At 40.1% G+C, this 72089-nt stretch overlaps 2 protein-coding genes across 2 annotated transcripts in view; both read left to right on the top strand.

The window, feature by feature from the left end:
• Positions 1–5246, top strand: part of EXOSC4 (exosome component 4) — a 7788-nt gene extending 2542 nt beyond the window's left edge. The window contains exon 3 of the mRNA XM_056522875.1: positions 4763–5246. Within this exon, the coding sequence (XP_056378850.1) occupies positions 4763–5134 (372 nt within the window). The 3' untranslated portion in view covers positions 5135–5246. The remainder of the gene's footprint in view (positions 1–4762) is intronic.
• Positions 5247–14209: 8963 nt separating this feature from the next.
• On the top strand, positions 14210–62482 carry GPAA1 (glycosylphosphatidylinositol anchor attachment 1). Its single transcript, XM_056522874.1, has 13 exons — positions 14210–14274; positions 16582–16671; positions 17778–17957; positions 19838–19949; positions 21301–21448; positions 26476–26577; positions 28497–28693; positions 32241–32437; positions 33270–33423; positions 36756–36827; positions 36909–37105; positions 41300–41470; positions 61810–62482. Exons 2-13 carry the CDS (start codon positions 16598–16600, stop codon positions 62051–62053), a joined length of 1848 nt encoding a protein of 615 aa, XP_056378849.1. The 5' UTR covers positions 14210–14274; positions 16582–16597; the 3' UTR covers positions 62054–62482.
• The last annotated feature ends 9607 nt before the right edge of the window (positions 62483–72089 follow it).

The following is a 72089-nucleotide window of genomic DNA, read 5'->3' as shown; positions in this document are numbered from 1 at the left end:
ACAGTGCGCCATTTCTATGGATACACCTTATATACACCCTATATACTCTATACAGTGCACCATTTCTATGGATACACCTTATATACACCCTATATACTCTATACAGTGCACCATTTCTATGGATACACCTTATATACACCCTATATACTCTATACAGGGTGCACCATTTCTATGGATACACCTTATATACACCCTATATACTCTATACAGGGTGCACCATTTATATGGATACACCTTATATACACCCTATATACTCTATACAGTGCGCCATTTATATGGATACACCTTATATACACCCTATATACTCTATACAGTGCGCCATTTATATGGATACACCTTATATACACCCTATATACTCTATACAGTGCGCCATTTCTATGGATACACCTTATATACACCCTATATACTCTATACAGGGTGCGCCATTTCTATGGATACACCTTATATACACTCTATATACTCTATACAGGGTGCGCCATTTCTATAGATACACCTTATATACACCCTATATACTCTATACAGTGCGTCATTTCTATGGATACACCTTATATACACCCTATATACTCTATACAGTGCGCCATTTCTATGGATACACCTTATATACACCCTATATACTCTATACAGTGCGCCATTTCTATGGATACACCTTATATACACCCTATATACTCTATACAGGGTGCGCCATTTATATGGATACACCTTATATACACCCTATATACTCTATACAGTGCGCAATTTCTATGGATACACCTTATATACACCCTATATACTCTATACAGGGTGCGCCATTTCTATGGATACACCTTATATACACTCTATATACTCTATACAGGGTGCGCCATTTCTATGGATACACCTTATATACACCCTATATACTCTATACAGTGCGCCATTTATAGGATACACCTTATATACACCCTATATACTCTATACAGTGCACCATTTCTATGGATACACCTTATATACACCCTATATACTCTATACAGTGCACCATTTCTATGGATACACCTTATATACACCCTATATACTCTATACAGTGCGCCATTTCTATGGATACACCTTATGTACACCCTATATACTCTATACAGTGCGCCATTTCTATGGATACACCTTATATACACCCTATATACTCTATACAGGGTGCGCCATTTCTATGGATACACCTTATATACAATGGGAATGGTTGGTGATAACTTCCTGTTTGTGGCCCATTAGTATATGTGAAGGGGGGAAACTTTTCAAGTTGGGTGGTGACCATGTCGGCCATTTTGAAGTCGGCCATTTTGAATCCAACTTTTGTTTTTTCAATAGGAAGAGGGTCATGTGACATAAAACTTATTGGGAATTTCACAAGAAAAAAATGATGCGCTTGGTTTTAACGTAACTTTATTCTTTCATGAGTTATTTACAAGTTTCTGACCTCTTATAAAATGTGTTCAATGTGCTGCCCATTGTGTTGGATTGTCAATGCAGCCCTCTTCTCTATATACTGCTATATACTACTATATACACTGCAGGAGAGATGCTAGCACAGGCTTCCAGTATCTGTATACACTGCTATATACTACTATATACACCGCAGGAGAAATGCTAGCACAGGCTTTCAGTATACACTGATATATACTACTATATACACCACAGGAGAAATGCTAGCACAGGCTTCCAGTATCCATATACACTGCTATATACTACTATATACACCGTAGGAGAAATGCTAGCACAGGCTTCCAGTACCCATATATACTACTATATACACCGCAGGAGAAATGCTAGCACAGGCTTCCAGTATCCGTATACGCTGCTATATACTACTATATACACCACAGGAGAAATGCTAGCACAGGCCTCCAGTATCCATATACACTGCTATATACTATTATATACACCGCAGGAGAAATGCTAGCACAGGCTTCCAGTACCCATATATACTACTATATACACCGCAGGAGAAATGCTAGCACAGGCTTCCAGTATCCGTATACGCTGCTATATACTACTATATACACCGCAGGAGAAATGCTAGCACAGGCTTCCAGTATCCGTATACCCTGCTATATACTACTATATACACCGCAGGAGAAATGCTAGCACAGGCTTCCAGTATCCGTAGTTTCAGGTGCTGCACATCTCGTATCTTCACAGCATAGACAATTGCCTTCAGATGACCCCAAAGATAGGGGGTCAGATCGGGAGACCTTCGGGGGCCATTCAACTGGCCCACGACGACCAATCCACTTTCCAGGAAACTGTTCATCTAGTAATGCTCGGACCTGACACCCATAATGTGGTGGTCACCATCTTGCCGGAAAAACTCAGGGAACGTGCAGCTTCAGTGCATAAAGAGGGAAACACATCATCATGGAGCAATTTCACATATCCAGTGGCCTTGAGGTTTCCATTGATGAAGAATGGCCCCACTATCTTTGTACCCCATATACCACACCAGACCATCAATGTTTGTGTTCAACAGTCTTGGAGGGATCTATCCAATGTGGGTTAGTGTCAGACCAATAGCGCTGGTTTTATTTGTTAACAAAATCTTCTGCGTAAACTGAGGGTCCTGTTCCAATTTTTGTTTTGCCCAATCTACAGCACCTGAAACTACGGATACTGGAAGCCTGTGCTAGCATTTCTCCTGCGGTGTATATAGTAGTATATAGCAGTGTATACAGATACTGGAAGCCTGTGCTGGCATTTCTCCTGCGGTGTATATAGTAGTATATAGCAGTGTATACAGATACTGGAAGCCTGTGCTAGCATTTCTCCTGCGATGTATATAGTAGTATATAGCAGTGTATACGGATACTGGAAGCCTGTGCTAGCATTTCTTCTGCGGTGTATATAGCAGTGTATACGGATACTGGAAGCCTGTGCTAGCATTTCTTCTGCGGTGTATATAGTAGTATATAGCAGTGTATACGGATACTGGAAGCCTGTGCTAGCATTTCTTTTGCCGTGTATATAGTAGTATATAGCAGAGTATGCGGATACTGGAAGCCTGTGCTAGCATTTCTCCTGCAGTGTATATAGTAGTATATAGCAGTGTATACGGATACTGGAAGCCTGTGCTAGCATTTCTCCTGCGGTGTATATAGTAGTATATAGCAGTGTATACGGATACTGGAAGCCTGTGCTAGCATTTCTCCTGTGGTGTATATAGTAGTATATAGCAGTATATAGAGAAGAGGGTTGCATTGACAATCCAAAACAATGGGCAGCACATTGAACACATTTTATAAGTGGTCAGAAACTTAAAATAACTCATGAAAGAATAAAGTGACGTTAAAACCAAGCACATAATTGTTTTTCTTGTGAAATTCCCAATAAGTTTGATGTGTCACATGACCCTCTTCCTATTGAAAAAACTAAAGTTGGATTCAAAATGGCCGACTTCAAAATGGCTGCCATGGTCACCACCCATCTTGAAAAGTTTCCCCCCTCACATATAGTGATGTGCCACAAACAGGAAGTTATCACCAACCATTCCCATTTTATTAAGGTGTATCCATAGAAATGGCCTACCATGTAGAATAATCCGCACTATACCTTATAATATATAATAATCCGCACTATACTTTTTAATGTATAATAATACACACCATACTTTATAATATATAATACGCGCTATACTTTATAATATATAATAATCCGCACTATACCTTATAATATATAAAAATCCGTCCTATACTATATAATAATCTGCACTATATATTTTAATATATAATAATCCGCACTATACTATATAATCCGCACTATACTATATATAATACGCACTATACATTATAATATATAATAATCACACTATACTATATAATCTGCACTATACCTTATAATCCGCACTATACATTATAATATATAATTATCCGCACTATACTATATAATCCGCACTATACTATATAATCCGCACTATACTATATAATCCGCACTATACTATATAATCCGCACTATACTATATAATCCGCACTATACTATATAATCTGCACTATACTATATAATCTGCACTATACTATATAATCCGCACTATACCTTATAATATATAATAATCCGCACTATACTGTATAATCACACTATACTATATAATCCGCACTATACTATATAATCCGCACTATACTGTATAATCACACTATACTATATAATCCGCACTATACTATATAATCTGCACTATACTATATAATCCGCACTATACTATATAATCCGCACTATACCTTATAATATATAATAATCCGCACTATACTGTATAATCACACTATACTATATAATCCGCACTATACCTTATAATATATAATAATCCGCACTATACTATATAATCCGCACTATACTATATAATCCGCACTATACTATATAATCCGCACTATACTATATAATCTGCACTATACTATATAATCCGCACTATACCTTATAATATATAATAATCCGCACTATACTGTATAATCACACTATACTATATAATCTGCACTATACTATATAATCCGCACTATACCTTATAATATATAATAATCCGCACTATACTATATAATCCGCACTATACTATAGAATCCGCACTATACTATATAATCCGCACTATACTATATAATCCGCACTATACTATATATAATACGCACTATACATTATAATATATAATAATCACACTATACTATATAATAATCCGCACTATACTATATAATAATCCGCACTATACATAATAATATATAATTATCCGCACTATACTATATAATAATCCGCACTATACCTTCATATAAGTAATTTCTTTTTCTCATTTCAGATCCTGCAGGCAGACGGAGGCAATTACTGCACATGTGTGAATGCAGCCACCCTTGCAGTCATCGACGCCGGCATCCCCATGCGAGACTACGTGTGCGCCAGCTCTGCCGGATTCATCGAGGACACGCCGCTGGCGGACCTGAGTTACGTCGAGGAGTCGGCGGGAGGACCCCAATTAGCTTTAGCCCTGTTGCCTAAATCTGATCAGATCGCGTTGCTGGAGATGAACTCGCGGCTACACGAGGATCACCTGGAGCGCGTGATCGATGCCGCCAGCAAGGCTTGTAAGGACGTGTACGCCGTGCTGGAGCAGGTGGTGCGCGACCACTTACAGGAAGTCTCCGCTCTGGTGGGAGATCGGGGGTCCGCATAGTTTGTGACTCTTCTAGAGGGCCACTGTAAACACCGACAAGGCCCAGAGAAGTTTGGACTCTGATTGCTATATTTTTCTATGTTTTTGGGTTAATAAAATAAAAATAACGTTTTTTTTTTTTTTTTTCTCATAGTAAAGAAGAGTCCTGTCCATATTCTTCATCACAGTTGGGGTGGGTTCACACCACGTTTTTGCAATACAGTTTTATCTGTATACGGTTGAAAAATTATGTCCGGTTGCATCAGTTTCTTTTAAGAAAAAAACTGTATACGTTTTGAACTTTTCACTCCATTATGAATTAAGTTTCACTTGTTTGATTGAAATTCCAAGAAAAAAAACTGTGCAAAGTCAAAAACCGTACGGTGCAAACCGAATGTAACCTCACATACAGGTTTGTCCGGTTCCCATTGACTCCCATGTTAAAAAGAAAAAACTTATACGGTTGAATACGGTTTTTCACCCGGACCAAAAACCGTGGTAGGCCACAGTTTTCTGTCCAGAAAAAAAAAAGTAAAAAACAGTATGGTTTGAAAAACGGATACAACCGTATACAATATGGTGCATAAGGTTTTGAATGGAAAGTCTATGGCCACGGTTTGCTGTACGGTTGCATACGGTTTAAAAAAAAAAAAATACGTATCCAAAAACTGTATAGAAAAATCGTGGTGTGAACCCATCCTTAAATGGGAAATTTCGGCAAGAATATAAGGCTGGGTTCACACCACGTTTTGTTAAATACGGTTCCCGTATACGGCTGGGAGGAGGGGGGGGCGGGGCTTAATCGTGGCGTCCGCACTCAGCCGTATTCAGGAACCGTATTTAATGCAAGTCTATGAGCCGACCGGAGTGAACCGCAGCCTCCGGTTGGCTTCGTTTTCGGCCGTATGCGGTTTCCCGACCGCAGGCAAAAACGTGGTCGACCGCGTTTTTTGGCTACGGTCGGGAAACCGCATACGGCCGAAAACGAAGCCGACCGGAGGCTGCGGTTCACTCCGGTCGGCTCATAGACATGCATTAAATACGGTTGCCGAATACGGCTGAGTGCGGGCGCCGCGATTAAGCCCCGCCCCCCTCTCCTCCCAGCCGTATACGGGAACCGTATTTAACAAAACGTGGTGTGAACCCAGCCTTAGTCGGTTTTATTTAAAGACCCAGTCTCCATTATTGTATATAAAGTGTCCTCTAAATTCTATTATAGTGTTTCCCAACCAGGGCCCCTCCAGCTGTTGCTAAACTACTACTCCCAGCATGGTCTGACAGCCGTATAATATCATATAAAGCAGTACTCAGTCAGCCAGTGTTTGCCAAGCAGGGTCCCTCCAGCTGTTGCAAAACTACAACTCCCAGCATGCCCAGACAGCCTTAGGCTGTCCGGGCATGCTGGGAGTTGTAGTTTTGCAACAGCTGGAGGCACCCTGCTTGGGAAATACAGTGGAATCTCCCAAAAGTGAACACTCACGGGGAATAAAAAAAAAAAAAGTGTCCACTATTGGGAGATGTCGCCTATTGGGGGGAAAAAGGCTTAAACATCTTTCTAAATGACAGAATACTGTTCTGTACTCACTCCAGAGTGTGATTGCCTACAATATTTCTCAACAATGCCCAGGAGATGGCGCTGGGGTAATAATTAGAGATGAGCGAACTTACAGTAAATTTGATTCGTCACGAACTTCTCGGCTCGGCAGTTGATGATTTATCCTGCATAAATTAGTTCAGCCTTCAGGTGCTCCGGTGGGCTGGAAAAGGTGGATACAGTATTAGGAGACTCTTTCCTAGGACTGTATCCACCTTTTCCAGCCAACCGGAGCACCTGAAAGCTGAACTAATTCATGCAGGATAAGCCATCAACTGCCGAGCCGACAAGTTCGTGACGAATCAAATTAACTAAGTTCGCTCAACTCTAGTAATAATATACAAAAACAGCCAAAAACACTCCTAGAATTTCTTCCAGGTGGGGGGGGGGGTGCAAGACCCCTTTTATAGTGCACCCTCCCTTAAAACTTCACTTTTATTTGGTTATATTTTAAAATTCAAATACCGGTGAGGAAAAAACTAGGTAAAAAACACAGCAGCTGGAGCACACTCTTATTTGTATAGGTGGACTTCCTACTGAAAGCCAATTTTAGAGCCCTGTGCCTGCAGGGCCCCATAGATGAGGATACTGCTGTTATTAAAACCGTAATAACCTGCATCCCCTACATGTTTCATGACACCAGTTACATCATCAGGGGTGTCTGAGGCATATGATGGCACTGCAGGCACAGGGCTCTAAAATTGGAAGTCCACCTATACAAATTGGGGTTTTTAATCTAGTTTTTTCCTCACCGGTATGTGAATTTTTAAATATAACCAAATAAAAGTGAAGTTTTAAAGGGGTTCTCCACTGCCCTGCCTTCTGGAGCTCCGCTCGCAGCGTCCGGAAGTTTATTACTCCGAACGCTGTGTGCGGGCTTCTGTGACGTCAGGCCCGCCCCCTCAACGAAAGTCTATGGGAAGGTGGCGTGACAGTGGTCACGCCCCCTTTCTTATAGACTTTCGTTGAGGAGGTGGAACGTGACATCACGAGGGGGCGGCCTCGAACACTGAAGCCTGTACACAGCGTTCGGAGTAATAAACTTCCGGACGCTGCGAGCGGAGCTCCGGAACGCAGGGCAGTGGAGAACCCCTTTAAAGGGCACTTCTCATCAAATAAACTTTTGATATATTTTAGATTAATGAATGTTGAATAACTTTCCAATAGCATGTTAATGAAAAATAGGCTTCTTTCTATTGTATTTTTCCCGATCAGTCCTGTCAGCAAGCATTTCTGACTCATGCTGGAGTCCTAAACAATCAGAGCTGCCAGCCTGCTTTGTTCACAGCCAAACAGGCTGTGAACAAAGCAGGCTGGCAGCTCTGAGTGTTCTCCTTTGTGAACAAAGCAGACTGGCAGCTCGTAGTGTTTTGGACTCCAGCATGAGTCTGAAATGCTTGCTGCCAGGACTGGTAGGGAGACCCCTAGTGGTCATTTCTTCAAAGTGGAAAATTAAATAGAAAGAAGCAGATTTTTTAATAACATGCAATTGTAAAGTTATTCTGTATACATGAATCTATTTTTTTGATGCGAGGTACCCTTTAATGGAGGGTGCACTATAAAGGGGTCTTGCACCCCCACCTGGATGTATTTGTAATTGCCTACAAAACACCATAAAAAGCTAAATATAAATAATTTTGCACTGTATAAGGCTTTAAAAAATCTCAACAACATAATTAGGAAAAGTCATGCCAAATCATTCATTCCCCCTGTTCTTCTTACCCGGCCAGCAGGCAGTGACGAGTGATGCTCCTCTGCACTTCACTCCAATGAGGGCGGCTGTCGGCAGTGACACTCCATACATCACTCGTCTCTTCAGGCCGCCGCCGCCGCTGCTCACGGATGACACTGTCCTCACGGAGTGAAGCGCAGAGGAACGTCACTCATCACTGCCTCAATATGTAAGAAGAATAGGGAGATGAGGGAATGGAGGAATGATTTGGCATGGGGGGAGGGGGAGATGATTTGGCAAGGGGGGGAGATGATTTGGCGAAGGAATGGGGGAATGATTTAGCATGGGGGGGAGATGATTTGGGAAGGGGTTGAGGGAATGGGGCAATGATTTGGCATGGGGGTTGGGGAGATGATTTGGGAAGGGGTTGAGGGGATGATTTGGCACAGGGGAATGGGGCTGCTACAGGGGGGTCCAGCAGGGGCCAGGGCCCCCTGGGAACCCAAGCCACTTACTGGGGTATTGGCTGTAGCCCCCTGACTGCAGCCCTGTGTACAAGCTAGGGCGGCGCATAAGCCTGGTTGTCCCCTAATGGGAGTGTTTTGTTCCCTATTGTGTGTGTCCATGACCGCTTTTGGGAATGTCCCCTATTTGGAGGGAGTAAATACATTAAGTCCTAAGGGACTCTGCCGGGGAATTAAAAACTGTCCACTATTCTACTGGTTTAATGAGTTCACCTAGGTAACCTCCAGCACTAAAAGTCTGCTTAGATGACCAACTGGAGTGATCAAACACCTGACCCTCAGACAGAGGCTTCATGGGAAATGCTGGGAGCTGTAGTTTTGCAACAGCTGGAGGCACCTCTGGTTAGAAACCAATCTTCTAGTAAGTCCAGCAGTTAAACCCCCTCCAATCAGACAGTCATCATGTGTCCTGCAGATAGGTGATGAGTGCTACTGGTGGGGAAAACCCCTTTTAGGCTATGTTCATGTGGCGGACATTTTGTGGAATGTCTGCCCGGAAAACATGGGCAGACATTCCGCAAGTAGCAAAGCACCGGCAGAATATGTCAGTGCTAGGACTGACTGGTCGGAAATGTCAACGGTTTGAGTTTTGAAATCACTGGTTGGGAAAAACTGGATTATTCTGTATTACTTGAAAATAGGAGATGGTCCAGCACTTCGTATAAATGCAACTTTATTGAAGATCACGACACACACATAAAACGACTATACCAACAGACAGGTTTCGAGCACATGCGCTCTTCCTCGGTGACGTCAGTCTGATCTCAGGTGATGATTAAATACCTGTTTTCTGGGCGGAGTAAATATACTCCAAATACCACCCACCTTACCAGATATATGACCATGTGTTCCGGACGCCGCCGCCGCTGCCAGCCCGGAGATCGCAGGGGGACCCCTGTGATCAGACGATAGGGGATAAGATGTTTTCCAGCAGAGTACCCCTTTAATCTACTAGGTTATCTGCAGAGTCTGTGTCATTGCTGATTTGTGACCATTGTTTCCCAACCAAGGTGCCTCCAGCAGTTTCAAAACTACAACTCCCATCATGCCCGGACAGCCTTTGGCTGTCCGGGCATGATGGGAGTTGTAGTTTTGAAATCACTGGTTGGGAAAAACTGGATTATTCAGTATTACTTGAAAATAGGAGACAGTACAGCACTTCATATAAATGCAACTTTATTGAAGATCACGACACACACATAAAACGACTATACCAACAGACGGGTTTCGAGCACATGCACTCTTCCTCGGTGACGTTAGTCTGATCTCAGGTGAGGATTAAATACCTGTTTTCTGGGCGGAGTAAATATACTCCAAATACCACCCACCTCACCAGAAATATGACCATGTGTTAACAGTTGAACAATATGATAAAATACATTAAATAAGCAAAGCTAAAACATAATGGATTAGAGCACATGCAGAATAAGAAAGGGAAGCAAGTATCGATCAATAATGAAACAATAATTCATGGCGGACATTCAGACCCAATGGGGCACGCATCCCCTTGAATTGCTAGAATGCCTCTCTATCAGCTAGTTTATTTGTTAAAGGGGTACTCCCACCCTAGACATCTTATCCCCTATCCAAAGGATAGGGGATAAGATGTCTGATTGATCGCGGGGGTCCCGCCGCTGGGGACCCCCACAGTATTGCATGCGGCACCCACCTGTTTTTTCTCCGGAAGGGCTGGAGGGTCTGAGTCGCGAATACGGGAACGGAAGTTTGTGAGGTCAGGACTCCGCCCCCTGTGTGACATCACGCCCGTCCCCTCAATGCAAGTCTATGGGAGGGGCGTGAAAGCTGTCTCGCTCCCTCCCGTAGGCTTGCATTGAGGGGCAGAGCGTGACGTCACCAGGGGGCGGAGGCGTGAAGTCACACACCGCCGGCCCTGTAGTCACCCGTAATTAGACCCGCAGCGAACACGCTCCAGGGACTGATTACAAACGGGGTGCCGCGTGCATGATCCCGGGGGTTCCCAGCTGCGGGACTCCCGCGATCAGGCATCTTATCCCCTATCCTTTGGATAGGGGATAAGATGTTTAAGCACCGGAGTACCCCTTTAATGTATGTGAGGAATAACCCCTACTATTGAGTCTTTGTTGTTATGGTCGCGTCAGGTGGTGGATCCTCTGGGCCTGTGTGGATGATGACGTGAGCCATGCCAGGGAGCGGAGTCTAAGGTGCCGCTAGTTCACCAGAGCCCGCCACAAAGCGGGATGGACTTGTTGTGGCAGGCGGCACCCAGGTCGCTACCCCTGGCACGACTCGTCCACACAGGTTGCTGGAGCATGGTACAGATGGATAAGGACAAGACAAGGTCAGGATAGCTGAAGGTCAGGGCAGACGGCACCGTAGCGGGGTCATGTCACGGAACAAGGATCAGGTACACGGATGAACAGGACACCAGTAACACAGCGCTTGCGCTAGGGCAACCTAGATCTGCTCAAGGTAGGGGGAGGTGCACACACTTATAGTGAAGGAACAGTTGAAGACACTAATTAGGGTGTACTGGCCCTTTAAATCACAGAGCTCCGGCATGCGTCTGCCCCCGCCTGGGACTAAGGACATGGAAGACCAGGGAGGTGAGTGACTGGCTGGGACTTGCATGCAGGCGCATTCCGCGATGCAAATCCCAGCCCCGCCTGCAGCGGGGACATGAGAGGAGAGCGCTCATGTTGGAGTGCTGCCGTTATATTTCTGATAACTCACTGGCTTGTTTTTTTAAAAACCTCAGGTTCAGTGCAATTTCTTTTTAGCTTAATGAGTTCTCCTACAGGAATGGCACGAGTGGTGTGGAAAGGACGGCTGCTATCAGTCCTGAGTACAGTATCACCCGAGATCACCCGAGTACAGTATCACCCGAGATCACCTGAGTACAGCATCACCCGAGATCACCCGAGTATAGTATCACCCGAGATCACCTGAGTACAGTATCACCCGAGATCACCCGAGTACAGTATCACCCGAGATCACCCGAGTACAGTATCACCCGAGATCACCCGAGTACAGTATCACCCGAGATCACCCGAGTACAGTATCACCCGAGATCACCCGAGTACAGTATCACCCGAGATCACCCGAGTACAGTATCACCCGAGATCACCCGAGTACAGTATCACCCGAGATCACCCGAGTACAGTATCACCCGAGATCACCTGAGTACAGCATCACCCGAGATCACCCGAGTATAGTATCACCCGAGATCACCCGAGTACAGTATCACCCGAGATCACCTGAGTACAGTATCACCGAGTTTGCAATGAGTGGCAACGGAAATGGTTTCATGGTTTGTACCTGTCAAAACTGAGTCCAAAAATACAATGGATGTTCAATTAACCTGATGAGTAGATTTTAAATTACGGATAGTTGTTTAGATACCCAGCAAACAGTGGTACGGCCACGATGTCCCCTGCAATGAGGAGGAGAACAGCAATAAAGCGGCCGTACCACTGTATGCTGTCACCAAACAGATTTTCAGAAGTGAAAGGCTAGGTTCAGACTACGGAATTTCCGCCTGCAATTCCGCTTCGGAATTTGTGAAGCGGAATTTGTGAACGGAAAATCCGCTTGGAAATTTCCGCCTGAAGAATGGCGTTGCTCTTTCTTCAGGCGGAAATACTCGCGGAACACATTGCAGTCTATTGGAGACTGCAGTGTCCGCGCGGTCCTAGCGCCGACTGATTCAGTAGTCTGAACCTAGCCAAAATGTTTTTGGACTCCCAAAACGACATGGTAAGGTTGTCCAGAGATGGGGAGTGTCTGGTCCCCATGGAAACACCACTGGTCAAAAATGAAGTAGTTGCGGGACATGAGGAACCATACAGCCATCTTGATGAACTCGTATAGATCCTGGGAATAATTGCTGTGTGATGATCCAGGTCCTGCATGGCAATATTCCACGGAATACATGTGTATAGAGAAACGTCATCACATGATGGTCACGCAGACCCTGGATCCCACCGCATCTTATCAAATGCTCTCAGCACATCACATTCTTGCTTCCCTTTATTCTGCATGTGCTCTAATCCATTATGTTTTAGCTTTGTTGATTTGATGTATTTTATTATATTGTTCAACTGTTAACACATGGTCATATCTCTGGTGAGGTGGGTGGTATTTGGAATATATTTACTCCGCCCAGCAAACAGGTATTTAATCAGAGATCAGATGACGTCACCGAGGAAGAGCGCATGCGCTCGAAACCCGTCTGGTGGTATAGTTGTTTTAGATGTGTGTCGTGATCTTATATAAAGCTGCATTCATACGAAGTGCTGTACTGTCTCCTATTTTCAAGTAATACAGAATAATCCAGTTTTTCCACAACCAGTGATTTCAAAACTACAACTCCCATCATGCCCGGACAGCCTTTGGCTGTCCGGGCATGCTGGAAGTTGTAGTTTTGAACCGCTGGAGGCGCCCTGGTTGGGAAACAATGGTCACTAGTCAGCAATGACACAGACTCTGCAGATAACCTAGTAGATTAAAGGGGTACGCTGCTGGAAAAAATCTTATCCCCTATCGTCTGATTACGGGGGTCCCCCTGCGATCTTCGGGGTGGCAGCGGCGGCGTCCGGAACACATGGTCATATCTCTGGTGAGGTGGGTGGTATTTGGAGTATATTTACTCCGCCCAGAAAACAGGTATTTAATCATCACCTGAGATCAGACTAATGTCACCGAGGAAGAGCTCATGTGCTCGAAACCCGTCTGTTGGTATAGTCGTTTTATGTGTGTGTTGTGATCTTCAATAAAGTTGCATTTAAACGAAGTGCTGGACCATCTCCTATTTTCAAGCGCTGCTGGGCGCCTAGACGGGCTCCGTGCAACGCACCGGGAGAGGGGAGCTGGACTTTGTTCATTTACTTTGCAATTAGTCTGTATTAGTCTGTGTATTAGTCTGGAATTACGCAAATCACAGGATCGATCGACATGTTAATGATATGCAAATAATGGCAAAATGGGGAAAAAAATATTCAAAACACTTCGATTTATTCAGCACAGTATAAAGTATTTTTTGGCTGCAAATTCTCCAAACACTACAAAATCGTGGGGGAAAAACGCATTGTGTGAACACAGTCTAATGCTTTGTGGCAGATGACATGACCAGGCTGGAGAGGATAGCGCATAATATTGGTTTCTTATCATTTATTACTGCTATATTGCCATGGCTGCATCCATGGGTCACGTGATACAGGGAACTACCAGCTCTCACTGTATACATTGTATTGAAGCAGTTTCTCCTCCTGCCTCTAGGTGTCGCTGTCTCCTCATTCTCTCTTTGGTCGCTGATCTCGGCCGCTCTACCCTCCTCTTCCTGGTCTCTATGATGAGGAAGTCTCCGTAGTGACAACTGCTGCACAAGGAGGAGGTGAGAGATTCCATATAATACAATAACCTGAGAGTATAATAGATAATAAAAAAATACTGTGACCTGTGTATAATACAATAACCTGTGTATAATAATACAATAACCTGTGTATAATACAATAACCTGTGTATAATAATACAATAGCCTGTGTATAATAAATAATATAATACTGTAACCTGTGTATAATAGATAATAAAAAAATACTGTGACCTGTGTATAATACAATAACCTGTGTATAATAATACAATAACCTGTGTATAATAATACAATAACCTGTGTATAATAAATAATATAATAATACAATAACCTGTGTATAATAATACAATAACCTGTGTATAATAATACAATAACCTGTGTATAATAATACAATAGCCTGTGTATAATAAATAATATAATACTGTAACCTGTGTATAATAATACAATAACCTGTGTATAATAATACAATAACCTGTGTATAATAAATAATATAATACTGTAACCTGTGTATAATACAATAACCTGTGTATAATAATACAATAACCTGTGTATAATAAATAATATAATACTGTAACCTGTGTATAATAATACAATAACCTGTGTATAATAATACAATAACCTGTGTATAATAGATAATAAAAAAATAAAAATACTGTGACCTGTGTATAATACAATAACCTGTGTATAATAAATAATATAATACAATAACCTGTGTATAATAAATAATATAATAATACTCTGACCTGTGTATAATACAATAACCTGTGTATAATAATATAATAACCTGTGTATAATAATACAATAACCTGTGTATAATAGATAATATAATAATGTGACCTGTGTATAATAATACAATAACCTGTGTATAATACTATAACCTGTGTATAATAATACTATAACCTGTGTATGATAAATAATATACTAATGCTGTGTATAATACAATAACCTGTGTATAATAATACTATAACCTGTGTATGATAAATAATATACTAATGCTGTGTATAATAAAATAACCTGTGTATAATAAATATAATAATACTCTGACCTGTGTATAATAAAATAACCTGTGTATAATAGATAATACAATAACCTGTGTATAATAAATATAATAATACTCTGACCTGTGTATAATAAAATAACCTGTGTATAATAGATAATACATTAACCTGTGTATAATAAATAATAATACAATAACTGGTGTATAATAATACTGTAACCTGTTTATAATAATACAATGACCTGTGTATAATAAATAATATACGCTGTGCGGCGTTCCGTTGCTGCCGCGGCGCCGTGTCTGTGGGGGGGGGGAGGGGTACGGCCCGGAGACTGGTTTGGGTGGCATTGGGGCCGCTCAGCCAGTGGGTGGTTCCCCCCTGTGGGCACTGGTGTCGCGGCGGTGGTGGTCGCCGCTCGGTACTACGCCATTTTATGCTAAGGACGTTAGGGACCCACTCTAAATAGGTGGCCTTGACGTGGCGAGTGGGCTTTGTACCTTTTGATCTAAACGTATATAATAACAACCGGTTAGTTTTTGATACTATGCTGAGAAGCAATCAGATCATTATACAAAATTGTGGATGGGCGACCATGTCTGTTTTTTCTACCAGGATTCACATAAACAATATACTAATGCTGTGTATAATACAATAACCTGTGTATAATACTATAACCTGTGTATAATTAATATACTAATGCTGTGTATAATACAATAACCTGTGTATAATACAATAAACTGTGTATAATTAATATACTAATGCTGTGTATAATACAATAACCTGTGTATAATAAGTATACATATCATGCAATAATGTGTGTATAATACATAATATGAAAATACTGTATATAATAAATGACTGTGTATAATAATAAAGTAATACTGTGTATAGTAATAATTATATAATACTACTATGTATAAAAATGCAGCTTGGAGACCACTGTCATAAGAGGAATGGCAAAGTGGTCAGGCAGCCCAAGACCTAGCCGGGGCCACCTTACAGTACCACCATGGGAGAAGCCAGCATTAACCCCTAACAGTCTCCTGCTAATAAGAAAAGCCTGGGGCAAATGGGTGTCACGGCCCGGAGCTGGTGGCAAGGCCTGGCACTAGTGGGCTGCTGGACCCCTGGGTCCTATGGGTAGGGATAGTCGCCACCCAGCACCACCTCATTTTAATTTAATGGCCTTGTACAGAATGATCAGTATAAATACGAATAACCTGATGTTTTTGTGATTGTGCTGAGAAGTGATAGAATAACATATAACATGCGGCAATGTCTCATTTCACCTAAAGTTGTGTTTCATTATGGTTTCTCCTCTTCTATGTTGCAGGGAGCGCGCTGACACCATGGGGATCCTGTCTGATCCAAATCGGCGGCAGGCGCTGTCACGTGTCATCACAAGGCTGAACGCCCCCCTCTGGTGAGTGCTCATGGAGCATAAGCTTTTGGTTATTCTCTAATATGTCCCATCTACAATCCCATAGAAAACCATGAGGAGGGGAGAGGTGACTGTAGGACAGGAGAATATAATCTATTGTTCTCTGTTATCAGCCATGTCAGGAGGGGAGAGATGACTGTAGGACAGGTGAATATATCTATTGTTCTCTGTTATCAGCCATGTCAGGAGAGGAGAGGTGACTGTAGGACAGGTGAATATATCTATTGTTCTCTGTTATCAGCCATGTCAGGAGGGGAGAGATGACTGTAGGACAGGTGAATATATCTATTGTTCTCTGTTATCAGCCATGTCAGGAGGGGAGAGATGACTGTAGGACAGGTGAATACAATCTGTTGTTCTCTGTTATCAGCCATGTCAGGAGAGGAGAGGAGAGGTGACTGTAGGACAGGTGAATATAATCTATTGTTCTCTGTTATCAGCCATGTCAGGAGAGGAGAGGAGAGGTGACTGTAGGACAGGTGAATACAATCTGTTGTTCTCTGTTATCAGCCATGTCAGGAGAGGAGAGGTGACTGTACGACAGGTGAATATAATCTATTGTTCTCTGTTATCAGCCATGTCAGGAGGGGAGAGGTGACTGTAGGACAGGTGGATACAATCTATTGTTCTCTGTTATCAGCCATGTCAGGAGGGGAGAGGTGACTGTAGGACAGGTGGATACAATCTATTGTTCTCTGTTATCAGTCATGTCAGGAGAGGAGAGGTGACTGTAGGACAGGTGAATATATCTATTGTTCTCTGTTATCAGCCATGTCAGGAGGGGAGAGGTGACTGTAGGACAGGTGAAGTATTTTGGCGGTGGCCGCCAGATGGAATCTCCCCTCGCAGAATATTTCGTAGGGTGAACATACCCTAAGTGTTCCAGCAGTATACACCAGCCTCCTGTCCTGGATCCCCAGGTTTAAAGCTCCTTTCTACACTGATGCAGAGTAAGCAGAATCTGATTTGCTTTAGTCAGGACTGTCTTGTTGTTATAGATATTGTCGCCTTTGTCGGCACCGAATTGTACATGACGACCTATAGAGGGTGTCCTGGGTCTCTCTTATAATACAATGTCTCCTCCTCAGCATCATCAGCTATCTGATCGGGGTCGGCTGGTTCTTGGGTCTGGCTTTCCAGCCGTTCACACTGCGTTCCTACATATCAGAGAACTCCATGGGATCCACAATGGTGGACGAAAAGTTCATCTATGGTGAGAAAGCGCTGTCATATGCCCGAGAGTTCGCCGCACACAAGAAGTCAGCAGGGTGAGTGACCAGATCTATGGCGCCCAGTGACAGTGATGTATAAAGGGGTCACATCACTCCATAGCAGGTGTTTTCATATATATATATATATATATATATCAGAGACAGTTTCCCAACCTGTGTCTTTTTAGCTGTAGCAAAACTACCACTCCCATCATGTCATAACATAATTTGGCCGTCAATTCATGACCGGAGTTATAGTTGTGCGAGGACCGGAGAGCTACATATTGGGGAACACAGATTTAAGAGGCTCATAGTATTATAATAATATATATTGTGTTACATTTTTTTTCTTTTTACCATTTTCAATATATCTGCTTGCTGTGAGTAAATGACCACATTCTTAAATTTATGAGCTGAAAACGTATACTTGGAGTTGTAGTTTTGCAACAGCTGCAGGCACCCTGGTTGGGTAACACTGCAATAAATCAACGTGTTTCAGACCCTGCAATACTCATTCATGATCTGACATACTTTGTCATTTTGCCTTTTTGTTCTGTCATTTTGCCTCCTGCCTTTTGTTAGCCGTTCTGCCTGGCACAACCTCGATGATAGAAGTCTCAGATATACACAAATACTAGGCAGAATACTACCTTAAAGTGAACCTGTCATCAACAAAAACTTTTTATATAATGTAGATAATACCATTGTATGTATATTTGTAATATACATTGGTTAAAAAATATGTTTATCTTTGTCCCTGCAGCTATTGCCTGTGTGTCTCTATAAGGAGTCCAAATACAGGAAGTGAGGGTGGACAAGCAGGGCTCTGTGCAGGCTCCTGGCTTGTCAATCATCCTGATGTGTGAGCCCCGCCTGTCCTCAGTGTACAGAGCCCCGCCTGTCCTCAGTGTACAGAGCCCCGCCTGTCCTCACTGTACAGAGCCCCGGGGCGGGGCTCTGTACACTGAGGACAGGCGGGGCTCTGTACACTGAGGACAGGCGGGGCTCTGTACACTGAGGACAGGCGGGGCTCTGTACACTGAGGAAAGGCGGGGCTCTGTACACTGAGGACAGGCGGGGCTCTGTACACTGAGGACAGGCGGGGCTCTGTACACTGAGGACAGGCAGGGCTCTGTACACTGAGGACAGGCGGGGCTCTGTACACTGAGGACAGGCGGGGCTCACACATCAGGATGATTGACAAGCCAGGAGCCTGCACAGATCCCTGCTTGTCCACCCTCACTTCCTGTTTTTGGACTCCTCACAGAGACACACAGGCAATAGCTGCAGGGACAGCACTTTTTCACCCAAAAATATACACATTTTTTTAACCAATGTATATTACAAATGTACATATAATTGTATTATCTACAATATATAAAAAGTTTTTGTTGATAACAGGTTCACTTTAATGGTTTTATGCAGGGTTAGAAAAAAAAACATGGCTGCTGTGCTTCTGAAACAGAGCCACTCTTGTCCTCAGTCTGTGTGTAGTTTTCCATTGAAGTGAATGGAGCAGAGTTGTAATACCAGGCACAACCTGAAGACAGGTGTTGTGCTGTTTTTGGAAATGTTCATTGACCCCATAGTGCAGTGTTTGGCAACCAGTGTTGCAGAACTACAACCCCCAGCATAGTAGGACAGTCATGTAAGCATTCTGGGAGTTGTAGTTTTGCAACAGCTGAAGACACCATGGTTGGGAAACACTGCCATAGAGGATAAATGGAGCACTGGTCCTTCAGGCACCGCATGTCCGTTTATACCAGGAACTTGCGATTGGTGGGGATCCCAGTGGTCAGACCCCCATTAACCTGCTTGTTATCTTATGGATATCCTCTCAATCTGCACTGACACACTGTAGCAAATCATCAGGGCATTACAGATTTGCGCTGCATGAGTTGAAGCTCATGATTGTTCCCTTGTGGTTTTGTTTACAGGGGTTCGCCTGTCGCCTGGCTGGAGAGGACGATGCGAGGAATCGGGCTGGAGGTTTACACTCAGAGCTTTGTCAGGAATCTGCCATTTCCTGACGAATCTACGGAGCGCTACGTACGTATAAACGGCGAGATGCTGACTATAGGATGGCTCTACAGTGGTCCCTCAAGTTACAATATTAATCGGTTCCAGGACGACCATTTTATGTTGAAACCATTGTATGTTGAGACGAGAACTCTATGGAAACCTGGTAATTGGTCCTGAAGCCCCACAATGTAATCAAACATTGGAAAAAGTGATACCTCCCTGTACTGTAGGGGGTGCTACCAGACACCAGTCAGTGCATTCACTTCAGTAACACAGGTAAAGAGTACAGAACATGTAATACCTCCCTGTACTGTAGGGGGCGCTACCAGACACCAGTCACTGCATACACTTCAGTAATACAGGTAAATAGTACAGAACATGTAATACCTCCCTGTACTGTGGGGGGGCGCTACCAGACACCAGTCAGTGCATACACTTCAGTAATACAGGTAAATAGTACAGAACATGTAATACCTCCCTGTACTGTAGGGGGCGCTACCAGACACCAGTCACTGCATACACTTCAGTAATACAGGTAAAGAGTACAGAACATGTAATACCTCCCTGTACTGTAGGGGGTGCTACCAGACACCAGTCAGTGCATACACTTCAGTAATACAGGTAAAGAGTACAGAACATGTAATACCTCCCTGTACTGTAGGGGGCGCTACCAGACAGCCAGTCACTGCATACACTTCAATAATACAGGTAAAGAGTACAGAACATGTAATACCTCCCTGTACTGTAGGGGGCGCTACCAGACACCAGTCAGTGCATACACTTCAGTAATACAGGTAAAGAGTACAGAACATGTAATACCTCCCTGTACTGTAGGGGGCGCTACCAGACACCAGTCAGTGCATACACTTCAGTAATACAGGTAAAGAGTACAGAACATGTAATACCTCCCTGTTAGGGGGCACTACCAGACACCAGTCAGTGCATACACTTCAGTAATACAGGTAAAGAGTACAGAACATGTAATACCTCCCTGTACTGTAGGAGGCGCTACCAGACACCAGTCAGTGCATACACTTCAATAATACAGGGGTTTTACTAGTGAATGCCCATTCTGATTGGTCGGTTTCACAGATCTGGACTGTCTGTACATTGTATGTTGAGTCGGGTTTCAAGTTACAATGGTCCAGAAAAGACCAATGTATGGTGAAACTATTGTTGTGTGAGACCATTGTATGTTAAGGGATCACTGTACATGTCAGTGTAGGACAGCCGCTGATATAGTGAGGGGATCACCCCCAAATACCACTCATCACTCCTATGCCTTCCTATCTCCTGTCGTTTTGGGTACACAGCTACTTCTCTCCCGGTTAGCGCTTGTAATACCGTCACTTGTAATAACCGTATTCTGCTTTTTCAGCTGGTGAAGGGCACCAATGTGTACGGCATCCTGCGCGCCCCTCGTGCTGCCAGTACGGAGTCCCTGGTTCTCAGCGTCCCCTGCAGCGAGGGCCAGAACAATAACCAGGCAGTGGGGCTTCTGCTGTCATTGGCTTCTTATTTCCGAGGTGAGACCCCCAGGAGAGAAGGGGGAGGTTGGTGGTTATATTACCCTCTCTGCAGGTAATATTTGCTGTGTACCTGTGTATATAGGATTGTATCATAGTATTGTAGAATAGGTAAAAAAGGAACAGACGGAAGCCGTTGCCTCGTGCATTAAAGGGGTACTCCACTGCTCAGCGTTTGGAACAAACTGTTCTGAACGCTGGAGCCGGCGCCGGGAGCTCGTGATGTCATATCCCCGCCCCCTTCATTAAGTCACGCCCCACCCCCTCAATGCAAATCTATGGGAGGGGGCGTGGCAGCCGCCACGCCCCCTCCCATAGACTTGCATTGAGGGGGTGGGGCTATGAGGTCACGAGCTGACGGCTCCAAAACGCTGAGCAGAGGAGTACTCCTTTAAATGGGGATTTTTGTGCAAATGTTAAAACATATATACGCTGCTCACCTTGAGCATATCGCCCTTAGAGTAAGGGTATTGGGCTCGGATTCCACTGTGCTGCTGCCGTGGGGTAGCGGTATGGTGACCGCAGTAGAAATAGGATAAAATCTGAAATAATCCCCCTCAGTAGGCGCTGTGTTGATGTGGAGCACAAGAACGAGGACATTAGAGTGTTATCAAAAAATAATTTATTAACCAATAACACGTTTCAGTCTACGATTAAGCACGTATGTGCGAAACGCGTCAGACGCTTTTCTCTGTTGTGACCATTGTCTGAAGCTTCCTGAATAAAGCAAAACTTCTTTTACTGCATCCCGAGTGCTGGACGATACTTCTTTTTTGAATAACATGTTTCGGGTACATCAGATTGGCAACGATCTGATGAAGGGTCCCTGTACCCGAAACGTGTAATTGGTTAATAAATTATTTTTTGATACCACTCCAAAGTCCTAGTCCTTGTACTACACATCAACACAGCGCCTACTGAAGGGGATTATTTCTGATTTCATCCTACATTATATTATCCTACATGTGTTATATAGGAACAATTCCTTAAAGGGGTACTCCGCTGCTCAGCGTTTGGAACAAATTGTCGTCACGCCTCCTCCCATACACTTGCATTGAGGGGGCATGGCCGTGATGTCACGTGGGGGCGTGGTCGACCACCACAGCGCGAAAACAGCATTCTGAACATTTAGTTCCGAACGCTTGTCAGTGGAGTACCCCTTTAAAGGGGTACTCCGGTGAAAACAATTTTTTTTATCAACTGATGCAAGAAAGTTTTTTGTAAATTACTTCTATTAAAAAATCTTAATCCTTCCAGTGCTTATTAGCTGCTGAATACTACAGTGGAAATTCTTTTCTTTTTGGAACACAAAGCTCTCTGCTGACATCACGAGCACAGTGCTCTCTGCTGAAATCTCTGTCCACTTTAAGAACTGTCCAGAGTAGGATAAAATTTCCATAGAAAACATATGCTGCTCGGGACAGTTCCTAAAATGGACAGAGATGTCAGCAGAGAGCACGGTGTTCCAAAAAGAAAATAATTTCCTCTGTAATATTCAGCCGCTAATAAGTACTGGAAGGATTATGATTTTTTAAATAGAAGTAATTTACAAATCTGTTTAACTTTCTGGCACCCGTTGATTTAAAAAAGTTTTCCAACAGAGTTAAAAGGCAATTCCACCTTGAGAAAACATCCCCAGCTGATTAGCAGCTTTTGAGTCCTTCTCTCAGCATTTTCTCTCTCTATGGTCCTCTGGGACAACAGGAAGTGGCAGCCATTACTATTCCCATAACGGATGGGGGGTATTTCCTTTCTTTTCAGTAAATAATTGATCAGATATAATAAGGTTCCATTTACATTAAGCCATTTGCTGTCATACAGTTAAATAATCAAGTGCCTCATATATAGTAAAAATTCCTTCGATTCTCCATCAACGCGATCTGATAGGTAACAGATTATTTTATTCATTCCCTTCGTTCAGTATTTTTCCTCTGGTTTTGCTCAATTCCAAGTTACTTCGGTTTTGTAGCATATTATTAGACTTTCTGGATTATCAGATCCTGGATTAAAATGTTTATTGTAAATGTATAAGCCGAGATTTTTCGTGCTGAAAACGCCCCCCTCGGCTTATACTCGAGTGAACTCTCCGCCTGTCAATCCCTTCTCAGTGGTCTTGAACCTGCGGACCTCCAGATGTTGCAAAACTACAACTCCCAGCATGCCCGGACAGCCATCGGCTGTCCGAGCATGCTGGGAGTTGTAGTTTTGAAACCTCTGGAGGTCCGCAGGTTGAAGACCACTGCGGCCTTCGTCATCATCCAGACCCCCCCCCCTTTAGTTTTCTACTCACCTCCCCTCGGTGGGAAGTTAAGGTGAGCTGGTCCGGGCCATCTATGGTACAGGGACCGTCCGGTGGGGAGGGTTAGTCGTTCCGGGCTGTCCATTTTCACTGGGGGGGCCCTCTTCTCCGCTCCGGCCGAGGACTAGTGACGTTGCCTTGGCGGCGACGCTCAGGGACGTTGATGCGCAGCCGATGGCTGTCCGGGCATGCTGGGAGTTGTAGTTTTGCAACATCTGGAGGTCCACAGGTTGAAGACCACTGATGAAGGGATTGACAGGCGGTGATGATGAAAGGGGGTCTGGATGATGACATGGGGGGATGATGTATTTCCCAACCCTAGGCTTATAGTCGAGTCAATAACTTTTCATGTTTTTTGGGGGGGAAATTAGGGGCCTCGGCTTATATTCGGGTCGGCTTATACTCGAGTATATACGGTAGGTACATTTAAAGGGGTACTCCACTGGAAACTTTTTTTTTTTTATTAACTGGTGCCAGAAAGTTTACTTCTATAAAAAAATGATTAATCCTTCCAGTACTTCCAGGAATTTTTTTTTTCTTTTTGAATTTCCTTTCTGCCTGACCACAGTGCTCTCTGCTGACACCTCTGTCTATTTTAGGAACTGTCCAGAGCAAGAGCAAATCCCCATAGAAAACCTCTCCTGCTCTGGACAGTTCCTAAAATAGACAGAGGTGTCAGCAGAGAGCACTGTGGTCAGACAGAAAGGAAATTCAAAAAGAAAAGAACTTCCTGTGGATCATAACAGCAGCTGATAAGTACTGGAAGGTAAAGATTTTTAATTGAAGTAATTTACAAATTTGTTTAACCTTCACGAGCCAGTTGATACGAAAACATTTTTTTTTTCCGCCTGAGTACTCCTTTAAGTGCTCTCCGATTTACTTACCTCACTTAAAGCATTTTTTTTCTAATACAGTGCAGCATGGTCTATTATTAGAGAAGAATGTAGAGCAGGGGTCTCAAACTGGTGGCCCTCCAGATGTTTCAAAACTTCAACTCCCAGCATTCCTGCAGTAACTGGCTGTCTTAGCATGTCCAGGCATGCTGGGAGTTGAAGTTGTGCAAAATCTGGAGGGCCACCAGTTTGAAATGTAGAGGTTCTCACGTATGCCTTGTGCTTACCTGTTTTAGCTGATGTGGCAGGCATATGGGTTTCAGTCATACTGATTTTATTTCACTGCTGAAATGATTTCTTAATTCTGCCTATATTTCCCATGAATCCTCTGGCTTTGCAGAGAGAGAGCATGTGGAGTCTCAACACTGCACCTGGTCATCTAATTAGGCTGCTGGTGCTTAAAAATTACGTTTTAATGCTTTTTCTTAGGGTGCTTTCACACTACGATTGTAGTGTACGGTTGCTGGATCTGGTTGGGCGGGGCGAAAACCGACCACTCCCAAACCCCATTCATTTCAATGAGCCGACCGGTGTAAAACGCTGACTCCGGTTGTCTCATTTTTCCCCAAATACGGTTTTCTGACCGGACCTAGAACCGTGGTATACCGTACATTACACCGTACACTAAAATCGTAGTGTGAAAGCACCTTAGACTGGGTTCACACCACGTTTTTGCAGTAAAATTCCTGTATCAGGTTTTTGATAAACAAACGGATTCCTCAGAACCGGACTAAACTGTATCAAAACGTGTGAACAAATTGTTATCCGTATACGGTTTGAAAAATGATGTCCGGCTGCATCCGTTTTTTTAAGAAAAAAACTCTATACGTTTTTAACTTTTCACTCCATTATGAATAAAGTTTCACTTGTTTCATTGAAATTCCAAGAAAAAAAACTGTACAGTCAAAAAACGTATGGTGAAAACCGGATGAAACCGTACGCACATATGGTTTTGTACGGTTCCCATTGACTCCCATGTTAAAAAAAAAACTTATACAGTTTAATACGGTTTTTCACCCAGACCAAAAATCGTGGTAGGCCGCGGTTTTCTCTCCGGAAAAATAAAATTAAACGCCGTATGGTTTGAAAAACCGAGACAACCGTCTACATTATGGTGAATACAGTTTTGAATGGGAAGTCTATGGCCACGGTTTTCTGTACGGTTGCATACGTTTTTTTTTATGAAACCATTTGCCGAAACCGTATAGCAAAATCGTGGTGTGAACCTACCCTTATTTAGGGGCTAGTCTCACGTACAGTATCTTGCACATATTTGATGCTGCAGATTTTATGACTGAACACAGCTCCAGATCTGCAGCTTTAAATCCTTCGCAGGATGCTGTACGTGTGAATACACCCTCAAAGTGCGTTCTTTAGAGATATATTGCCACTTAGCGAAATTGATTTACCTTTTATCACAATTGAGGTGTTTTATGATTATTTGTAGTCTTTAGGCTGAAGTCATATGTAGAATTTTTACTACATTTTGGCTGTTTTTACTGCAATCTTCTAAAATTTGCTGTCAAATTTTACTGTGATTTGCACATTTGTGCTAAAATAGCATCTTTTTTTGCCGTGATTTTGTTGTCCACGGGGTCGACCAATCCTATGCTAATGGCTGTAAATTGTGAACAATAAACAATACATGATCATGGGTACAACAACACGTCATGTGACTGCGGTTACCAATCACCACCCATGTGTATTGATGCCGGTTATGGGTGTAATGGACAGTGATTGGATTCTGAGGTCACATGACATTGTAGCCGATCATAAGGACCATTTTGAAAGCTGAATTCATTGTTTGTGACATTCTGGTTATGTTCGGTCCACAGGGCAGATCTATTGGGCCAAGGACATCATCTTCCTGGTGAATGAGCACGACCTGATCGGGATGGAGGCCTGGCTGGAGGGATACCACGACGTGAACATCACAGGTTGTCATCTCAGTACTTATTACCTAACTCAGTACCTACAATTCTCTGCATACCCAGAATACTGGGATTTGTAGTTTTGCAACAGCTGGAGAGCAGTAACCTAGAGAACTAGTGGGCCAACTGTTGCAAAACTGCAACTCCCAGCAAAACTGCAACTCCCGCACAGCCGTTGGCTGTCGGGCATGCTGGGAGTTGTAGTTTTGCAACAGCTGGAGGTTCACAGTTTGGAGACATAAGATATAATGCGGTATTTCCCAACCAAAGTGCCTCCAGCTGTTGCAAAACTACAATTCCCAGCATGCCCGGACAGCCGTTGGCTGTCCGGGCATGCTGGGAGTTGTAGTTTTGCAACAGCTGGAGGTCCACAGTTTGGAGACCTAAGATATAATGCAGCGTTTCCCAACCAGGGTGCCTCCAGCTGTTGCAAAACTACAACTCCCAGCATGCCCGGACAGCCAACGGCTGTACAAGCATGCTGGTACTTGTGGTTCTGCAACAGCTAAGAGTCCGCAGTTTGGAGACCTAGGGTATAATGCAGTATTTTCCAACCAGGGTGACTACAGCTGTTGCAAAACTACAACTCCCAGCATGCCCAGAGAGCTATTGGCTGTCTGGGCATGCTGGGAGTTGGGGTTTGGCAACAGCTGGAGGTCCACAGTTTGGAGACATAAGATATAATGCAGCACTTCCCAACCAGGGTGCCTCCAGCTGTTGCAAAACTACAACTCCCAGCATGGCTGTACGGGCATGCTGGGAGTTGTAGTATGGCATCAGCTGAGAGTCCGCAGTTTGGAGACCTAAGATATAATTCAGTTTTTCCCAACCAAGGTGCCTGCAGCTGTTGCAAAACCACAACTCCCAGCATGCCCAGAGAGCTGTTTGCTGTCCAGACATGCTGGGGTTTGTGGTTTAGCAACAGCTGGAGGTCCACAGTTTGGAGACCTAAGATATATTGCAGAGTTTTCCATCAGAGTGCCTCCAGCTGTTGCAAAACTACAACTCCCAGCATGCCCAGAGAGCCGCTGGCTGTCCAGACATGCTGGCAGTTGTGGTATAGCAACAGCTAAGAGTCTGCAGTTTGGTGAACCAGGGTATAATGCAGTATTTTCCAACCAGGGTGCCTCCAGCTGTTGCAAAACTACAACTCCCAGCATGTCCAGAGAGCCGCTGGCTGTCCGGACATGCTGGCAGTTGTGGTATAGCAACAGCTGGAGGTCCACAGTTTGGAGACCTAAGATATATTGCAGTGTTTTCCATCAGAGTGCCTCCAGCTATTGCAAAACTACAACTCCTAGCATGTCCGGACATCTGTTGGCTGTCCCGGCATGCTGGGAGTTGTAGTTTTGCAACAGCTGGAGGCACACTCCCTAGAGAATCATTACTTAGATTGCACTTGATGCCTGGGTGGACGGGGATTATTAGATCTTTCCCGGTTTTCCTTGGTACAATGTATCCATGGAATTGCAGGCAGTTTAGCTTGTGTAGACCAGATACAACTGTGACAAATACTCAGCGAGAGTAAGAACTAGTTCCGGATCAATTCTTTATCCAGAACATTTCCATTCTTTGACGGCATGCAGTGATCTTGGAAGTAAGAACATTATATTACAAAGCATATTACAAAGTTTCTAAACTTTTTCTCCTATTTTGAACTTTGTAAAGATGTTTTGAAGCACCTTGTTTTATGGACACCATAGTTCAGACGTCATGTGACATGTAAGACCCCCCCCCCCCCCCCAAATGTATGGACAGAATATACTCAGGACATTCATACAGATGAGACAGACTGCTCCCGTTATATAGATTAGTCCCATGCATTGTACTTGGCTGCCATCTAGTGTCTCTTCTGAATATTGCACCTCAGTCTGCTCACTTTATAGAGAACTCATTGATGTGTTGTCTTTCACTGCACCTAACAGAAATAAGGTCTTCGGTAATGATGGGACGAGCCGGAGCCATCCAGGCCGCCATATCTCTGGAGATCAGCAGCGATGTCATCACCAGTTTCGATGTGGTCGTTGAAGGGCTGAACGGGCAGCTACCCAACCTGGATATGGTGAACTTGTTCCTAGCGTTCTGTCAGAAGAACCAGCTGCTCTGCACCATACAGGGCAAGGTGAGCCGGAGACCCCCTCCTCAGTATCACATTCTTACAGTGGGGGGAAAAAAGTATTTAGTCAGCCACCAATTGTACAAGTTCTCCCCCTTATAAAGATGAGAGGCTGTAATTTCCATCATAGGTTATAACCTCAACTATGAGAGACAGAATGAGAAAAAATCCATAAAATCACATTGTCTGATTTATAAACAATTTATTTGCAAATTATGGTGGGAAATAAGTATTTGGTCAATAACACAAGTTCATCTCAATAATTTGTTATATCCCCTTTGTTGGCAATGACAGAGGTCACATGTTTTCTGTCTTCACAAGGATTTCACACACTGTTGCTGGTATTTTGGCCCATTCCTCCATGCAGATCTCCTTTAGAGCAGTGATGTTTTGGGGCTGTCGCTGGGCAACACGGACTTTTAACACCCTCCAAAGGTTTTCTATGGGATTGAGATCTAGAGATTGGCTAGGCCACTCCAGGACCTTGAAATACTTCTTACAAAGCCATGCTGAAAGACCCAGCCACGTTTCATCTTCATTGCTTTTGCTGATGGAAGGAGGTTTTCACTCAAAATCTCAGAATACATGACCCCATTCATTCTTTACTTTACATGGATCAGTCGTCCTTGTCCCTTTGCAGATGTTTCCACCCCCATGCTTCACAGTAGGTATGGTGTTCTTTGGATGCAACTCAGCATTCTTTCTCCTCCAAACACGACGAGTTGAGTTTTTTACCAAAAAGTTCAACTTTGCTTTCATCTGACCATATGACATTCTCCCAATCCTCTTCTGGATCATCCAAATGCTCTCTTTCAAACTTCAGACGGGCACGGACATGTACTGGCTTAACCCCATAAGGACCCGGGGTTTTTCCGTTTTTTCCTCCTTACTTTAAAAAAATCATAACTCTTTCAATTTTGCACCTAAAAGTCCATATGAGGGCTTATTTTTTGCACCACCAATTCTACTTTGTAATGATGTCAGTCATTTTACCCAAAAATCTACGGTGAAATGGAAAAAAAATTCATTGTGAGACAAAATTGAAAAAAAAAAACGCCATTTTGTAAATTTTGGGGGCTTCCGTTTCTACGCAGTAAATTTTTTGGAAAAAATGACACCTTCTCTTTATTCTGTAGGTCCATAAAATTAAAATGATCCCCTACTTATATAGGTTTGATTTTGTCGTACTTCTGGAAAAAATCATAACTACATGCAGGAAAATTTATAATTGTCATCTTCTGACTCCTATAACTTTTTTATTTTTCCGCTTACGGGGCGGTATGAGGGCTCATTTTTTGCACCGTGATCTGAAGTTTATAGCGGTACTATTTTTGCATTGATAGGACTTTTTATTCATTTTTTCATGATATAAAAAGTGACCAAAATGCACTATTTTGGACTTTGGAATTTTTTTGCGTGTACGCCATTGACCGTGCGGTTTAATAAACAATATATTTTTATAATTCGGAAATTTCAGCAGGCGGTGATACCACATATGTTTTTATTTTTATTCATACAGTTTTTGTTTTAAATGGCAAAAGGGGGGTGATTCAAACTTTTATTAGGGAAGGGGTTAAATGATCTTTATTCACTTTTTTTTCCCACTTTTTTTTTGCAGTGTTATATCTCCCATAGGGACCTATAACACTGCACACACTGATCTCTTATACTGATCATTGTTATCCCATAGGGACCTATAACACTGCACACACTGATCTCTTATACTGATCATTATTATCCCATAGGGACCTATAACACTGCACACACTGATCTCTTATACTGATCATTGTTATCCCATAGGGACCTATAACACTGCTCACACTGATCTCTTATACTGATCATTGTTATCCCTTAGGGACCTATAACACTGCACACACTGATCTCTTATACTGATCATTGTTATCCCATAGGGACCTATAACACTGCACACACCAATCTGTTACATTGATCAGTGGTTTCTCTTAAGAAACCACTGACCAATGATTCTGCCGCTTGACTGCTCATGCCTGGATCTCAGGCACGGAGCAGTCATTCGGCGATCAGACAGCGAGGAGGCAGGTAGGGATCCTCCGGCTGTCTTGTAAACTGTTCGGGATGCCGCGATTTCGCCGCGGTTATCCCGAACAGCTCCCTGAGCTAACCAGCAGTGATTTAGTTTCACTTTAGACATGTCTAAAGAGTTAATAGCGCGTGGCACCGCAATCAATGCCGCGCGCTATTAGCCACGGGTCCCGGCCGTTGTTAGAGGCTAGAACCCGCTAGAACGGGAGCGGACTCAGGACGTACAGGTACGCCCTGGGTCCTTAACAGGTTAAGCAGGGGGACACATCTGGCACTGCATGATTTGAGTCCCTGGAGGCGTAGTGTGATGGTAGTCTTTGTTACTTTGGTCCCAGCTCTCTGAAGGTCATTCACTAGGTCCCCCCCGTGTGGTCCTGAGATTTTTGTTCACCGTTCTTGTGATCATTTTGACACCACGGGGTGAAATCTTGCATGGAGCCCCAGATGGAGGGAGATTATCAGTGGTCTTGTACGTCTTCCATTTTCTAATAATTGCTCCCACAGTTGATTTCTTCACACCAAGCTGCTTGCCTATTGCAGATTCAGTCTTCCCAGCTTGGTGCAGGTCTACAATTTTGTTTCTGGTGTCCTTCGCCAGCTCTTTGTTCTTTGCCATAGTGGAGTCTGGAGTGTGACTGTTTGAGGTTGTGGACAGGTGTCTTTTATACTGATAACAGGTTCAAACAGGAGCCATTAATACAGGTAACGAGTGGAGGACAGAGGAGACTCTTAAAGAAGAAGTTACAGGTCTGTGAGAGACAGAAATCTTGCTTGTTTGTAGGTGACCAAATACTTATTTTCCACCATAATTTGCAAATAAATTCTTTAAAAATCAGACAATGTGATTTTATGGATTTTTCTCATTCTGTCTCTCATAGTTGAGGTTATAACCTATAATGATAATTACAGCCTCATCTTTATAAGGGGAAGAACTTACACAATTGGTGGCTGACTAAATACTTTTTGCCCCACTGTATGGTTTTCGCAGATTTAGGCTAAGTAACGTCACCTGTCATATCCAGAGCTGCATTCAAAATTGAGCTGCTTTTATCACTCCTTATACATTGCATGTTGTTTTGTGTTGCATTGTGGTAAATGTAGTGTATTTTATTAACCTCTTAAGGACGCAGGGCATACCTGTACGTCCTGCTCCCGGTCTATAACTCTGGGTCACGCTGCATCTCCGCCTCTGCCTCTGCCATAGAGATATATGGAGGAGGCAGAGCTGGGGCCCCGTACAGGAGATCGCGGGCGTTCCCAGCGTTCGGACCCCCGCTATCAGACACTTCTCTCCTATCTACACGATAGGTTGTCCATGGCTGTAGTATTCCTTTAAGATTGAGTGCGCCTGTTATCACAGTGTGAATGCAGCTCTGGTTGTGACTAGAGTATATGAAGTGCTGTAGCCCGGCTTCCCTGTTGTGTACATGTATATTTCATAACACAGCGCCCCCTACTGATCTGATAATGATGCACGTCTCTTGCATTACAGCTGCAGCGTAATGACTTTGACACCTTCCCGGGATACCTACACAACCTGCACACAATGCTGCTTATGGTGCTCAAGCAAGGGTCCGCTCGACCTCAGGGAGACCATGGCCTCTTCCTCCGCTACCACATAGAAGCCATCACCCTGCGCGGTATCAACAGCTTCCGGCAGTACAAATACGACATGGTGACCATAGGAGAGTAAGTGACTACACAGATATACAGTGACCCCTCGACCTACGATGGCCCCGACATACGATCATTTCAGCATACGATCACTCTCAGAGGCAGCATCGACATACGATGCTTTTTTATGTTGGGGCCATCGCATAAACGGCTATCCGGCAGCGCAGACTGCTTCAGCTGTCACCAGATAGCCGTTTACGGTGCCCCGTGAGCTCCGGTGATGTCTCTTACCTGTCCTCGGGGCTTCGGTGCGTCCTCTTCTGGATCCCCTGCATCGTCGGCGCTCTCCATTGACGTCATCACGTCATCCAATAGGAGCGGCGTGCGTAACAACGTGATGGCGGCGACTGAGCGCGCAGATGCCGGGGAAGCAGAGGCCTTGCCGGAGCGTCGGGGACACCTCGGGGACGCGGCGACAGCGATGGACGGCGACATCCAGGGCAGCGGTGACGGTCCGGAGCGGCGGGGACACGTTAGTACAACTTCCTCTAACAGTGGTCTTCAACCTACGGACCTCCAGATGTTGCAAAACTACAACACCCAGCATGCCCGGACAGCCGTTGGCTGTCCGGGCATGCTGGGTGTTGTAGTTTTGCAACATCTGGAGGTCCGCAGGTAGTAGACCACTGTCCTATACTTTACATTGCACGGATCCCTCAACATACGATGGTTTCAACAAACGATGGTCCATTTGGAACGGATTACCATCATATGTTGGGGGACCACTGTATAGGGACTGTTTTTATAGTAATACGGTATTATATGTGTGACTTATGATGACTGTAGTCCCCTCAGTTCCATTCACAGACACCATCCTGATGTCTTCTCTGTTTCTCTTCCTTCCCAGGACTCTTGAAGGGATGTTCCGCAAACTGAATAACCTGTCGGAACGTCTGCATCAGTCCTACTTCTTCTACCTTCTTCCCTCCCTCTCCAGATTTGTGTCTATCGGGATTTACATGCCGGCCATCGGTTTCATCATCCTTATTCTCATCCTCCGAATATCCTTTACCGAAACTACAATGTCAGGCTTGGATATAATCTAATCATGTACCTGTCAATAACAAAACAATTCAAAAGTGTCAAGAGTTTTTATTGGTCGGGATCCGAGTGTTTAGGTCCCCGACCAATGACCGGATTGAGCAGAGAGAGAAGCGCGTGGCTGGGCTCTTCTCTCCCTGCACTGTGTTGTGAGACCTCGACCGGCCCAGAGACTTACATTATGAGTCTTTGACCATAGTTGTAATTTAGAAAAGTGACTATAGTACACACTGCTGCACTATGGTCAACCTCCGCAAAACGTTGTAGTTAGGCTTTAAAGGCAGCCTCCTTCTTCACATGTGACCCCCTCTTTTTACTTTATTTCCATGTGTTCTGGAGGAGCGCTCTTTTTAAAGGGTTACTCCACTGGCCAGCGTTCGGAAAGTAAATGTTTCGAATGCTGTGCCGGGGTCGGTCTTGCCCCACCTGACATCACGGCCTTGCCCCCTCAATGCAAGTCTATGGGAGGGGGCGTCACGCCCCCTCCCATAGACTTGCATTGAGGGGGCATGGCCGTGATGTCAGGAGGGGCAAGACCGACCCCAGCAGCGTGAAAACAGCATTCGAAACGTTTACTTCCGAACGCTGGCCAGTGGAGTACCCCTTTAAGGCCGGGTTCACACCACGTTTTTTTCTATACAGTTCCCGTATACCTTTTCAATATGAAAACCGTACGGAACCCTATTGAAAGCCGTATGCATTGACTTTCCATTGAAAACTGTATGCCAAAAACTGCATCCGGTTGTGTCCGTTTTGCATCCTGTACGGTTTGGTCAGTTTTTTTTCCCGTACCCAAAACCATAGCCTACCATGGTTTTTGGTCCGGGTGAAAAAAACCGTATTGAAACGTATATGTATATGGAGTCAATGGGAACCGTACAGAACTGTATGTGCGTACGGTTCCGTCTGGTTTTCACCAAACGGTTTTTGACTTTGCACAGTTTTTTTTTCTTGGAATTTCAATCAAACAAGTGAAACTTTATTCATAATGGAGTGAAAAGTTTAAAACTTATTTTTTTTTTTTTTTCTTCTTAAAAACGGATGCAACCGGACATCATTTTTCAAGCCATATACGGATTGAAAATTTGTGTTTTGATACAGTTTAGTCCGGTTTTGAGGATCTTGTTTTTTTTTATTTTTTTTTATCAAGGACCTGATACGGGAACTGTACAGCAAAAACGTGGTGTGAACCCAGACTAACACAGACCCTTCACTTACATTGATGTGATCTAAGGTGATACAAGGTGCTCAGCTCCAAGTGCAGTTGTGCACCTACATAGGAGTGGAGGACCTGCACCTATGGATCACAATATGTATATGTATATATCTGCTGTGGTTAATGTAAACAATGACATTAGCTAATCCTCAAAACAGATGTAAAACTGAGACATTAGCCAGTATATCCTTATATGAAGGACACACTTGAGCCCGCACACCACGCCAAGGTTTCTCAAATGGTGCGGGACCTAACACAAAACCTACCTGGCCAGATAAATAAAACCAGGAACCAAAGACCCTTCATTGATTTCATTTCGGAGGCCCTTTACCTGGGACCCCTTATAGTCAGACAGGAAAGCAGGATTTGTCTAAACCAGCCCCCCCTTGACCTGTGAACATTATTTTATACTTTATATACTGAGATTAATGGAGCTTTACTTCTCTCCGTCATCTTACTCCAATCAGATCCTGGGCTGCACATAATCCCACTGGCTCCAAATTGTTGTAACACTAATAGACCCCGACCCACCCATAAGAGCCAAGATCCTATAATGTGGCCACTGGGGTTAACACAACAATGCAGTGCACAATCCAACTAATATAAATATATATCTATATATTAATTATAATTATCACATTTTATTATATCACTCATTAAAAGCATTTTTTTTTAATGATCGTCCACATGGAAAATGAAAAAAACGGTAATTGTACTAAGAGTTGAAAATACAAATATATATGAATTTTGAAGGAAATACACTTGCACTCACCGGTCCTGTGATTCGTATTATTCCGGATTATCCATTCTTGCTGGGAGATGTTGAGATGAGCGCGCGCAGAGGCTAACAGTCGTTTTCGCGCACAGCCGCACAGCCTCTGAGCACCCTCATCTCAACGTCTCCCAGCATGAACGGATAATCCGGAATAATACGAATCACAGGACCGGTGAGTGTAAGTGTATTTCCTTCAAAATTCATATTGAACACACTAGTATTATTTGCTCCACGGCAGTGATATAAAAATTAAAATGGCTACGACCACTGAACCGCTATTATATTGCTACGAACTTAAAGCATAAAACAAAAAATAATAATGACTGTGCCCTCCGAATTCCTTTAAACTATATATATAATATGTTGCTTGAAAAAGACCTCATTGAGTAGGTTGAAACGTTGCACTTTTGTATTGACTGGATGGGTCAGTAAATTCAATTTTTTTCCTTTCGGATCGCTGGAGTGCCGCTTGTTACTTCTGTTGGATATTGGAAATTGGGGACCAAGTATCAGGTCCTTTGACTGGGAGCACCTGCGTTTGGTTCTGGCGTCTGGAACCTGCCACTGTGCTGTCTTTGCTATATGTGTATATATATATATATATATATATATATATATATATACACACACACACACCTGTATGGCCAGAATGACTTTGTAACTGGGTGTTGAGTTGGTGGGTACTGAGTTGCTCTCTTGGTTTATACTTGTATTATTTGGAGTTTTTTTTTGCTTTAACTGCAATCAGACACCATTGTGTTTGTATTGGTGTATTTACTTATTAATTTATACCACCCGGGTGTGAACTCTTTTTGGGTTATTTTTTTTTTTTCCTGCAAATATGTGTGTGTATAGATAGATTTTAAATATATAAAATCTATGTGTTCAGTTCTCAGTATTCTTACCTTTTTGTTTTTTATTTTTCAAATGGAATGTGATATTTTTTATTATATATATATATATATAATGGTTTTATTGTATTTACCTGTAGCAAATACTAGAGCAGTGTTTCCCAACCGGTGTACCTCCAGCTCTTTCATACCTGCAACTTCCAGCATGCCCGGACAGTTGCAGTTTTAAAACAGCTGGAGGCACCCTGGTTGGGAAACACTGCCATAGACCAATGTTCCCCAACCTTTGGCTCTCTAGCTGTTGCCTTTGGCTGTCCGGGCATGCTGGTAGTTGTAGTTTTGCATTAGCTAGAGGCACAATGGTTGTCAAACACTGGACTAGAGAATAGAGAGGACATTGAATGCTTCAGTAAATCTTAGTTTCTTGCCGATCCTTGACGTTGTTCCCACGCCCTGGATCTGTGGATTAAGTTGAGCCGACCAGAAACGGCAAGTGAAGACGGAGCAGGAGACAGCCAAGTGGTACGTACGCCTCCACGAGCACTAAGTATATACAGGGTGTCGCTCTACCATATCCTGATCTTCTATATGATTGTGTTGTAGGATGGGAGACCTGGCTTCCTGACACTGGCGACCCCCATCGTGATCTGCCACGCCACAGGGCTCAGTCTGTACTACCTCCCGGTGCTGAGCCAGGACATGGCCACCGACCACTTCCCAGTCTCGGAGTCTGAAGCCGTTGTGCTCACCGCCATTGCTATATATGTAGCAGGATTGGCGCTGCCCCATAATACTCACAGGTACACGCTCAGGATCTGCATGTAGATGTTCAGTCATTGTTCCGCAAATATCTAGTATACTTTTGCGTTTCAATTTGTGAAGTTCTTTGTTTGCTGTTAACAAATAGGCTCAGAATTCAATTCTATGGACTTTGAATGCATTTTTTATTTTACTTGATACAATATGGTACAAAAAACTGTTTCTCCTTAGGTGTTCTTTATAAATGTTGCTTAGTTTCCCTTCTACAGCCTCTCGTGGTGTCCTATTCAGACCAAAGGCCAGCAGAAGCAGCATAATGGTCTCTGTCTCCAGCCTTTACCTCTTCTCTCCTTAATTTTCAATAAATATCAATAAAGCTGACATTTCATGTGGTCATAAATGCACTAAGGCAGTGTTTCCCAACTAGGGTGCCTCCAGCTGTTGGAAAACTACAACTCCCAGCATGCCCGGACAGCCAAAGGCTGTCCGGACATGCTGGGAGTTGTAGTTTTCCAACAGCTGGAGGCACCCTGGTTGGGAATCACTGCCCTAAGGATTAAATTCAGTGAAAGAGAGGAAAGGGCTGGAGACTGAGCCCATTAGGCTCTTTTGTTTTTTTTTTTTGTTTTTTTAATCACCATTTTTTATATGAATGCATAACATAGCAAAATATTCACGTCTTAAAGGGGTACTCCGGTGGAAAACTTTTTTTATTTTCAAATCAACTGGTGCCAGAAAGTTAAACATATTTGTAAATTACTTCTATTAAAAAATCTTATTCCTTCCAGTACTTATTAGCTGCTGAATACTACAGAGGAAATTATTTTATTTTTGGAACACAGAGCTCTCTGCTGACATCATGACCATAGTGCTCTCTGCTGACATCTCTGTCCATTTTAGGAACTGTCCAGAGCAGCATATGTTTGCTATGGGGATTTTTTCCTACTCTGGACAGTTCTTAAAATGGACAGAGATGTCACCAGAGAGCACTGTTCTCTTGATGTCAGCAGAGAGCTCTGCGTTCCAAAAAGAAGAAAATTTCCACTGTAGTATTCAGCAGCTAATAAGTACTGGAAGGATTAAGATTTTTTAATAGAAGTAATTTACAAATCTGTTTAACTTTCTGGCACCAGTTGATTTAAAAAAAAAAAGATAAAGTTTTCCACTGGAGTACCTCTTTAACCCCTTAACGACGCCGGACGTAAATGTACGTCCTGGTGAGCTGGTACTTAACGCACCAGGACGTACATTTACGTCCAATGCGTAACCGCGAGCATCAAAGTGATGCTCGGGCCATGGACGGCAGGTCCCGGCTGCTGATAGCAGCTAGGGACCCGCTGGTAATGGCGGACATCCGTGATCGCGCGGATGTCCGCCATTAACCCCTCAGATGCCGTGATCAATACAGATCATGGCATCTGCAGCATCGCGGTACTAATGGATGATCGGATCGCCCGCGGCGCTGCCGCGGCGATTTGATCATCCAGAACGGCAGACAGAGGTCACCTCACCTGCCTCCGCTGCCTTCCACGGGTCTTCTGCTCTGGTCTGCGATCGAGCAGACCAGAGCAGAAGATGACCGATAATACTGATCAGTAATACTGCCTATGCATAGCACTGATCAGTATCAGCAATCAAATGATTGCTATAAATAGTCCCCTATGGGGACTATTAAAGTGTAAAAATGAAAGTAAAAAAAGTTTTAAAAAAATGTGAAAAACCCCCTCCCCCAATAAAAACGTAAATTGTCCCATTTTCCCTATTTCACCCCCAAAAAGTGTAAAAAAAAATTATATATACATATTTGGTATCGCAGCATGCGTAAATATCTGAACTATTAAAATAAAATGTTAATGATACCGTACGGTGAACGGCGTGAACGTAAAAAAAAAAGTCCAAAATAGCTGCTTTTTTATAACATTTTATTCCCCAAAAAAATTATAAAAAATTTATTAAAAGTTTTATATAAGCAAATATGGTATCAATAAAAAGTACAGATCACGGCACAAAAAATGAGCCCCCATACCGCCGCTTATACGGAAAAATGAAAAAGTTATAGGCCTTCAAAATAAGGGATTTTAAATGTACTAATTTGGTTAAAAAGTTTGCGATTGTTTTTTTAAGCGCAACAGTAATAGAAAAGTATGTTATCACGGTTATCATTTTAATCGTATTGACCCAAAGAATAAAGAACACATGTAATTTTTACCATAAATTGTATGCCGTGAAAACGAAACCTTCCAAAATTTGCTAAATTGCGGTTTTCTTTTTAATTTCCCCACACAAATAGTATTTTTTTAGTTGCGCCATACATTTTATGGTAAAGTCAGTGATGGCATTACAACGGACAACTGGTCGCGCAAAAATCAAGCCTTAAGGGGTTTAGAGTAAGAATAATATGTACCGTATTTATCGGCGTATAACACGCACTTTTTAGGCTAAAATTTTTAGCCTAAAGTCTGTGTGCGTGTTATACGCCGATACCCCCCCAGGAAAGGCAGGGGGAGAGAGGCCGTCGCTGCCCCCTTCTCTCCCCCTGCCTTTCCTGGGGTCTAGAGCGCTGCTGTCGGCCCTTTTCACCCCCTGGTTATCGGCGCTGCTGCCCGTTCTGTCCCCCTGACTATCGGTGCCGGCGCTGATAGCCAGGGAGAGAGAAGCGGCTCCGACAGCCAGGAGGAGAGAAGGGGCAGCGGCACCCATTGCCGGCGCCGCTGCCCCGTTGCCTCCCCCCATCCCCGGTGGCATAATTACCTGAGTCGGGTCCGCGCTGCTCCGCTGCTCCAGGCCTCCGTCGTTGCTATGCGCTGAACGGTGCGGCGCATGACGTCAGAGCACCGCGGCGTGCATAGAAACGACGCTGGTCCCCAGCGCGGACCCGACTCAGGTAATTATGCCACCGGGGATGGGGGGAGGCAACGGGGCAACAGTGACGCGGACCGGAGATTGAACACTATAGGTGAGTTCTGATAGTTGACCCAGGTAGTGATTAGCGCTGCCAGTATTTGATTGGACATAGCATCTTAAAGGTTGAAACAAGAGTTGTGAGTGGCCCTCTGACTGGGCGCAGTCAATGATGTGGACAACCATCATTATAAATACTCCTTCCGCCATATTAGTTACCATGATTGCCACTCTTGCCTCTTGAAAACGCTGTGGAGACGGCGAAACATGTAGAGGCGGGCAATTGAGTGCTTTTAATATATCAGTACGGACCTCATAATGGCACTGCAGAGCCATACTACTTAGTGAAAGGGAGTGTTCACTCCATATATATTTACAGAACACAGGGTCTGTCCTGATAACATTTTAACCTATTGGGGGCACAGAGTAGTGTCTTAAATGCATACAATAAAAGTTAATTTTTAAGGGGTTGATTCTAAAGGGGTTTTTTACCCCGGGATTTTGCCCTGGGGTTAGGTTTTTGTCTCCAGACTCTGTCACGTCTGTCCCATGTGCTCAGTGTGAACCTGCTTTCATCTGTGAGGAGCACAGGGCGCCGGATGCCAAATGCCAAACGTCCTGCACGGTGTTGGGCTGTAAGCACATCCCCCACCTGTGGACGTCGGGCCCTCATGGAGTCTGTTTATGACCGTTTGAGTGGACACATGCACATTTGTGGCCTGCTGGAGGTCATTTTGCAGGGCTCTGGCAGTGCTCCTCCTGCTCCTCATTGCACAAAGGCGGAGGTAGCGGTCCTGCTGCTAGGTTGTTGTCCTCCTTTGGCCTCCTCCACGTCTCCTGATGTACTGGCCTGTCTCCTGGTAGCGCCTCCATGCTCTGGACACTGCGCTGACAGACACAGCAAACCTTCTTGTCACAGCTCGCATTGATGTGCCATCCTGGATGAGCTGCACTACCTGAGCCACTTGTGTGGGTTGTAGACTCCGTCTCATGCTCCCACTAGAGTGAAAGCACCGCCAGCATTCAAAAGTGACCAAAACATTAGCCAGGAAGCATAGGAACTGAGAAGTGGTCTGTCACCACCACCTGCAGAACCACTCCTTTATTTAGGTTGTCTTTCTAATTGCCTATAATTTCCACGTGTTGTCTGTTCCATGTGAAATTGATTGTCAATCAGTGTTCTTCCTGAGTGGACAGTGGGATCTCACACAAGTGTCAGTGACTCGGAGTTTTGACTTTAAGTGTTCCCTTTATTTTTTTGAGCAGTGTATATATATAAATTATCATATACAATAGTAAAGTCTATGAGTCCCTAATAAGTCCTTTCTCCACAGGGTCCTGACTGGAGGTGGATCGGATCAGGGCTGGATGACGCTGAAGCTCATCTCCCTCCTGTATCTGGCCGTCCAGCTCGGATGTATTGCCGTCATTAACTTCTCCTTGGGATTCATCCTGGCCGTCACCATTGTGCCTGTGGCCGCTGTTGTCCAGCCCGTCGGACCCAAGTGAGTGAATCCTAAAAATGTCTTGTACTGCTGTAAAGTCTGAATTGTACATCTTTATTAATTTATACTCTAGTCACACTGAGATCTGTAAAACAAAATTAGAGCTGTAGTACTATACTCTAGTCACTCCCAGAGCTCCAGTATTATAATCTAGTCACACTGAGATCTGTAAGACAAAACTAGAGCTGTAGTGCTATACTCTAGTCACTCCCAAAGCTCCAGTATTATAATCTAGTCACACCCAGAGCTTTAGTGTTATAATCTAGTCACACCCAGAGCTGCAGTATTATACTCTAGTCACAGCCAGAGCTCCAGTATGATACTCTAGTCACACCCAAAGCTGCAGTATTATAATCTAGTCACACCAAGAGCTGTAGTATTATAATCTAGTCACAACCAGAGCTTTAGTATTATACTCTAGTCACAGCCAGAGCTGCAGTAATATACTCTAGTCACACCCAGAGCTGCAGTATTGTAATCTAGTCCGTTTTTTTCCAGCCAGGGTGCCTCCAGCTGTTGCAAAACTACAGGGCATGCTGGGAGTTGTAGTTCCGCACCAGCTGGAGGCACCCTGGTTGGGAAACACTGATCTAGTCGCAGCTAGAGCTGCAAGATTATAGTCTAGTCACACCCAGAGCTCCAGTATTATACTCTAGTCACACCCAGAATTGGAGTACTATACTCTAGTCACACCCAGAGCTGCAGAATCATACTCTATTCAATCCCATAACTGAAGGAGCATATTCAATTGACACCCTAAAGCTAAAATACTTTAAATTAGTCTCACCCAGAGCTGCAGGATTATATATCTATAGTCACAATCTAAGCTGCAGTATTATATATCTATAGTCACAATCTAAGCTGCAGTATTATATATCTATAGTCACAATCTAAGCTGCAGTATTATACTCTATAGTCACAATCTAAGCTGCAGTATTATTTATCTATAGTCACAATCTAAGCTGCAGTATTATACTCTATAGTCACAATCAAAGCTGCAGTATTATACTCTATAGTCACAGTCTAAGCTGCAGGGTTATATATCTATAGTCACAATCTAAGCTGCAGTATTATACTCTATAGTCACAATCTAAGCTGCAGTATTATACTCTATAGTCACAATCAAAGCTGCAGTATTATACTCTATAGTCACAGTCTAAGCTGCAGTATTATACTCTATAGTCACAATCTAAGCTGCAGTATTATACTCTATAGTCACAATCTAAGCTGCAGTATTATACTCTATAGTCACAATCTAAGCTGCAGTATTATATATCTATAGTCACAATCTAAGCTGCAGTATTATACTCTATAGTCACAATCTAAGCTGCAGTATTATATTCTATAGTCACAATCTAAGCTGCAGTATTATACTCTATAATCACAGTCTAAGCTGCAGTATTATATATCTATAGTCACAATCTAAGCTGCAGTATTATACTCTATAGTCACAAACTAAGCTGCAGTATTATACTCTATAGTCACAATCTAAGCTGCAGTATTATATATCTATAGTCACAGTCTAAGCTGCAGTATTATATATCTATAGTCACAATCTAAGCTGCAGTATTATATATCTATAGTCACAATCTAAGCTGCAGTATTATACTCTATAGTCACAATCTAAGCTGCAGTGTTATACTCTATAGTCACAATCTAAGCTGCAGTGTTATATATCTATAGTCACATTCTAAGCTGCAGTATTATACTCTATAGTCACAATCTAAGCTGCAGTATTATATATCTATAGTCACAATCTAAGCTGCAGTATTATACTCTATAGTCACAATCTAAGCTGCAGTATTATATATCTATAGTCACAATCTAAGCTGCAGTATTATATATCTATAGTCACATTCTAAGCTGCAGTATTATACTCTATAGTCACAATCTAAGCTGCAGCATTATACTCTATAGTCACAATCTAAGCTGCAGTATTATATATCTATAATCACATTCTAAGCTGCAGTATTATACTCTATAGTCACAATCTAAGCTGCAGTATTATACTCTATAGTCACAATCTAAGCTGCAGTATTATATTCTATAGTCACAATCTAAGCTGCAGTATTATACTCTATAGTCACATTCTAAGCTGCAGTATTATACTCTATAGTCACAATCTAAGCTGCAGTATTATACTCTATAGTCACATTCTAAGCTGCAGTATTATACTCTATAGTCACATTCTAAGCTGCAGTATTATACTCTATAGTGACAATCTAAGCTGCAGTGTTATATATCTATAGTCACAATCTAAGCTGCAGTATTATACTCTATAGTCACAATCTAAGCTGCAGTATTATACTCTATAGTCACAATCTAAGCTGCAGTATTATACTCTATAGTCACAATCTAAGCTGCAGTATTATACTCTATAGTCACAATCTAAGCTGCAGTATTATATATCTATAGTCACAATCTAAGCTGCAGTATTATACTCTATAGTCACAATCTAAGCTGCAGTATTATACTCTATAGTCACATTCTAAGCTGCAGTATTATACTCTATAGTCACAATCTAAGCTGCAGTATTATATATCTATAGTCACATTCTAAGCTGCAGTATTATACTCTATAGTCACATTCTAAGCTGCAGTATTATATATCTATAGTCACAATCTAAGCTGCAGTATTATACTCTATAATCACAGTCTAAGCTGCAGTATTATACTCTATAGTCACAATCTAAGCTGCAGTATTATATATCTATAGTCACATTCTAAGCTGCAGTATTATATATCTATAGTCACATTCTAAGCTGCAGTATTATATATCTATAGTCACATTCTAAGCTGCAGTATTAAATATCTATAGTCACATTCTAAGCTGCAGTATTATACTCTATAGTCACATTCTAAGCTGCAGTATTATTTATCTATAGTCACATTCTAAGCTGCAGTATTATACTCTATAGTCACAATCTAAGCTGCAGTATTATACTCTAGTCACAATCTAAGCTGCAGTATTATATACTCTATAGTCACATTCTAAGCTGCAGTATTATACTCTATAGTCACAATCTAAGCTGCAGTATTATACTTTATAGTCACAATCTAAGCTGCAGTATTATACTCTATAGTCACAATCTAAGCTGCAGTATTATACTCTATAGTCACAATCTAAGCTGCAGTATTATACTCTATAGTCACATTCTAAGCTGCAGTATTATACTCTATAATCACAATCTAAGCTGCAGTGTTATACTCTATAGTCACAGTCTAAGCTGCAGTATTATACTCTATAGTCACAATCTAAGCTGCAGTATTATATATCTATAGTCACAATCTAAGCTGCAGTATTATACTCTATAGTCACAATCTAAGCTGCAGTATTATACTCTATAATCACAATCTAAGCTGCAGTGTTATACTCTATAGTCACAGTCTAAGCTGCAGTATTATACTCTATAGTCACAATCTAAGCTGCAGTATTATATATCTATAGTCACAATCTAAGCTGCAGTATTATACTCTATAGTCACAATCTAAGCTGCAGTATTATACTCTATAATCACAATCTAAGCTGCAGTATTATACTCTATAGTCACAATCTAAACTGCAGTATTATACTCTATAGTCACAATCTAAGCTGCAGTATTATACTCTATAGTCACATTCTAAGCTGCAGGATTATATATCTATAGTCACATTCTAAGCTGCAGTATTATACTCTATAGTCACAATCTAAACTGCAGTGTTATATATCTATAGTCACAATCTAAGCTGCAGTATTATACTCTATAGTCACAATCTAAGCTGCAGTATTATACTCTATAGTCACATTCTAAGCTGCAGTATTATATATCTATAGTCACAATCTAAGCTGCAGTATTATACTCTATAGTCACATTCTAAGCTGCAGTATTATACTCTATAGTCACAATCTAAACTGCAGTATTATATATCTATAGTCACATTCTAAGCTGCAGTATTATATATCTATAGTCACAATCTAAGCTGCAGTATTATACTCTATAGTCACAATCTAAGTTGCAGTATTATACTCTATAGTCACATTCTAAGCTGCAGTATTATACTCTATAGTCACATTCTAAGCTGCAGTATTATACTCTATAGTCACATTCTAAGCTGCAGTATTATACTCTATAGTCACAGTCTAAGCTGCAGTATTATATATCTATAGTCACAATCTAAGCTGCAGTATTATACTCTATAGTCACAATCTAAGCTGCAGTATTATACTCTATAGTCACAATCTAAGCTGCAGTATTATACTCTATAGTCACAATCTAAGCTGCAGTATTATACTCTATAGTCACATTCTAAGATGCAGTATTATACTCTATAGTCACAATCTAAGATGCAGTATTATTTATCTATAGTCACAATCTAAGCTGCAGTATTATATATCTATAGTCACAATCTAAGCTGCAGTATTATACTCTATAGTCACAATCTAAGCTGCAGTATTATTTATCTATAGTCACAGTCTAAGCTGCAGTATTATACTCTATAGTCACATTCTAAGCTGCAGTATTATATATCTATAGTCACAATCTAAGCTGCAGTATTATACTCTATAGTCACAATCTAAGCTGCAGTATTATACTCTATAGTCACAATCTAAGCTGCAGTATTATACTCTATAGTCACAATCTAAGCTGCAGTATTATACTCTATAGTCACATTCTAAGATGCAGTATTATACTCTATAGTCACAATCTAAGCTGCAGTATTATACTCTATAGTCACAATCTAAGCTGCAGTATTATACTCTATAGTCACAATCTAAGCTGCAGTATTATATATCTATAGTCACAATCTAAGCTGCAGTATTATACTCTATAGTCACAATCTAAGCTGCAGTATTATACTCTATAGTCACAATCTAAGCTGCAGCATTATACTCTATAGTCACAATCTAAGCTGCAGTATTATACTCTATAGTCACAATCTAAGATGCAGTATTATATATCTATAGTCACAATCTAAGCTGCAGTATTATATATCTATAGTCACAATCTAAGCTGCAGTATTATACTCTATAGTCACAATCTAAGCTGCAGTATTATATATCTATAGTCACAATCTAAGCTGCAGTATTATACTCTATAGTCACATTCTAAGCTGCAGTATTATACTCTATAGTCACAGTCTAAGCTGCAGTATTATTTATCTATAGTCACAATCTAAGCTGCAGTATTATATATCTATAGTCACATTCTAAGCTGCAGTATTATACTCTATAGTCACAATCTAAGCTGCAGTATTATATTCTATAGTCACAATCTAAGCTGCAGGATTATATATCTATAGTCACATTCTAAGCTGCAGTATTATACTCTATAGTCACATTCTAAGCTGCAGTATTATATATCTATAGTCACATTCTAAGCTGCAGTATTATACTCTATAGTCACAATCTAAGCTGCAGTATTATATATCTATAGTCACATTCTAAGCTGCAGTATTATACTCTATAGTCACAATCTAAGCTGCAGTATTATACTCTATAGTCACAATCTAAGCTGCAGTGTTATATATCTATAGTCACAATCTAAGCTGCAGTATTATACTCTATAGTCACAGTCTAAGCTGCAGTATTATATATCTATAGTCACATTCTAAGCTGCAGTATTATACTCTATAGTCACAGTCTAAGCTGCAGTATTATATATCTATAGTCACAATCTAAGCTGCAGTATTATACTCTATAGTCACAATCTAAGCTGCAGTATTATATATCTATAGTCACATTCTAAGCTGCAGTATTATACTCTATAGTCACAATCTAAGCTGCAGTATTATATATCTATAGTCACAGTCTAAGCTACAGTATTATATATCTATAGTCACAGTCTAAGCTGCAGTATTATATATCTATAGTCACAATCTAAGCTGCAGTATTATACTCTATAGTCACATTCTAAGCTGCAGTATTATATATCTATAGTCACATTCTAAGCTGCAGTATTATATATCTATAGTCACAATCTAAGCTGCAGTATTATATATCTATAGTCACAATCTAAGCTGTAGTATTATACTCTATAGTCACATTCTAAGCTGCAGTATTATACTCTATAGTCACATTCTAAGCTGCAGTATTATACTCTATAGTCACATTCTAAGCTGCAGTATTATATATCTATAGTCACAATCTAAGCTGCAGTATTATACTCTATAGTCACAATCTAAGCTGCAGTATTATACTCTATAGTCACAATCTAAGCTGCAGTATTATACTCTATAGTCACAATCTAAGCTGCAGTATTATTTATCTATAGTCACATTCTAAGCTGCAGTATTATTTATCTATAGTCACAATCTAAGCTGCAGTATTATACTCTATAGTCACAATCTAAGCTGCAGTATTATTTATCTATAGTCACATTCTAAGCTGCAGTATTATTTATCTATAGTCACAATCTAAGCTGCAGTATTATACTCTATAGTCACATTCTAAGCTGCAGTATTATTTATCTATAGTCACAATCTAAGCTGCAGTATTATACTCTATAGTCACATTCTAAGCTGCAGTATTATACTCTATAGTCACAATCTAAGCTGCAGTATTATTTATCTATAGTCACAATCTAAGCTGCAGTATTATACTCTATAGTCACAATCTAAGCTGCAGTATTATACTCTATAGTCACAATCTAAGCTGCAGTATTATACTCTATAGTCACATTCTAAGCTGCAGTATTATACTCTATAGTCACAATCTAAGCTGCAGTATTATTTATCTATAGTCACAATCTAAGCTGCAGTATTATATATCTATAGTCACAATCTAAGCTGCAGTATTATATATCTATAGTCACAATCTAAGCTGCAGTATTATACTCTATAGTCACAATCTAAGCTGCAGTATTATATATCTATAGTCACAGTCTAAGCTGCAGTATTATACTCTATAGTCACAATCTAAACTGCAGTATTATTTATCTATAGTCACAATCTAAGCTGCAGTATTATATATCTATAGTCACATTCTAAGCTGCAGTATTATACTCTATAGTCACAATCTAAGCTGCAGTATTATACTCTATAGTCACAATCTAAGCTGCAGTATTATATATCTATAGTCACAATCTAAGCTGCAGTATTATACTCTATAGTCACAATCTAAGCTGCAGTATTATATATCTATAGTCACAATCTAAGCTGCAGTATTATACTCTATAGTCACATTCTAAGCTGCAGTATTATACTCTATAGTCACAATCTAAGCTGCAGTATTATACTCTATAGTCACATTCTAAGCTGCAGTGTTATATATCTATAGTCACATTCTAAGCTGCAGTATTATACTCTATAGTCACAATCTAAGCTGCAGTATTATATATCTATAGTCAAAATCTAAGCTGCAGTATTATACTCTATAGTCACAATCTAAGCTGCAGTATTATACTCTATAGTCACATTCTAAGCTGCAGTATTATACTCTATAGTCACAATCTAAGCTGCAGTGTTATATATCTATAGTCACAATCTAAGCTGCAGTGTTATATATCTATAGTCACATTCTAAGCTGCAGTATTATACTCTATAGTCACATTCTAAGCTGCAGTGTTATATATCTATAGTCACAATCTAAGCTGCAGTATTATATATCTATAGTCACATTCTAAGCTGCAGTATTATAAATCTATAGTCACAATCTAAGCTGCAGTATTATACTCTATAGTCACATTCTAAGCTGCAGTATTATATATCTATAGTCACAATCTAAGCTGCAGTATTATATATCTATAGTCACATTCTAAGCTGCAGTATTATACTCTATAGTCACAATCTAAGCTGCAGTATTATACTCTATAGTCACATTCTAAGCTGCAGTATTATAAATCTATAGTCACATTCTAAGCTGCAGTATTATACTCTATAGTCACAATCTAAGCTGCAGTATTATATATCTATAGTCAAAATCTAAGCTGCAGTATTATACTCTATAGTCACATTCTAAGCTGCAGTATTATACTCTATAGTCACAATCTAAGCTGCAGTATTATACTCTATAGTCACAGTCTAAGCTGCAGTATTATATATCTATAGTCAAAATCTAAGCTGCAGTATTATACTCTATAGTCACATTCTAAGCTGCAGTATTATACTCTATAGTCACAGTCTAAGCTGCAGTATTATATATCTATAGTCAAAATCTAAGCTGCAGTATTATACTCTATAGTCACATTCTAAGCTGCAGTATTATACTCTATAGTCACATTCTAAGCTGCAGTATTATATATCTATAGTCACAATCTAAGCTGCAGTGTTATATATCTATAGTCACAATCTAAGCTGCAGGGTTATATATCTATAGTCACATTCTAAGCTGCAGTATTATACTCTATAGTCACAGTCTAAGCTGCAGTATTATATATCTATAGTCACAATCTAAGCTGCAGTATTATATATCTATAGTCACAGTCTAAGCTGCAGTATTATATATCTATAGTCACATTCTAAGCTGCAGTATTATATATCTATAGTCACAATCTAAGCTGCAGTATTATATATCTATAGTCACAATCTAAGCTGCAGTATTATATATCTATAGTCACAATCTTAGCTGCAGTATTATATATCTATAGTCACAATCTAAGCTGCAGTATTATACTCTATAGTCACAATCTAAGCTGCAGTGTTATACTCTATAGTCACAATCTAAGCTGCAGTATTATACTCTATAGTCACAATCTAAGCTGCAGTGTTATATATCTATAGTCACATTCTAAGCTGCAGTATTATACTCTATAGTCACATTCTAAGCTGCAGTGTTATACTCTATAGTCACAATCTAAGCTGCAGTATTATACTCTATAGTCACATTCTAAGCTGCAGTATTATATATCTATAGTCACAATCTAAGCTGCAGTATTATACTCTATAGTCACAATCTAAGCTGCAGTATTATACTCTATAGTCACAATCTAAGCTGCAGTATTATACTCTATAGTCACATTCTAAGCTGCAGTATTATATATCTATAGTCACAATCTAAGCTGCAGTATTATACTCTATAGTCACAATCTAAGCTGCAGTATTATATATCTATAGTCACAATCTAAGCTGCAGTATTATACTCTATAGTCACAATCTAAGCTGCAGTATTATACTCTATAGTCACATTCTAAGATGCAGTATTATATATCTATAGTCACAATCTAAGCTGCAGTATTATATATCTATAGTCACAATCTAAGCTGCAGTATTATACTCTATAGTCACAATCTAAACTGCAGTATTATACTCTATAGTCACATTCTAAGCTGCAGTGTTATACTCTATAGTCACAATCTAAGCTGCAGTATTATACTCTATAGTCACAGTCTAAGCTGCAGGGTTATATATCTATAGTCACAATCTAAGCTGCAGTATTATACTCTATAGTCACAGTCTAAGCTGCAGTATTATACTCTATAGTCACAATCTAAGCTGCAGTATTATACTCTATAGTCACAATCTAAGCTGCAGTGTTATACTCTATAGTCACATTCTAAGCTGCAGTATTATACTCTATAGTCACAATCTAAGCTGCAGTATTATACTCTATAGTCACAATCTAAGCTGCAGTATTATACTCTATAGTCACAATCTAAGCTGCAGTATTATATATCTATAGTCACATTCTAAGCTGCAGTGTTATATATCTATAGTCACATTCTAAGCTGCAGTATTATACTCTATAGTCACAATCTAAGCTGCAGTATTATATATCTATAGTCACATTCTAAGCTGCAGTATTATACTCTATAGTCACAATCTAAACTGCAGTATTATACTCTATAGTCACAATATAAGCTGCAGTATTATACTCTATAGTCACAATCTAAGCTGCAGTATTATATATCTATAGTCACATTCTAAGCTGCAGTATTATACTCTATAGTCACAATATAAGCTGCAGTATTATACTCTATAGTCACAATCTAAGCTGCAGTATTATTTATCTATAGTCACAATCTAAGCTGCAGTATTATACTCTATAGTCACAATCTAAGCTGCAGTATTATACTCTATAGTCACAATCTAAGCTGCAGTATTATATATCTATAGTCACAATCTAAGCTGCAGTATTATTTATCTATAGTCACAGTCTAAGCTGCAGTATTATACTCTATAGTCACAATCTAAGCTGCAGTATTATACTCTATAGTCACATTCTAAGCTGCAGTATTATACTCTATAGTCACAATCTAAACTGCAGTATTATTTATCTATAGTCACAGTCTAAGCTGCAGTATTATACTCTATAGTCACAATCTAAGCTGCAGTATTATATATCTATAGTCACAATCTAAGCTGCAGTATTATACTCTATAGTCACAATCTAAGCTGCAGTATTATACTCTATAGTCACAATCTAAGCTGCAGTATTATATATCTATAGTCACAATCTAAGCTGCAGTATTATTTATCTATAGTCACAGTCTAAGCTGCAGTATTATACTCTATAGTCACAATCTAAGCTGCAGTATTATACTCTATAGTCACATTCTAAGCTGCAGTATTATACTCTATAGTCACAATCTAAACTGCAGTATTATTTATCTATAGTCACAGTCTAAGCTGCAGTATTATACTCTATAGTCACAATCTAAGCTGCAGTATTATACTCTATAGTCACAATCTAAGCTGCAGTATTATACTCTATAGTCACAATCTAAGCTGCAGTGTTATACTATATAGTCACAATCTAAGCTGCAGTATTATATATCTATAGTCACAATCTAAGCTGCAGTATTATACTCTATAGTCACAATCTAAGCTGCAGTGTTATACTCTATAGTCACATTCTAAGCTGCAGTATTATACTCTATAGTCACATTCTAAGCTGCAGTATTATATTCTATAGTCACAATCTAAGCTGCAGTATTATACTCTATAGTCACAATCTAAGCTGCAGTATTATATATCTATAGTCACATTCTAAGCTGCAGTATTATACTCTATAGTCACAATCTAAGCTGCAGTATTATACTCTATAGTCACAATCTAAGCTGCAGTATTATACTCTATAGTCACATTCTAAGCTGCAGTATTATATATCTATAGTCACAATCTAAGCTGCAGTATTATACTCTATAGTCACATTCTAAGCTGCAGTATTATATATCTATAGTCACAATCTAAGCTGCAGTATTATACTCTATAGTCACAATCTAAGCTGCAGTATTATATATCTATAGTCACAATCTAAGCTGCTGTATTATACTCTATAGTCACAATCTAAGCTGCAGTATTATACTCTATAGTCACAATCTAAGCTGCAGTATTATATATCTATAGTCACAATCTAAGCTGCAGTATTATACTCTATAGTCACAATCTAAGCTGCAGTATTATACTCTATAGTCACAATCTAAGCTGCAGTATTATACTCTATAGTCACAATCTAAGCTGCAGTATTATACTCTATAGTCACAATCTAAGCTGCAGTGTTATATATCTATAGTCACAATCTAAGATGCAGTATTATATATCTATAGTCACATTCTAAGCTGCAGTATTATACTCTATAGTCACAATCTAAGCTGCAGTATTATACTCTATAGTCACAATCTAAGCTGCAGTATTATACTCTATAGTCACATTCTAAGCTGCAGTGTTATATATCTATAGTCACATTCTAAGCTGCAGTATTATACTCTATAGTCACATTCTAAGCTGCAGTATTATACTCTATAGTCACAGTCTAAGCTGCAGTATTATACTCTATAGTCACATTCTAAGCTGCAGTATTATATATCTATAGTCACAGTCTAAGCTACAGTATTATATATCTATAGTCACATTCTAAGCTGCAGTATTATACTCTATAGTCACAATCTAAGCTGCAGTATTATACTCTATAGTCACATTCTAAGCTGCAGTATTATATATCTATAGTCACAATCTAAGCTGCAGTATTATACTCTATAGTCACAATCTAAGCTGCAGTATTATATATCTATAGTCACAATCTAAGCTGCAGTATTATACTCTATAGTCACATTCTAAGCTGCAGTATTATACTCTATAGTCACAGTCTAAGCTGCAGTATTATATATCTATAGTCACAGTCTAAGCTGCAGTATTATATATCTATAGTCACATTCTAAGCTGCAGTATTATACTCTATAGTCACATTCTAAGCTGCAGTATTATATATCTATAGTCACAATCTAAGCTGCAGTATTATTTATCTATAGTCACAATCTAAACTGCAGTATTATACTCTATAGTCACAATCTAAGCTGCAGTATTATACTCTATAGTCACAATCTAAGCTGCAGTATTATACTCTATAGTCACAATCTAAGCTGCAGTATTATACTCTATAGTCACAATCTAAGCTGCAGTGTTATACTCTATAGTCACAATCTAAGCTGCAGTATTATACTCTATAGTGACAATCTAAGCTGCAGTATTATAAATCTATAGTCACATTCTAAGCTGCAGTATTATACTCTATAGTCACAATCTAAGCTGCAGTATTATAAATCTATAGTCACATTCTAAGCTGCAGTATTATATTCTATAGTCACAATCTAAGCTGCAGTATTATATATCTATAGTCACAATCTAAGCTGCAGTATTATACTCTATAGTCACAATCTAAGCTGCAGTATTATATATCTATAGTCACATTCTAAGCTGCAGTATTATATATCTATAGTCACAATCTAAGCTGCAGTATTATACTCTATAGTCACATTCTAAGCTGCAGTGTTATACTCTATAGTCACAATCTAAGCTGCAGTGTTATATATCTATAGTCACAATCTAAGCTGCAGTATTATATATCTATAGTCACATTCTAAGCTGCAGTATTATACTCTATAGTCACAATCCAAGCTGCAGTATTATATATCTATAGTCACAATCTAAGCTGCAGTATTATATTCTATAGTCACAATCTAAGCTGCAGTATTATATTCTATAGTCACAATCTAAGCTGCAGTATTATACTCTATAGTCACAATCTAAGCTGCAGTATTATTTATCTATAGTCACAATCTAAGCTGCAGTATTATATATCTATAGTCACAATCTAAGCTGCAGTATTATATTCTATAGTCACAATCTAAGCTGCAGTATTATATTCTATAGTCACAATCTAAGCTGCAGTATTATACTCTATAGTCACAATCTAAGCTGCAGTATTATTTATCTATAGTCACAATCTAAGCTGCAGTATTATATATCTATAGTCACATTCTAAGCTGCAGTATTATACTCTATAGTCACATTCTAAGCTGCAGTATTATATATCTATAGTCACATTCTAAGCTGCAGTATTATACTCTATAGTCACAATCTAAGCTGCAGTATTATATATCTATAGTCACATTCTAAGCTGCAGTATTATACTCTATAGTCACAATCTAAGCTGCAGTATTATACTCTATAGTCACAATCTAAGCTGCAGTGTTATATATCTATAGTCACAATCTAAGCTGCAGTATTATACTCTATAGTCACAGTCTAAGCTGCAGTATTATATATCTATAGTCACATTCTAAGCTGCAGTATTATACTCTATAGTCACAGTCTAAGCTGCAGTATTATATATCTATAGTCACAATCTAAGCTGCAGTATTATACTCTATAGTCACAATCTAAGCTGCAGTATTATATATCTATAGTCACATTCTAAGCTGCAGTATTATACTCTATAGTCACAATCTAAGCTGCAGTATTATACTCTATAGTCACATTCTAAGCTGCAGTATTATACTCTATAGTCACAATCTAAGCTGCAGTATTATACTCTATAGTCACATTCTAAGCTGCAGTATTATACTCTGTAGTCACAGTCTAAGCTACAGTATTATATATCTATAGTCACATTCTAGGCTGCAGTATTATACTCTATAGTCACAGTCTAAGCTGCAGTATTATATATCTATAGTCACAATCTAAGCTGCAGTATTATATTCTATAGTCACAATCTAAGCTGCAGTATTATACTCTATAGTCACAATCTAAGCTGCAGTATTATTTATCTATAGTCACATTCTAAGCTGCAGTATTATTTATCTATAGTCACAATCTAAACTGCAGTATTATACTCTATAGTCACAATCTAAGCTGCAGTATTATTTATCTATAGTCACATTCTAAGCTGCAGTATTATTTATCTATAGTCACAATCTAAGCTGCAGTATTATACTCTATAGTCACAATCTAAGCTGCATTATTATTTATCTATAGTCACATTCTAAGCTGCAGTATTATTTATCTATAGTTACAATCTAAGCTGCAGTATTATACTCTATAGTCACATTCTAAGCTGCAGTATTATTTATCTATAGTCACATTCTAAGCTGCAGTATTATATATCTATAGTCACATTCTAAGCTGCAGTATTATACTCTATAGTCACAATCTAAGATGCAGTATTATTTATCTATAGTCACAATCTAAGCTGCAGTATTATACTCTATAGTCACAATCTAAGCTGCAGTATTATACTCTATAGTCACAATCTAAGCTGCAGTATTATTTATCTATAGTCACAATCTAAGCTGCAGTATTATATATCTATAGTCACAATCTAAGCTGCAGTATTATATATCTATAGTCACAGTCTAAGCTGCAGTATTATACTCTATAGTCACATTCTAAGCTGCAGTATTATACTCTATAGTCACAATCTAAACTGCAGTATTATTTATCTATAGTCACAATCTAAGCTGTAGTAGTATATATCTATAGTCACATTCTAAGCTGCAGTATTATACTCTATAGTCACAATCTAAGCTGCAGTATTATACTCTAAAGTCACAATCTAAGCTGCAGTATTATATATCTATAGTCACAATCTAAGCTGCAGTATTATACTCTATAGTCACAATCTAAGCTGCAGTGTTATATATCTATAGTCACAATCTAAGCTGCAGTATTATACTCTATAGTCACAATCTAAGCTGCAGTATTATACTCTATAGTCACAATCTAAGCTGCAGTATTATACTCTATAGTCACAATCTAAACTGCAGGGTTATATATCTATAGTCACAATCTAAGCTGCAGTATTATACTCTATAGTCACAATCTAAGCTGCAGTATTATATATCTATAGTCACATTCTAAGCTGCAGTATTATATATCTATAGTCACATTCTAAGCTGCAGTATTATATATCTATAGTCACATTCTAAGCTGCAGTATTATACTCTATAGTCACAATCTAAGCTGCAGTATTATACTCTATAGTCACATTCTAAGCTGCAGTATTATACTCTATAGTCACAGTCTAAGCTGCAGTATTATATATCTATAGTCACAATCTAAGCTGCAGTATTATACTCTATAGTCACAATCTAAGCTGCAGTATTATACTCTATAGTCACAATCTAAGCTGCAGTATTATACTCTATAGTCACAATCTAAGCTGCAGTATTATATATCTATAGTCACAATCTAAGCTGCAGTATTATACTCTATAGTCACAATCTAAGCTGCAGTATTATACTCTATAGTCACAATCTAAGCTGCAGTATTATACTCTATAGTCACAATCTAAGCTGCAGTATTATACTCTATAGTCACATTCTAAGCTGCAGTATTATACTCAGGTTACACCGAGAGCAGCATTCACAAGGCTTCCTGTTATACCCCAGGCTGCACAATCTCATGTTTCTACTATTTAAATGCTTGTACAGATGTTTTCTTTGCTGCAGCTGATTTTTTGATCAGATTTTAGGACGATATCTGACAATTAGAGGATTTCGAGTAGCATCAAGCAGAATTATGAATGCAGCTCTGTACTGGAGAATTAGGTCTTTAAGATGTTTCACAACCTGTCACCACAAAAAGACTGACACTACACTATATACAGTATACAATATCAAAGAGATATTACCTCAATGGGACATACTGGGACTCAATGAGAAGCACCCACCACCACCTCCACACGTGTTCTTCACCCTTCATCAGGAGATGAGGATGGGTTCATCCGCCTTCATTAAAGGGAAAAATGTTTTCAAACCAACTGGTGCCAGAAAGTTAAACAGATTTGTAAATGACTTCTATTTAAAAATATGAACCCTTCCAGTACTTATCAGCTGCTGTATACTACAGAGGAAGTTGTGTAGTTCTTTCCAGTCTGACTACAGTCCTCTCTGCTGACACCTCTGTCCATTTTAGGAACTCTCCAGAGCAGGAGAGGTTTGCTATGGGGATTTGCTTCTACTCTGGACAGTTCCTTATATGGACAGAGGTGTCAGCAGAGAGCACTGTGGTCAGACCGGAAAGAACTACACACCTTTCTGTGGAGCATACAGTAGCTGATAAGTACTGGAAGGATTAAGATTCTTAATAGAACTAATTTACAAATCTGTTTAACTTTCTGGCACCAGTTGATTTTAAAACACTTGTTTTCCGTATAACCGGCGGTATCAGGACTCCTTTTTTGCTCTGTGATCTGTAATTTTTATTGATACCATATTTGCTTTTATAAATTTTAATACATTTTTAATTCATTTTTTTGGGATAAAATTTGATGAATTTTGTACTTTTATTTTTTTACGTTCACCATACAGTATCATTAACATTTTATTTTAATAGTTCGGATATTTACACACGCGGCAATCCCAAATATGTACATAAAATATTTTTTTACACTTTTTGGGGGTGAAATGGGTAAAATGGGACAATTTACGTTTTTATTGGGGGAGGGGGGTTTTCAAAATTTTTTTTTTTTTTTTTTTTTTTTACACTTTAATAGTCCCCATAGGGGACTATTTATAGCAATCATTCGATTGCTAATACTGTTCAGTGCTATCGCCTAGCACTGATCAGTGTTATCGGCAGAAGACCCGTGGAAGGCAGCAGAGGCAGGTGAGGGGACCTCCGTCTGCCATTCTGGATGATCGTATCGCTGCGGCAGCGCTGCGGGTGATTCGATCATCCATTTTAGTGACCGTGATCTGTATTGATCACAGCATCTGAGGGGTTAATGGCGGACATCCGTGCGATCGTGGATGTCCGCCATTACCGGCGGGTCCCTGGTTGCTGTCAGCAGCCTGGACCTGTCACGCATGACCCGAGCATCGCTCCGATGCTCGAGGTTATGCGTAGGACGTAAATGTGCGTCCTGGTGTGTTAAGTACCAGCTCATCAGGACGTACATTTACGTCCGGCGTTGTTAAGGGGTTAATACCCCGGATATGTTCTATCATGCGCATGTTCAATTCTCTAGTGGTCATCCCAACATATATATCCTTACAAGGACATTGTACATGATTGACCACACCTGGTGTCCATCAATGATGGTGTAGACCAGTGGTCTCAAACTGTGGCCCTCCCAGATGTTGCAAAACTTCAACTCCCAGCATGGCCGGATAGCCAACTGCTGTCCGGGCATGCTGGGAGTTGAAGTTTTGCTACATCTGGAGGGCCACAGTTTGAGACCACTGGTGTAGACTATAGGATAGGGTCTCGATAGTGCCTCCACAACCCACACGTGGGCTGTTACCCCTTGGGGGACCCTTAGATCCAAACAATATTGATTTGTTGTGATCTGGGTGGTATAGTGATTCCTAACAAGCATATCCCTTAGGTTAGATGACCTCCTTAGTGTCCTCAAAGGTACCGGGTCTAAAGTTTGTTAAATAGGCTGTGTCATTAAAACCAATTTTTGATATTGCTCTTCTTATGGTAAATAAAAAATCTTTCTAATGTACTTATTAAAAATAAATAAAAAAAAAAAAGCCTTCTATGTTTTGTGTTTAAAAAAGCTGCCACTAGGTGTCTGCCTATTTGTCCAGAGCACATTTCCCCCCATCTCCTGCACTGACTTTGGACTCCTGCTGGCCTGACAGAAGTCCAAAATCAGGAAATGCTGAGGAGGGTGTGTGCAGCCTTATCCAATCATAGCTCATCTCACACTGAACTGCTCTGGGCTGTGTGTAGCAGAGTGAGGGAGGAAGTTCTCCCCTGGATGGCTTCAGATGATGTCACACCTGCTGGGGAACGCCCCTTCCCAGTCTGTGAATCTGACTGAGACTGAGCAGAAAATATAGAGCAATATCAAGGTAGAAAACTAAAAAATAATAAAAATAAAGGCAGGGGGTGGTTTATCATGATGGGGGCAGTGACCTGGGAGGATTATAAAATGTAACGAGATCATGAGAGGTGCTCTTTAAAGCAGTGGTCTCAAACTGAGGCCCTCCAGATATGGCAATGTTGAAGATTAACTCATCGTTCTTGTACATAATGTATATACGGAAGCATAGAGAAATAAATCAGACAGAGCCATTGTGCTTTAGCGTTCTGTGTGCTGTCCACTGGCTATATTTTAAATCGTTCAAGCTTATATCACCTTTGTCATTAACATAAGTTCCCACCCCCTGCTAGGGGGAAAGGCATGCCACTCCTCAGTTTTTCCCGGGCTCTCTTTGTTCAAAATCTTCAGACAATGGGAGGGGTGATATGAGAGAGAGCAGATAGGGGAGGAGTGGACAAATAACAGGAATGTGGGGTCTTTATCCTAATTGGGCATTTTACATATACAGTATATAAGATTTATATATACACACATATAAATCTATATAAATCTATCACAGCAAAACCTCAACTCCCAGCATGCCTGGACAGCCATGGGCTGTCCAGGCATGCTGGGAGTTGAAGTCTTGCCACATCTGGAGGGCCACAGTTTGAGACCACTGCTTTAACCACTTAAGGACCCAGGACGTACTTGTATGCCCTGAGTCCGCTCTCTTACTATAACGCGGGGCCACATAGCGGGTCAGGCCTGGCCGGGACCTGTGGCTGATCGCACGTGGCACTGATCACAGTGCCACGCGTTATTAACCCTTTAAACGCGGCGTTCAAAGTTGATCACCGTGAATGAAACTACCCCCGGCTAGCTCAGTGGACAAAATTGCGGCGTCCCAAACAGCTGGAGGACAAATGGAGGATCCCTACCTGCCTCCTGCGTGTCCGATCGCCGAATGACTGCTCCGTGCCTGAGATCCAGGCATGAGCAGTCAAGTGGCAGAATCATTGATCAATATTATCCCATGGGATAACAATGATCAATGTAAAAGATCAGTGTGTGCAGTGTTCTAGCCTCCTATGGGATAACAATGATCAATGTAAAAGATCAGTGTGTGCAGTGTTATAGCCCCCTATGGGATAACAATGATCAGTATAAGAGATTAGTGTGTGCAGTGTTATAGCCCCCTATGGGATAACAATGATCAGTATAAGAGATCAGTGTGTGCAGTGTTAAAGCCCCCTATGGGATAACAATGATCAGTGTAAGAGAGCAGTGTGTGCAGTGTTATATACTCCCATGGGGGCTATAAAATTGCAAAAAAAAATAATAATAATTAAAATCATTTAACCCCTTCCCTAATAAAAGTAAGAATCACCCCCCTTTTCCCATTTAAAAAAAAAAAACTGTGTGAATAAAAATAAACATATGTGGTATCACTGCGTGCGGAAATGTCCGATTTATAAAAATATATCATTGATTAAACCGCATGGTCAATGGCGTACGCGCAGAAAAATTCCAAAATAGCGTATTTTTGATCACTTTTTATATCATGAAAAAATTTATAAAAGGCGATCAAAAAGTCCGATCAATACAAATGAGTCCTCATACCGCCCCGTACGCGGAAAAGTAAAAAAGTTATAGGGGTCAGAAGATGACAATTTTAAATGTATTCATTTTCGTGCATGTAGTTATGATTTTTTCCAGAAGTATGACAAAATCCAACCTATATAAATAGGGTATCAGTATAACCGTTTGGACCTACAGAATAAAGAGAAGGGGTCATATTTACCGAAAAATTTACTGGGTAGAAACGGAAGCCCCCAAAAGTTACAAAATGGCGTTTTATTTTCTTCAATTTATCTTGCACGCTGATTTCTTTTTTTCCGTTTCGCCGTAGATTTTTGGGTAAAATGACTGATGTCATTACAAAGTAGAATTGGTGGCGCAAAAAATAAGCCATCATATGGATTTTAGGCAAAATTTAAAGAATTATGATTTTTTTTGGCAAAATTTTAAGAATTATGATTTTTTTTTTAAAGGTAAGGAGGCAAAAACGGAAAAACCCTGAGTCCTTAAGGGGTTAAAGCAGTGGTCTCAAATTGAGGCCCTCCAGATGTGGTAAAACTTCAACTCTGGGCATGTTAGGAGTTGAAGTTTTGCCACATCTGGAGGGCCACAGTTTGAGACCACTGCTTTCAAGGTTATCATAAGTCATCAAAATGCACTAATGTTTAGATAAAATGGCGCACATGCCAGACCCTTGTTTAAGAGATGTCTCTGAGATGTTCCCATCATCCCCCTGACGGCCATCTTTGGCACTAGACGATTTTTTCCTTGTTTTGCAGCCATGTCTCCGCTCATCTCTGTTTTGTTTGCAGACTCCTCTTTGCGTTCCTGCTGATCCTGGTCACACCGGCGACTACTCTCCTTGGCAGCATCTTCCTGTACCGAGAACTCATTGAGTATCCCGTGACCTTTTTGGAATGCTGGCAGATCTTCCTCCAGGCCATCGCCGGGGGCATGCTGGACCACTACCTCTACGGATCGCTGCTTTTCCCCTTCATTTCCTTCTTTGTATACCCCTGCTGGCTGCAGCTATGGAACGTGGTCTTCTGGAAGTAACAGCCAGACTGGGTTTTATTTCTTCCTAAAAAATAATCTTTCTTGGCAAAAAAAAGTCTAAAGGAAACGTAGAGGAGTCCGTAACACTTGATGTGAAGAGGATTCTGGGGAAGATGAGGCCCATCTGAAGGCAGCGATGCACTGGGGGGTGGTGGATGACGTCCAGCAGGAGGAATCCTGAAAAAGATGGAAAATATTTATTGGAACGGTTGTGAGAAGCATGAGACGTTTCACTGATTATTTTTGGACTTTCTTTTCAGTTGTATGTTTGTTTCGTGGAAAATACGTTTTCAGTATGAGCAGATGAGACTCCTGAGTGACTACGAGCAATGCTGAATGGAAGCTGTAATGGATAAAATATTCACATGAAACGGGAGCCAGACAGTGACCACTCCTTTATTACTGCTTCATTAACCATGAAAAAATAAATAAAAAGTTTTTTTTAAAAAATTAGAACTCATGTTATCTACAAGAATATAACTGCTATAATACTGCTCCTATGTACAAGAATATAACTACTATAATACTGCTCCTATATACAAGAATATAACCACTATAATACTGCTCCTATATACAAGAATATACCTACTATAATACTGCTCCTATATACAAGAATATATCTACTATAATACTGCTCCTATATACAAGAATATAACTACTATAACACTGCTCCTATATACAAGAATATAACTACTATAATACTGCTCCTATATACAAGAATATAACTACTATAATACTGCTCCTATATACAAGAATATAACTACTATAATACTGCTCCTATATAAAAGAATATAACTACTATAATACTGCTCCGATATACAAGAATATAACTACTATAATACTGCTCCTATATACAAGAATATAACTACTATAATACTGTCTCCTATATACAAGAATATAACTACTATAATACTGCTCCTATATACAAGAATATAACTACTATAATACTGTCTCCTATATACAAGAATATAACTACTATAATACTGCTCCTATATACAAGAATATAACCACTATAATACTGCTCCTATATACAAGAATATACCTGCTATAATACTGCTCCTATATACAAGAATATACCTGCTATAATACTGCTCCTATATACAAGAATATAACTACTATAACACTGCTCCTATATACAAGAATATAACTACTATAATACTGCTCCTATATACAAGAATATAACTACTATAATACTGCTCCTATATACAAGAATATAACTACTATAATATTGTCTCCTATATACAAGAATATAACTACTATAATACTGCTCCTATATACAAGAATATAACTACTATAATACTGTTCCTATATACAAGAATATAACCACTATAATACTGCTCCTATATACAAGAATATACCTACTATAATACTGCCTCCTGTATACAAGAATATAACTACTATAATACTGCCTCCTATATACAAGAATATAACTACTATAACACTGCTCCTATATACAAGAATATAACTGCTATAACACTGCTCCTATATACAAGAATGTACCGTAACTACTATAATACTGCCTCCTATATACAAGAATATAACTACTATAATACTGTCTCCTATATACAAGAATATAACTACTATAATACTGCTCCTATATACAAGAATATAACTACTATAATACTGCTCCTATATACAAGAATATAACTACTATAATACTGCTCCTATATACAAGAATATAACTACTTTAATACTGCTTCTATATACAAGAATATAACTACTATAATACTGCCCCCTATATACAAGAATATATCTACTATAATACTGCTCCTATATACAAGAATATAACCACTATAATACTGCTCCTATATACAAGAATATAACTGGTATAATACTGCTCCTATATACAAGAATATAACTACTATAATACTGCTCCTATATACAAGAATATAACTACTATAATACTGCCCCTATATACAAGAATATAACTACTAGAATACTGCTCCTATATACAAGAATATAACTATTAGAATACTGCTCCTATATACAAGAATATAACTACTAGAATACTGCTCCTATATACAAGAATATAACTACTAGAATACTGCTCCTATATACAAGAATATAACTACTAGAATACTGCTCCTATATACTAAAATATCTCTACTATAACACTGCTCCTATATACAAGAATATAACTACTATATTACTGCTCCTATATATAAGAATATAACTACTATAATACTGTTCCTATATACAAGAATATAACCACTATAATACTGCTCCTATATACAAGAATATACCTGCTATAATACTGCTCCTATATACAAGAATATAACTACTATAATACTGCTCCTATATACAAGAATATAACTACTATAACACTGCTCCTATATACAAGAATATAACTACTATAATACTGCTCCTATATACAAGAATATAACTACTATAATACTGCTCCTATATACAAGAATATAACTACTATAATATTGTCTCCTATATACAAGAATATAACTACTATAATACTGCTCCTATATACAAGAATATAACTACTATAATACTGCTCCTATATACAATAACACTACTACTATAATACTGCTCCTATATACAAGAATATAACTACTATAATACTGTTCCTATATACAAGAATATAACCACTATAATACTGCTCCTATATACAAGAATATACCTACTATAATACTGCCTCCTATATACAAGAATATAACTACTATAATACTGCCTCCTATATACAAGAATATAACTACTATAACACTGCTCCTATATACAAGAATATAACTGCTATAACACTGCTCCTATATACAAGAATGTACCGTAACTACTATAATACTGCCTCCTATATACAAGAATATAACTACTATAATACTGTCTCCTATATACAAGAATATAACTACTATAATACTGCTCCTATATACAAGAATATAACTACTATAATACTGCTCCTATATACAAGAATATAACTACTATAATACTGCTCCTATATACAAGAATATAACTACTTTAATACTGCTTCTATATACAAGAATATAACTACTATAATACTGCCCCCTATATACAAGAATATATCTACTATAATACTGCTCCTATATACAAGAATATAACTACTATAATATTGCTCCTATATACAAGAATATAACTACTATAATACTGCCTCCTATATACAAGAACATAACTACTATAATACTGCTCCTATATACAAGAATATAACTACTAGAATACTGCTCCTATATACAAGAATATAACTATTAGAATACTGCTCCTATATACAAGAATATAACTACTAGAATACTGCTCCTATATACAAGAATATAACTACTAGAATACTGCTCCTATATACAAGAATATAACTACTATAATACTGCTCCTATATACAAGAATATAACTACTATAATACTGCTCCTATATACAAGAATATAACTACTATAATACTGTTCCTATATAAAAGAATATAACTACTATAATACTGCCTCCTATATACAAGAATATAACTACTATAATACTGCTCCTATATACAAGAATATAACTACTATAATACTGCCTCCTATATACAAGAATATAACTACTATAATACTGCTCCTATATACAAGAATATAACTACTATTATACTGTTCCTATATACAAGAATATAACTACTATAATACTGCTCCTATATACAAGAATATAACTACTATAATACTGCCTCATATATACAAGAATATAACTACTGTAATACTGCTCCTATATACAAGAATATAACTACTATAATACTGCCTCCTATATACAAGAATATAACTACTATAATACTGCTCCTATATACAAGAATATAACTACTATTATACTGTTCCTATATACAAGAATATAACTACTATAATACTGCCTCCTATATACAAGAATATAACTACTATAATACTGCTCCTATATACAAGAATATAACTACTATAATACTGCTCCTATATACAAGAATATAACTACTATAATACTGCTCCTATATACAAGAATATAACTACTATAATACTGCTCCCATATACAAGAATATAACTACTATAATACTGCTCCTATATACAAGAATATAACTACTATAATACTGCTCCTATATACAAGAATATAACTACTATAATACTGCTTCTATATACAAGAATATAATACTAGAATACTGCTCCTATATACAAGAATATAACTACTATAATACTGCTCCCATATACAAGAATATAACTACTATAATACTGCTCCTATATACAAGAATATAACTACTATAATACTGCTCCTATATACAAGAATATAACTACTATAATACTGCTTCTATATACAAGAATATAATACTAGAATACTGCTCCTATATACAAGAATATAACTACATACTATAATACTGCTCCTATATACAAGAATATAACTACTATAATACTGCCTCCTATATACAAGAATATAACTACTATAATACTGCTCCTATATACAAGAATATAACTACTGTAATACTGCTCCTATATACAAGAATATAACTACTATAATACTGCCTCCTATATACAAGAATATAACTACTATAATACTGCTCCTATATACAAGAATATAACTACTATTATACTGTTCCTATATACAAGAATATAACTACTATAATACTGCCTCCTATATACAAGAATATAACTACTATAATACTGCTCCTATATACAAGAATATAACTACTATAATACTGCTCCTATATACAAGAATATAACTACTATAATACTGCTCCTATATACAAGAATATAACTACTATAATACTGCTTCTATATACAAGAATATAATACTAGAATACTGCTCCTATATACAAGAATATAACTACTATAATACTGCTCCCATATACAAGAATATAACTACTATAATACTGCTCCTATATACAAGAATATAAATAGTATAATACTGTCTCCTATATACAAGAATATAATTACTATAATACTGCTCCTATATACAAGAATATAACTACTATAATACTGCTCCCATATACAAGAATATAACTACTGTAATACTGCTCCTATATACAAGAATATAACTACTATAATACTGCTCCTATATACAAGAATATAACTACTATAATACTGCTTCTATATACAAGAATATAATACTAGAATACTGCTCCTATATACAAGAATATAACTACATACTATAATACTGCTCCTATATACAAGAATATAACTACTATAATACTGCCTCCTATATACAAGAATATAACTACTATAATACTGCTCCTATATACAAGAATATAACTACTGTAATACTGCTCCTATATACAAGAATATAACTACTATAATACTGCCTCCTATATACAAGAATATAACTACTATAATACTGCTCCTATATACAAGAATATAACTACTATTATACTGTTCCTATATACAAGAATATAACTACTATAATACTGCCTCCTATATACAAGAATATAACTACTATAATACTGCTCCTATATACAAGAATATAACTACTATAATACTGCTCCTATATACAAGAATATAACTACTATAATACTGCTCCTATATACAAGAATATAACTACTATAATACTGCTTCTATATACAAGAATATAATACTAGAATACTGCTCCTATATACAAGAATATAACTACTATAATACTGCTCCCATATACAAGAATATAACTACTATAATACTGCTCCTATATACAAGAATATAAATAGTATAATACTGTCTCCTATATACAAGAATATAATTACTATAATACTGCTCCTATATACAAGAATATAACTACTATAATACTGCTCCCATATACAAGAATATAACTACTGTAATACTGCTCCTATATACAAGAATATAACTACTATAATACTGCTCCTATATACAAGAATATAACTACTATAATACTGCTTCTATATACAAGAATATAATACTAGAATACTGCTCCTATATACAAGAATATAACTACATACTATAATACTGCTCCTAAAAAGATGAGAGGCTGTAATATTAATCATAGGTTATAACCTCAACTATGAGAGACAGAATGAGAAATAAATCCATAAAATCACATTGTCTGATTTCTAAAGAATTTATTTGCAAATTATGGTGGAAAATAAGTATTTGGTCAATAACAAAAGTTCATCTCAATACTTTGCTATATCCCCTTTGTTGGCAATGACAGAGGCCAAACGTTTTCTATAAGTCTTCATAATAAGACTATAATACTAAAAAATTTAAATTACAATTTTGCAACTTTTAGGGGGTTTTGCTTCTACGCAGTGCACTTTATGGTGACAAGTACAAGTTTTCTTTATTCTGTAGGTCAGTGCGATTGAAAAGATGCTCAATTTATATAGTTTTTTTTTATTTTTGTACTACGTAAAAATTACTACAAAAATCGTATTGTTAAAAAGTACCTTTTATCAAACCATATTTTCTTAACTAACTCATTATATTCCCTAACTACATACCCCTCCTACCCTTAAAAAAAAATTCCGAGCTTTAAAAAGCTGTCTAACATACCTTTCCCCTTGCTCACATTGTGTGAGCTCCCGGCTGGAGAAAGTGGGCGTTTCCCAACAGGCACAATGTCACTGAAGCCTGTGAGAGCTGTGCCTCTCCATGCCCCACACATACTTCTTGAGTTTGGTCTCTTGCCAGGCCAGGAGGAGACCAAACTAACTGTTTGACTTGCGCAAGGATCAGAACAGAGCCACCTAGTGGCGGTTTTTTTCAATCTTATTAAAAACATATAAAGGTTGAGAATTGTAACAGCAAGTAAATAGCAAAGTGTCTTATAATTACATAAGGAACAATATAATAAAAGTTTAGTTTGGTGACAGGTTCTCTTTAAAATAATCATTTTCTGACCACTTTTATTGTTCTGTATGCGACGCTGTATGAGGGTAATTTTTTTTGCGCAGTGATCTCTAGTTTTTATCTGTATCATTTTTGTTTTAAATGGGACATTTTGATCACTTTTTATTTTCATTTTTTTCTGTTATACGATGTGACCAAAATCAGCATTTTTGGTGCCTGTTTTTTTTTACGGTCACGGCATTCACCGTGCGGTATATTGAAAATGACATTTTAATAGTTTGAACATTTCCACATGTGGCGATGCCAAATTTATTTATTTTTGTTTGTAAATTGGGGAACGAAGGGTGTTATTTATTAGGAAATGGGCTTTTATATCATTAAAACATTTTTTTTTTACTGTACAGTTTTTAAGACCCTAGAGGGGACTTTTATATGCAATCTATGTTATTGGATAACATTATAATGTGTGATCGTGCTCCACTGAAACATATGCTGGAGGCAGGTAAGGGGACCCTCTGCCGCCATTTTAACTCATTGGACCACCACAGTCGCGTTGCAGGGGTCTGTTGAGCTTCCTGAGCAACTGGCATGTTTCATATACTCAATTAGACCCCGTGATCATCATTGATCATAGTACCTATAGGGTTAATGATGGGCAGTGGTGGGAGTGCTGCTCTCCATCATTAGCGGTGAGTGTCTGGCTACTCATAGAAGTGGCCCCTTACAGCCTATGAAGCAAGCACAGCTTCTGTGCACACCTCATAGTCACTTAAAGGGGTACTCCGCCCCTAGACATCTTATCCCCTATCCAAAGGATAGGGGATAAGATGTCTACTCGTGGGGGTCCTGCCGTCTTTACAGCACAGAGGAAAAATCTCTTTGGGTGATGACGGGGCGATACAGGGACCGGAGCACCTTGACGTCACGACTCTGGCCCCTCCTGACATCACGCCCCTCCCCCTTAATGTAAGTCTATGGAAGGGGGTGTGACGGCCGCCACGCCCCCTCCCATAGACTTGTATTGAGGGGGCGGGACGTGATGGCTCGAGGGGCCGGAGCCGTGACGTCACGGTGCTCCGGCCCCTATATCGCCCTGTCATCACGCACAGAGATATTCCTCTGTGCTGTAATGACGGCGGGGTGCCACTACTGAGAACGCGGGGGTCCCCAGCGGCGGAGTACCCCTTTAATGCTTCCGGATGTACATTTATGACCTGATGTGTTTAGTTCCAGATGGCAAGGGCCGTGCATGTACACCCGATGTTGTCTAGGGCTAAAAGGGGTACTCTGCCCCTAGAAATCTTATCCCCTATCCAAAGAATAGGGGATGGGATGTCTGATCGCAGGTATCCCGCTGCTGGGGACCCCCATGATCTCCCTGCTGCACCCGGCGTTCGTTTAGAGCGTCGGGTGCAGCGCTGGAGGCTTGTGATGTCACGCCCCCTCCCATAGACTTGCATTGAGGGGGCATGGCCATGACGTCGCGAGCCTCCGCCCTGCATCGCCAGTCATCTGGCACAGAGAGAAGTTCGCTCCGTACGCCGGATGTATGGGGTGCCGCAGCCTAGATCATGGGGGTCCTGCCGTTTTGGATAGGGGATTAGATGTCTAGGGGCAGAGTACCCCTTTAAAGGGTTTCACTCTCACCTCTCAGCCCCACCTTGGCCGACGTACAGAGATAACCATTGCTGTCTGCTGCAGATAGAACAGACAGATTCATTACAACTTGTTTTGGAGGCAGATTGTATATGATGTAGTTAGTGCTGTGATATATACAACTTTTTTCCATATTTGATATTATTTTGGAAGAACATTTCATCGATGACCATCACGTTTTATTTTATCTTGTTTTTACCTGCATCAGTCATTCAAAAATATTGAGAAAAACATCAACAATCCTGACGCGGGGTGTGTGGGCAGCACGGTGAACGCTTTGTGTTTGATCGTGACCCAGTCCTGTCCCTTCATTGTCTTCCAGCCCAACAACTCCCCAGAATGTAGTAAACTATGAATGTGATCATAGAAAATGTTCCAGACGCTTAACAATGACTCGAGCGCAACGAGTGCATCAATAGACCCCAGCGGGGAATTGTGACTCAAAAATAACTCTGCGTGTCCCTCGTAGGGTCTGAGGAACAGGAAGCTCTTATATTTCCTGTGTGTGGAGTATACACGTATCATCAACAAGAGGCACGTGTCCCCTCTGCCTCCCCAGGAGACTATCCCGAGTATGGAACGTTTCCAAAACTGTCCAGTTTATGCGCCTTGTTTCATTCATGGTAAATGTTATGTACAGGAGCCCATTACATGCTGCAGGTTCCCCGCCATGATGAATCTCAATCTACAGTGAGACTCGGAATGTGTTGTTAAGGCTTAAAAGTCAATGTTAGAAATATTTGCTAATTTATTGAAAAGGAAAAAATAAAATCCTACAGTGACATGAGTATTTATACCCTCTACTGAGGCCTTAGATTAAGCCCCTTTGGCAGTGATTCCACAAGGTTTACACACCTGGATTTTTGGGATTTTCGGCCATTCTTCTCTGCATATCCTCTTAGCCTTGCAGAGCCTCTTGGATGGGACCGTCGGTGGAAGCCATTTTCAGGTCTCTCCAGAGATGTACCATTGGGTTTGTGCTCTGGCTGGGCCACTTAAGGACATTCAAAAAGTTGTCCCTTATGGTATTGGGCAGGTGATGGGCAGTGCCTGGTTTCCCCACGACATGATGCTGCCCCACCATGATCACTGTATTGATGGTATTGGGCAGGTGATGGGCAGTGCCTGGTTTCCTCCAGACATGATGCTGCCCCCACCATGATCACTGTAGGGATGGTATTGTGCAGGTGATGGGCAGTGCCTGGTTTCCTCCAGACATGATGCTGCCCCCACTATACTTCACTGTAGGGATGGTATTGGGCAGGTGATGGGCAGTGCCTGGTTTCCTCCAGACATGATGCTGCCCCCACTATACTTCACTGTAGGGATGGTATTGGGCAGGTGATGGGCAGTGCCTGGTTTCCCCCAGACATGATGCTGCCCCCACCATGATCACTGTACGGGTGGTATTGGACAGGTGATGGGCAGTGCCTGGTTTCCCCCAGACATGATGCTGCCCCCACCATGATCACTGTAGGGATGGTATTGGGCAGGTGATGGGCAGTGTCTGGTTTCCCCCAGACATGATGCTGCCCCCACCATGATCACTGTAGGGATGGTATTGGGCAGGTGATGGGTAGTGCCTGGTTTCCCCCAGACATGGTGCTGCCCCCACCATGATCACTGTAGGGATGGTATTGGGGAGGTGAGGAGCAGTGCCTGGTTTCCTCCAGGCATGATGC

Source organism: Hyla sarda, chromosome 5, assembly GCF_029499605.1.
Source record: "Hyla sarda isolate aHylSar1 chromosome 5, aHylSar1.hap1, whole genome shotgun sequence".
Lineage (NCBI taxonomy): Eukaryota > Metazoa > Chordata > Amphibia > Anura > Hylidae > Hyla > Hyla sarda.
This window is presented reverse-complemented; position numbering and strand designations above follow the sequence as displayed.

What these genes read in the sequence shown, in the direction of transcription:
- GPAA1 (XM_056522874.1), top strand. Translation starts at nt 16,598, where the DNA reads ATGGGGATCCTGTCTGATCCAAATCGGCGGCAGGCGCTGTCACGTGTC. An exon ending in AGGCTGAACGCCCCCCTCTG is followed by an intron (nt 16,672 to 17,777) that starts GTGAGTGCTCAT and finishes TCTCCTCCTCAG; the next exon opens with CATCATCAGCTATCTGATCG. An exon ending in TCTGCACCATACAGGGCAAG is followed by an intron (nt 28,694 to 32,240) that starts GTGAGCCGGAGA and finishes CTTGCATTACAG; the next exon opens with CTGCAGCGTAATGACTTTGA.